General features: G+C 38.9%; 2 protein-coding genes across 5 annotated transcripts; one reads left to right on the top strand and one right to left on the bottom strand.

Moving 5' to 3' along the window:
• Nucleotides 1-19,266: 19,266 nt before the first annotated feature.
• Nucleotides 19,267-29,225, bottom strand: CLDND1 (claudin domain containing 1). Of its 2 annotated transcripts, none has more exons than XM_047875808.1 (5): nucleotides 29,016-29,225; nucleotides 24,684-24,993; nucleotides 22,488-22,595; nucleotides 20,418-20,555; nucleotides 19,267-20,262 (listed from the first exon to the last, which is right to left on the bottom strand). In XM_047875808.1, exons 2-5 carry the CDS (start codon nucleotides 24,973-24,975, stop codon nucleotides 20,042-20,044), a joined length of 759 nt encoding a protein of 252 aa, XP_047731764.1. In that variant the 5' UTR covers nucleotides 24,976-24,993; nucleotides 29,016-29,225; the 3' UTR covers nucleotides 19,267-20,041. The 2 variants fall into 2 exon arrangements, with proteins under 2 accessions (XP_047731764.1, XP_047731763.1); XM_047875807.1 differs by lacking the exon at nucleotides 29,016-29,225 and adding an exon at nucleotides 26,671-26,834.
• A 5,455-nt stretch (nucleotides 29,226-34,680) lies between these two features.
• Nucleotides 34,681-51,747, top strand: GPR15 (G protein-coupled receptor 15). Of its 3 annotated transcripts, none has more exons than XM_047875805.1 (3): nucleotides 34,681-35,914; nucleotides 36,544-36,644; nucleotides 46,290-46,369. In XM_047875805.1, the coding sequence occupies exons 1-2, from the start codon at nucleotides 35,060-35,062 to the stop codon at nucleotides 36,619-36,621; spliced, it is 933 nt and encodes a 310-aa protein (XP_047731761.1). In that variant the 5' UTR covers nucleotides 34,681-35,059; the 3' UTR covers nucleotides 36,622-36,644; nucleotides 46,290-46,369. The 3 variants fall into 3 exon arrangements, with proteins under 3 accessions (XP_047731761.1, XP_047731762.1, XP_047731760.1); XM_047875806.1 differs by having other exon boundaries at nucleotides 46,296-46,329; XM_047875804.1 differs by lacking the exon at nucleotides 36,544-36,644 and adding an exon at nucleotides 50,731-51,747 and having other exon boundaries at nucleotides 34,918-35,914; nucleotides 46,290-46,403.
• Nucleotides 51,748-72,089: the final 20,342 nt, after the last annotated feature.

Below are 72,089 nucleotides of genomic sequence, written 5' to 3'. Positions count from 1 at the left end.
AAAACCAAATTTTGAATTCATTCAAGAAGCAATTTAGCATGTTGACAAGCTCATGGACTATGTCAGCATCAGGGATTGGGATTATCAGCGCCCAAAAAGAAAACAACAAAACTGACAGTTACACATATAAAGGAAAATTCTATTAAATATTTACAGCCAGTCCACTTTAACTGGAGCATGAGCACTCCAGTTAGGCCAGAAGACTTTAAGGGCATGAGAACCTTTGACCAATGAAATCACTAAACCATGAGAGGCAAAGTTGAAGCAAGTAAATTTTGAGGAAGCAGTTTTAATAGCATTTTGGGCAACACTATAGTTCGGATAGAGGTGTGAGGAAATGAAGGTGTCAAGTAAAAGTGATTATTATATTTTCAAGTTAAAGTTCCCTTGGGGTTAAATGGTTAAACACAGAATGCCGATTTCAAGAGTGGTTATCTTCAAGGGCGCCTGGGTGGCTCAGTTGGTTAAGCTTCTGACTCTTGATTTCATCTCTGGTCATGATCTCATGGTTTTTGAGTTTGAGCCCTGCATTGGGCTTTGTGCTGACAGTAAAGAGCCTGCTTGGGATTTTTTCTCTCTCTTTCTCTGCCTCTCCCACGCACTATCTCTCTCAAAATAAATAAATAAACTTAAAAAAAAGAGTAGTTATGAGAGAGGGCTATTTACTCCCATGTACACTCATAAAGATGCCCATAACATAAAGTTCCAGGCAAGTAGTCAAACTTCATCTAAGATTTGAAGAACCTCCATGGTCAGGGAGCTACACTAAACTCCTCTATCTTGAGAGGTGAGGAAGGGGTTCAACAACGAGGACACCACTACATTATACATAGACATGAAGAAAAGCACGATTGTTGAACCATGGATAGGACTTACCTACAATAATAATTACTTATTTTTTTTCTTTTTCTCCACTGCAAAACCTGAAGTTGTGAAATGTAAGTAGAATTAAACGATCCCATTTATTTTTTTTAAGAATTAAAGGATTTTGATGTGACAAAATGAAAGAATAACTTTTATTTATTCAACATAGATTTATTGACAGCTTCTTATGTGGAAGCACTGCTGTAGGTGTTGGGATATATCTGTTACAAAAATATCAGTTTTTTCATCTTCTTAAACAATAGAACATTGCCACGATTTTAATGACTAACTTCTGGATAAAGGAGGACCTGTATCAAAAAGAAAAAAGCCCTCTTCTACCTCTTTTCTTGATGCTCTGAGGTCCCATCTAAATTCCCAAAAGGCAGGGTGCCTGGGTGGCTCAGTCAGTTAAGCAATCGACTTCGAGTCAGGTCGTGGTCTCAAACTACTTCATGGGTTTGAGCCCCGCTGTCAGCACAGAGGCTGCTTTGGATCCTTTGTCTCCCTCTCTCTCTCTCTCTCTCTGCCCCTCCCCTGCTCACACACTGTCTCTCTCTCAAAAATAAATAAACATTTAAAAAAAAATAAATTCCCAAAGGCAATTGTCAGGTTGCAGTTATGGTCCAGGCTAGCCAGTCCCTAAAGCTAACTTTGCATGGAAAATCAACATGTTGAGTCTATTTAGAAAAAGTTGTGGGAACATAGATATAGTATTTCCAATCCTCTAATTCACACATACAAAATTATAACCTCTTTGTTTCTATTTGTAACCTCCAAAAAATCTAATCGAGCCAATCCCATAGAATTAGACATTACAAGATTTGAAATGGAGACGTTTCAAGATTTTCCTGGTTGTTTCTAATTTAAATCCCATCAGTTTAAGATTTTCCCAACCCTACCTCCAACCTTCCTTGATTGCATCTAAATGTACAAGTACTTGTTTGATATCATGGCACTGAAGACAGGTGTCATGTTACAGATTGAGCTCTCTCAATCTGTATCCCTCTGAGATGTTTGATCCTCTAACTTTCTGGTGATCTTCTGGTGCCACTACCAGTTTTGGTTTCTGCATTCACATCTAGTTCCCAGGCTAGACATGGAAGCGTGGTTTCAGTTAAAGCATCTACTTTTTAACTCCACGAGGCTCCTGTCATGTCTGTCAGCTCAGTCTTGCTCTCTCTGCTAATTTCGGAGTAAATTCTCTTGACCACCCTTCTGGGATATCTAAGAAGATGGAAAAACTGGGTTAGAGGTTATTGATATACCCTAGCACCTAACTGAAGGAAAGGCCCATGAGAAGACTGGAGGGCACCATTTTTGTACTTCTGATGACACGTGGTGTAGGCTCAGTGCAGGATTTTGAAAGCTTTCATAGGTCCCACCGGAAGGTTCCTCTTGCCATATATCTCCAAACTTCAATGGGCATTTGATTGTCTCCCCGCTAGAACACCCGCTGGGAATATAAGTCACAGAATCCCATCTCATCAAACACTAATTATTTCTCTCTGACTTTCTTTTTATCCCCCAACTCACTACATCCTTATTTCTAGTGTGATACATTGTACTTACCTTATAAATACTTCCCAAAGGTACTTTTATTAAATAAATTTAGACTTTGGAGCTGTCCTTAAAAGTAAGGCTTTCTCAATCTATTCTTCCTGTCTGGATTTTCAAAGTTATGTTTAGGGAAAAAAGCATGTGAGATTCACATTGTTGTGCTCTAACCTTTCCTTAAGTAATAAATCTGAACTGCAAAAGCTACTCTCTAAAACATCAGAAATGATCACGGGGCAAAACAGAATCACAGACTGTTTTCATCTAAGTACTACTGGTTATAGAGATAAAAGTCTCATAAAATTAGGCCTTTTAATATCTTGGCCAATATTCCATAGTAACCAAAGAAAAGAGATTTGGTTAAGACTTTACTTTAAAAAATAGGGGCGCCTGGGTGGCGCAGTCGGTTAAGCGTCCGACTTCAGCCAGGTCACGATCTCGCGGTCTGCGAGTTTGAGCCCCGCGTCAGGCTCTGGGCTGATGGCTCAGAGCCTGGAGCCTGTTTCCGATTCTGTGTCTCCCTCTCTCTGCCCCTCCCCCGTTCATGCTCTGTCTCTCTCTGTCCCAAAAATAAATAAACTTTGAAAAAAAAATTTTTTTAAAAATAAAACTAAAGCTTATGGAAGTAAATATTTTATCTTATACTTAACCAAACTTCAGTTATAATCACAAACGCATACTAATTTTGCAAAGAATGAATCAAGCATTGTTTTCTCTGGCATTATTTTCCAGAAGAATAAAGTATGATAACCAGATACAACCTTTACTTCACTTTTGGATTCAAGGGCTAATAGTAACAAATGCTAATAATGGAGCAATTTTGTAAAATATCCAAAAGTCTCCCAAGGATCTTTCCTAATTCTTACTGCACAAACTCTTATCCATTCAATCTGTTTTTATTGTCCTGATCCTACCAGGCCCTATTTGTCAATGGGACTTTATGTTTCCTTCATGCAGGTCTCCAAGAACACATTCATCAACTTCATGAAGTCTACTGCATCTTTCTCAAGGTCATTTCACATTGGATTCGAATAATGTTTACTATATCAGAATATCAGCAAGTAATATATTGGCACCATGGATAAAGACAGTGGTGCTAAGCAGGGACGAATGTGTACAGCGAGATTAACTCCAAGAGTGATTAGTTCATTCAGGGATATTGTGTGTGATTACAATTCTTCCTTCCCTGAGAAAGCATTGTCACCTCAGAGACTTACAAACTGTTACTGTGATAGCAAGAACCTCTGTGTTGGTTCATCAGTTACTATTGAGGTGTATATTATGTATTATGTATACAGAGGTTAACATTTGAGCTGATTTGTAGACATCTTTAACACTTGCAACACTTTCTCTTTTACATTTTAATTATTGGGGTTTTACCCCTAATATGCCATTTTCTGTTACCAGCTGACTCCAGCTATCCGAGTATCCAGAGTTTGGTGAAATGAAGAATATTTATTCTATACATACACCTCTCGGCATGTCATTTACTTGCCCTTTATAGACCATTCCTTTTTTCGGATGACTAGTCCTCATTTTCTACTCATTTCCAGCCCAGAAAAATTACTCTGAAGTTGACAGTGCTTGCTGCTTTGGTGCAGGTCTGCCTTATCAGTGAGCCAATTTCACCACATGATTTTTTTTTTAATTTTTTTAATTTTTATTTATTTTTGAGAGGGAGAGCATGAGCAGGGGAGGGGCTGAGAGAGGGGGAGACACAGAATCTGAAACAGGGTCCAGGCTCTGAGCTGTCAGCACAGAGCCCGGCACCGGGCTCGAACCTACGAACTGCGAGATGAGATCACGGCCTGAGCCGAGGTTGGATGCTTAACTGACAGAACCACCCAGGTGCCCCTCACCACATGATTTTAAATATTGGCTCATAAGTGATGCTGATAAAGTATCAGAGAAGCAGAATGTAAAATCTGTAGCCCATTCAACTCCAGAAATCATACTTACTGTTAAAAGTTTAGTTCAGTTTAATACCATAACTCTCAGGTTATATTTATAATCTGTTGAAATGGGACTATATTTGGACAGTGTACAGGGGAGAAAAAAAACCCCACGTTTTAGTAGATAACTTTTCCTACATCAGAGCAAATAAAATACCTCCTTGCACACTTGGATGTGCCTGTGTCTTGTATGTCTTTTAGAAATGTAAAGCTAATATAATGTATTATTCATATTAATTTGAAGTTTTCATTAATTTGTTTATCAAAACAGAATTTCAGCTAAATGAAGACATGATTTTTCTATTTAGTCTTCAAAAAAGGTGAACTTGCTAGTGGATTGGGTTCTTTCATTCCTTGAAAAAATATTTATTAAGATGTCTGTGGCACCAGCACTGGGCACATGAGGTAGGAAAGGAAGTATACTTTGGTGCAAAACAATACAAATATACAATATAGCACAGTAACTATGTTTATTCAAAACTATTTTATGTATACACTTAATAGATATAGACATAACTTAGTGCCATCTTCCATAGCTCATAAGTCATAAGTAAAAGAGGTTATGTTTTATTACAAACATTTACGTTGTACTGATATCATTAAAAATTTACTAATACTCTATGGATCTTGTAGTTAATGGATATACAACATTCAAAACTTCAGAAAACTTAATTTTAAAAATAACTTTTAAAATATATGTAACAATTTTCTATATGATTCTATAATGACCAAGACAAGATTTTTTAAAATATTTCTTCGGGAAATACTTCCTGGTTAACATTTCAAACTCTTAAAAGTCAAACATGTCTCATGGACATTAAAAGGACAATAAAGAAATATTATGAACAACTCTATGCCCACAAATTTCATGAAATGGACCAATTCCATGAAATACACAGTCTGCCAAAACTCACACACACACAAAAATAATCTGTATCTTGCAAGCAGAAATTTTATTTTTTGCAAAGTCCAGCTTATCAATTCTTTCTTTTATGGATCATGCCATTGGCGTTATATCTAAAAGGTCATTGCCAATCCCAATGGCATTCATTTTCTCCTATGTTTGTTTAGAAATATAAAAGTAAATCCAGAAAAGTTAAAAAGAGTTGAAGTGGTTAAGAGTTGGGGACAGCAGAAGTTGCAGTGAGGGTATTTTTCATTTTAAGTAATGTAAAATGATATGATTTCCAAGATCTGCATATAAATTGTGTTGATAAAAATAAAAGATAAATTTTAAAACATGGGTAACAATTAAGCTTGAACATTTTGCTCCTTTCCGCTTGCACTGTTTATGGTAGAAAGCTCAGTTAGCATTTTTGAGGAAGGATACATTTGTTTTAAACCTTTGACATTCCAAGCTACTTTTGGCTTCTGTGCCCATCAAAAATAACAGAAACTCCTTGAGAAACGTATTCTATTACAAGACGAGGCAAGAAAATATGCATCATATTTGCCAAGGCAGGACCTAAAGAAAAGGTGCATATAGGGAATGAAAGAATTTTTGGTAAAAGGTGAGAGATGAGACTTCCAATATCTAAAAAGGGCAGGACTTTATTATGTTCATCCTGAAAAATGCTAGAGCTGTCCTAAGCAGAACGCAGACAGGGCCTGATCCAGCCCCAGGTCCTACAAAATGTTGCAAGTGTAAGATATATTGGGCCACTGTGGGAAGAAAACTTTACCACCCCACTGTGACTTATGCTCCAGTTAGTTATTGCTAAACAGCCCCAATACTCAGTGACCTAACACAGTAATAATCACTATATTTTTATCTCTCATGGTTGGGGGGGTCAACTGTGCTTCCCTAGGCAAGTTCTCACTCAATACTATCACACAGTTACAGTCAGATGATGGCTGGGGCTTTTCCTAAAAAATCCTAAAGGCTTTTCCACTTGTATGACTGGCCATGGTGTTAGCTGCTACATGGGATCTCAGTCAACATGTGATACCTCTTTGAGACCTGGTGTTATGGGTTGAATTGTGCTCCCTAAAAACATATGTTGATATCCTAACTCCCAGTACCTCAGAATGTGACCTTATTGAGAAATGAGATCTTTAAAGAGGTAATCAAGCTAAAATGAGGCCACGTGGGTGGGCCCTAATCCCCTATGACTGGTGTCTTCTATAAAAGGGGGAATTTGGACACAAAGACAGATAGGCAGAAGAAAGACTATGTAGGGAGACACAGGGAGAATGTCATGTGAGGATACAGGATTGGAGTGATACAGATGTGAGACAAAACATATCCAAAAATGCCAGCAAACTACCCAAAGCTAAGAAGAGGCAGGAAATGATTCTTCTGTACAGGTTTCACAGGGAGCATGGCCCTGCGTACACCTTGATTTCAAACTCCTAGCCTCCAGATGTGTGAGATGATAAATTGCTGTTGTTTCTAAGCCAGCCCTTTGTGATACTTTAGTCCCAGGAAACATATACATCTGAGTTTCCTTACAGCCAGAACTGGGTTCCAAGAATGAGTGGACCAAGAGAACCAGGCAGAAGTGCATGGCACTCTGAAGGCCTGGTTTTGGACGTCCCATAACAGCACTTCTGCTATCCTTCATCACTGAGATAGTCACAACAGTCATCACTGTTTTACTCACATTCAGAGGGAGCGGCCAGAGACCCCTTGATGGGAAATGCATCAGCATCACACTGTAAGAAGAGCATGAGGAATGAGATATGGTATGTTGGCCATCACAACCTATACAACGTTTAAGAGTTTAGGAAGAGTCGAGAAAGATAATTGGGCAGGGGTGTGGATACATCAAAGGCTGAGTTTAGACACAGAATGCTAAGGACTACTTGACTCCCTCGTTCTTTGTAAAATTTGTTTTCCCCTGAATGAAGGGAAGATGGCTGTTTTGAAACAAAAAGAGGTGAACTCTGAGGTTGTCGCCTTGGTTTCTGGGCTCCTCAGATGTTCCCTCACTTCTATCTCCCCAATAAGCGAGAACACTATGCGGGAGGTATGATTATTACCCCCATGTGACAGGCAAGAAAATAAAGCCCAGTATGGTTTAGTCACTGGATCAATATCCCACAGTAATATTTGTGATCTGAACTCCAGGCTAACTGCAAAACCAAATCCTCTGTTGTCACATAGGAAGTCACAGAAGATCCAGGGGTGGCACACACTTGTTTAGTTTAGCCCATGCAGTACAGAGAACGGTATAGTACTTTTTAAAAATTCATTTCCAAGATTTAACAATTGGGAGAACGTTCATAAAAGCAAATTTTAACTTTTCTTGAAAAGTTGAGAGATCTGGCAACAATTCGTTCTTTTTATGCCACCTACCTGCCCCTTTGAACATTCGAATGTGTAATTTTGCATTACAAAATACTGCCGCTCCTCACACTTAATTATTCCAATACTTACTACAGTAAAAATATTTGCTAACTTGCTATTATAAACTATAAAATATGCTGTTTGAATAATTTCTCGCTGTCTCAGCTCACTTTTTATAGTGAAAACACTAAAAAGAAGAGAAATAACCAAAAAGGCTCAGAAGGGATAATCTTTTAATTCACTAATTAATTAATATATAATCAGATATACAGTGGGCTATTTAAAAAGCAAATAAATAACTAATGGTAAATAAATAAGCTAAATAAGTTTATTTACACTTATTAAAAAAGCTTTTTTGTAACATTTATTTATTTTTGAGAGACAGAGACAGAGCATGAGCAGAGTGGGACAGAGATAGGGAACACAGAATCTAAAGCAGGCTCCAGGCTCTGAGCCTGATGCGGGTCTCGAACTCACAAACCATGAGATCATGACCTGAGCCAGAGTTGGACACTCAACCAACTGAGCCACCCAGTCTCACCTAAGTTTATTTTTCAAAAGGAAAATCTTATACAGCAGACAGTTGACTGTTGAGCTATACATTTGTTTTTTAAAAATTATTTGTTTTATTGGGCAGGAGGTACAGGTATGAACTTGATAGAAATATGGTAGAACAAAAGTCAATGTAATTTATTTTAGGCAAATATACGTTTTCTTTTTATTAACTATGAACTTATTATTTTACTTAGTTTAAATTATCTTCAACTCTTCACCTTATGCTTGTATATTTGTTTTGTTGGTGAATCAATACCAATCCCAGAAGACAGACACAACAAAACTAGCTAGTCCTGTTTAATGTTTCACAAGGCAATTCTCTTTCATAAGGGAATGAAAGCCAAACGTTGATGTGGGAAAGAGTGCATTGTCAAATTGATATGCTAATTTCGGAGAACTGAATCATTATATACTGATATTACTTACAGATCTACTTTCTTTAATAATTAATAATTTAATAATTTAATAATTAGTTTAATAATAATTTAATAAGAAGATAAGGACGAAAGAGCACATATGAAATAAAGGAAAACTGACTGAGATGAAAATCCAAAACTTTCTGTTAAGAGAAAAAACTGCTGGGAATTTTTTCAAATGCAGAAATATGCATCTGCATGGAACTAATTCTTCATAAAAGCAAAGAGGGAACATGAGAAAAGAACCGCCTTTGGTTGTGACACGGATGAGCAGGTTAGGCAGGTACTAGGCTCACTAGTATGTCCTCTCAAAGGAGGTTGTGGGATATACATTCAGCACATTTGCCTTCAGTGTGAACATAGACTGAAAGAATTACTTGAGGTTACCACAACTGGGGACACAAGGCAGGGAAAATTGATTTATTCACCCCGGGAAGACAACTACATATAGACTAGTTCTGTGAGCATCAAAATGATGTAATTTCAGGAGCCCCAAGCTATTCTCTTAGTTAAAATCTCTCTCCATCTCTAGATCAGTGACATATCCCACCATTAGAATATTGAGACGAACATGGTGAACAGATTATATCTTTCCTGCCAAATGAGCAAGTGATAGCACGATTAATTAATGAAGGATATGGTCCACAGACTCAAAAATGAAGTATGTTATGCTTCCACATTAAAGGAAATGATTTGCGTTGTGTTTTTAGTGGCAGCCCATGCTAAGGGCAGCGTGCAGTCTGCATTCCCAGGGCATCTCACCTTCCGGGCAGCGACTGAGACACTCAAAAAGTATATTAAGAAAGAAAGAAAGGCAAACAGGAAGGGAGAAATACAGGAAACAAAAAATTAAGAATAAGGTCTTGGAAGTCCAGAGATTATAATGGAAATCACTTACCTGGAAGGTGTGACTCATTATCCCAATAGTACAGACCAATTCAATAGGTGGTTTGACAGGCGATTCGGAGGGAAACAGCCCAGAGGAACGAGGAACAAATCTGGGAATGAGGCGCCATTATTCTTACACACCAAAAGCCAGATAACACCCCAAATACGTGATTCCTGGAAGGCTAAGGACAGCCTGAGGACATCAGGCTGGACAGAAAGAAATAGAATAAAAGTAGGAGGGATAGGGGCCCTGAAACAGATTATCTTCTCAGTTTTATGTTGACTGCACTAGAAGTGAGGCTCTTTTTTTTAACGTTTATTAAATGTTTTACATTAAAACATTAAAAATAATGTTTATTATTTTTTAAAGTTTATTTTTGATAGAGAGAGAGAGAGAGAGAGAGACAGTGCGAGCAGGGGAAGGGCAGAGAGAAAGACACAGAATCTGAAGCAGGCTCCAGGTTCTGAGCTGTCCGCACAGAGCCTGATGTGGGGCTCGAATTCACGAACCGTGAGATCATGACCTAAGCTGAAGTCGGACACTTAACAAACTGAGCCACCCAGGCGCCCTTGGAAGTGTGACTCTTTAAAGAACATATCACCTGAGCCCTCTTGTACTCTTATACTATCACAGGAAACCAATGTAATACTGAAATTTATTATGTCAAGGATTCTTGCAGAAGCAAGCTATAACGACCATAGTGATGAAATCTCTGGCATAAATTCCCCTGAGGGTTGTCCTCCTTTTTACTGATCTTCAGTGTCCTCCTCAACCCCTCTTATACAGTGTGTCCTCTTTCTACCTGCCATCCCCAGGGAAGCATGTACTGAGCTCCTGTTAGTGTAGGAAATAACACAGTGCCACACACAGTGAAAAGAATTACATGGGCACAATCCCTGTTCCTTAGAAATGTATCCAATGCAGGCTATTTAAGAAGGAAAGAAAGGGCACCTGGGTGGCTCAACTCGTTGAGTGTCCGACTTCAACTCAGGTCACGATCTCACAGTTCGTGGGTCTGAGCCCGTATCGGGCTCTCTGCTGTCAGCACAGAGCCTACCTTGGATCCTCTGTCCCCTCTCTGCCCCTCCCCCACTTAAGCTAGCTCTCTCTCTCTCTCTTCTCTCAAAAATAAACACTAAAAAAATTTTTTAAAAAAAGAGGAAAGAAAATGGCATAGGATATTTCTAGTATATTCAGTGTAATTGACCAGCATAGAACTTCATTCCCCACAGTGCTTCCACTCTCTCGGTTTTTTTCTTCTATTTAACCAACTTTTTAATTAAATATGTAGCCCCTACTTAGAGGGAAATACTAATTTTTGAGATAGAAGATATATTAGTCTCCTCCTGAAGCAATATGCACCAATAACCGATAAGAGGAAATAGTGAAGCACACAACGTAATAATTATGTGTCTATCTATGTCATGGCATCAGGAAAGTGAGTATTGTGGATAACCAGACTTAAAAGATTAGTTCATGCAGGTGGAAAGTCAGCTGCGTAATGTTTATTTATTCAGTAAGTACCCATTGAGCATTTTACCACATACTATGCACTGTGCTAAGCACTTGCTTACTGTGAGCAAAGTCAGACAGGATTTCTGCTCTTGTGGGCTTTAACCCAGGGGAGGAAGGAGACATTTAAAATGATTACAATTCAATAATGTTTAACAGGATTTAAATAAAACTTATCCTCTCTTTTCAGTTTGGTTTTATCAGAAGCTCCACATGCTAAAATGAGAGGTTAGACCCCTGTGCAGGATTTGCAGAAGGTGGTCTTAAAACCCATCTTGGGGCTTTCAGCAAATCACTCCCCACAAAGATCTGTAAGTGATTTGGAGGTTAATCAGAATTTGGAGAACTGGGAGAGAATCTCTGGGGAGAGATACTGCAAGCTCACAGGGTTTCCCAAAGTCCCACCCACTGTGGTGAGGAGGGAGCTGGCCCCCTCCTCACCCTACTAAGCCAGTTGAGAGGGGCTTTATTCACTCAGAGAGCTTGCCGTGTGCTCCCTGACATTTGAGAAATCTGTGGAAGAAGATTTGACTCATTCTTGAAAAATCTGAAAATAAAAGGGCTTGGCCAGATAATTCTGAAGCAGCAAGATCCCAAGTTGAGTTGAGAGGAACTTAGCTGTTTTTGTTTTTTGGGACCTAAATGTCTTTCTCACAACAGGAGCTGACCTGGAGTCCTGTTTAAGAGAGAGGGAGAGAGAGAGAGAGAGAGAGAGAGGAGAGAGAGAACTCCTGAGCAACCTGGAGGCAGTGTGACCCTAACAGAGAGAAATCAGCCTGCCAGGATCCCAGGGACTGTGGGAAGAGTGGTAAGCACACAGCTAAAGGAGAGACATTGATTTTACTTGTTAAAAGAAATATAGTCTGAAGGTCTGCAGAGGGAGGGTCTCTGAGAAACTCCCAAAAGCAGTCTTTAAAAGAGAAAGAGCCAGCAATTGTGCATGGGCTACATGCCCCACGGCCAGATGACAACTGTACCAGCCATATTAAACTGTCCTTCTTCCTAATCTACTCTTTCCATGGTTTGACCATGGAGGTTCAGAAGTCTCTGTCCGTGTAGGAGAAAGTGACTGAGAACTGACAGAAGCTAAGTCCCCTCCCCTATTGTAGGGTTTCCAGACAGAGACAAGCCTAAGCTAAGAGAAGATGCAGTTTCAACTTTGAATGGTGTTTTAATTTTAATATTTCACTAACTGGCCTGAAACGTGATTATCAGACTAGACTGAACTTTTTTCACGTCCCTCTTAAAAAGGATTTCATTATTACTTAGCAATCCTAGAACTTCCCTCAGATTATTTTAAGGTATGGGGAGATTGGATCCAAGGAGTTTAAAAGGAATGATGACAGGGGTGCCTGGGTGGCTCAGTCTGTTAAGCATCTGACTTGATTTTGGCTCAGGTCATGATCTCACTGTTAGGGAGATCATGCCCCGCCTTGGGCTCTACATTGATAGCTCGGAACCTGCTTGGGATTCTCTCTCTCCTCTCTCTCTGCTCCTTCCCCACTGGCTCTCTGTCTCTCTAAAAATAAATAAATAAATAAACATTTTCAAAAAATAAAAAAATAAAAGAAATGATGACAAGTAGAATCACTTCTCAACTTGGATTAACTTGGATTTTACTGCCTGCCACATTTGAGAACTTTAGAGTGTAAAATAGTAAGAGGGAGAATGAGCCCCAAGGTAGATGGTCAGGGAAATTGTGCTGAATAAGAAAATATTAAGCTTTGATTGGAAAAATGAATAGAAGTTAGCCAGGTAAAAAAGTGGGAAGGGGTAGGGAGAGGGGTATCAGAAAAAGTCATTCTGGAAGAGAAAAGACCTTTTAAAAGCCTATATGGTGGGAAAGAGCATTGTTCTAGATACTATGACTGCATAACAAACGACCCCAAAATGTAGCAGCATAAAACAACAAATCATTATTATCTCTTACAGTTTTGCAGGTTGATTGGGCTTAGCTGAGTGGTTCTTGACTGGAATCTCAAAGGTTATTGTAAGATAATGGAGGGCTAGAGTCATCTGAGAGTTCAGCAAGACTAGACAGTCATCCAAGTCAGCTAAGCACATGGCTAGAAGATGATCTTGACTGTCAGCTCAGAGCTTAGCTTGGAAATGTGACTGCATCACTTACCTCCACAGGGTAGTGGAATTGATAGATCACATAATATTTTATTTTTAATTTTTTGAGTAATCATATTGTTTTCCATAGGGGATACACCAATTTGCATTCCCACCAACAGGGTATGAGGGTTGCCTTTTCTCCACATCCTCACGAACACTTGTTGTTTCTTGTGTTTTTGATTTTAGCCATTCTGATGGGTATGAGAGGATATTTCATTGTGGTTTTAGTTTTAGTTTTAGTTTGCTGGAAGGGGGTTATAACCCCAAATGTTTGAAGTCTTTATAGAATTTTTCTGGTTAATTTCTTATCTTACGTGTCCTTGAATGCTCCCTTAAGTCCTGGGCAATAAGTGCTGCTCTGCAACTTATTATAAGTGCTAGTGAATAATACCCAGAGGTTGAAGTTAAGGTGTGTGTTCCTGACATCTGTTGACAAGCTTAGAACTTAAAATGAACCACCCAAATCCAATTGCATATCAGGGGGCAGTAGTTGATTTTAGAAGCTTGAGAATAAGCCACAGAAATCCAAGTTCTTCCTGTTCCGTCAATGGATGTGGATCCAATTTAAGCAAGATAATGATGCGGCTGATCTTCAATCACCAACCGATGCTTCTCAAAATCATTGAAGAAACAAATATTCCACATTAGTGCCGTCTTGTTTGAGACAAAGGATAAAAACAGAAGCTTTAAAAATTCTTCCACTTTGAGATGCAAGGATGGCTTAAAAGCCCATGTAGTGAATGAAGCGCCATTTTGAAACGAACCTGAAACTGGAAACTAGACTGCCTCCGTCAATGTAGCACCAGCCCCAGCCCTATTCCACACCAGACTGCAGTCACAGGACAAGCCACAGCAGCTGCAACTCCTGCACGTGCCAGGCAAAGGCTGCCTTCTCCCCCTGTGCTCTGTCGGCCTCCAGACACTAACACCTAACGTTTATTCAGCTCTTATGTTTCAGGATCTATTTCACTGTCACAGTAACCTATCAAGGCACATACTATTTTATACTCATTTTATATGGCCATTGTCAAGTGCTTCTGGCAAGTGTAGAAGTTAATGTCAATCACTCATGCCTCTGTCCTGGGTGATCCTTTTTTTTTTTTTTTTTTTTTAAGGTTTATTTACTTATTTTGAGAGAAAGAGCATGAGTGGGGTAGGGGAAGAGAGAGAGAGGGAGACAGAATCCCAAGCAGGCTCTGTGCTGTCAGTGTCACAACCTGTGAGATCATGACCTGAACTGAAATCAAGAGTGAGATGCTCAACCAACTGAGCCACCCAGGCAGCCCTGTCCTATGTGATTCTAACCAAAAGAGTAGGAGTGCAATGAATTGATAAGCAGACAGGGGTCAAAGTATTCACTTTATTTATGGAGGCCTAATTATGCCATAGTACAGGGTCCCAGAAAGTACTGGATTAAAGAAAGTAATTTGGTAGTGAAGCCAAAACAAATGAGGCTTCCTAACACCTCCTGCCAAATCTGAACCTTAGGAAGAGCCACGGGGGTGTACTGGGTGTGCAGGCACACTCTCCCTACACATCTCCAACCAGCAGTGGTGTGATGGATTGGGGCCTGTCTCAAAGAGCCAGTGATCAGCAGAAGAGAGTGTTAGAAAGCACAGGAAAGAAATGGCCTCTAGAAAGCAGGCACTGTACCAGGTCTGTTTACTTAAATGTTTCCTTAGACTGTCTTTCTAACAATCTGTCTAGGAGAGAGGGAATCCTATTTCTTGTTTTTATTTTTATTTTCTGTTTATTTCTTTTGAGGGAGAGAGAGAGAGAGAGAGAGAACAAGAGAGAGAAGGAGAGAACATGCACACAAGCAGAGGAGGGGCAGAGAGGGAGGGAGAGAGAATCCCAAGCAAGCTCCACACTGCCAGCACGAAGCCCAATGCAAGGAGCCCAACTCATGAACCGTAAGAAGGTGACCTTTGCTGAAATCAAGAGTGGGTTGCTTAACTCACTAACCCACCCAGGCGCCCCCTATTTCTTGCTTTTAAATGTAGTTTCAGATATAGTTTTCAACATAGTTACCCACTGGAATCACTTTGAAAGATTAAAAAAAAACAAAACACACACACAAAAAAGCCATAGTGACCTGGTCACACCCCAGGCCAAATAAATCAGAAAATCTCTGGGGCACAAATATTGTTTTTTTTAATTCTCCATGCAAGTCCAATGTGCAGGCTAGGCTGAGAACCACTGCTTTATAGGCTTGGTAACCTCATTTCCTCCTCATGCAGCCAGTCACAGCTAGCAGTTTTTGAGTGGCTACTTTATGTTCAGCAATTTACATAATCCTCACGGCAAGTGTATGAGGCAGGTATAAAAATCCTAGCATTTCACAGATGGGGAAAGTGGAGCTTGGAAAGGCTAAGTGACAGACCTGGAATTACAAATTTAGTATTCTGTCTTCTGAACTAGATCCTTCACCAGCATACACTGTGCTTTTTTGCGGATGCCATGATCCTAGCAATATCTCCAATCATAACATATTCCTTCTTTTTTAGGGGAGAGCAGAAACAGTTGGAGAAACTGGAAGACTTCATTCCAGTACTCCCTCATGGAAAAAACAACAACATAAAACTCCTTCCATGGAAGTTGAGGATGAAGAGTGTTTCTCACAACTAACTTTCATAGAGATTTTGAGACTGTGTGGTAGGAAGTAGTAATAAATCAACAGTTGGAGATGGTTAAAATTGTCGAGCAGCTAAAGTCAAAGAGCATCACTTTTTACACAGTCAGTTTAATGGTTTTGAACAGCCGTTCTTGGTATCTTCAGACTGACAAGAAAACTGGATAGCACAGTCTATGAAGATAAGCCAGCGTATGGAATGCGAAGGAAGCGGCCGTGGGAGGTTATGAGAACAAGGGAGTCTAGGCTGCTCATGAACATACCAACTACAACACAAGCTGCATAGAGAGAAACAAGAACAGAAGGCTGGAAGACAGGGAGGGCCGGAAAGGCTGCAGGAGAGCTGAGGTCAAGTTCACACCCTGAGACACTGAGTCAGAAGATAAAAGGTGATGCATTACTCAACAAGCCAAGTATTTTTAAAAGGTGAAGACAAAACAGAAAGAGAATTATCTTTCCCTCCATATTTCATATTTTTAAAACTCTGCAAAGGTACAAAGTAATATGAATTAGATCTCACTTTATGTAAATTTGCTGAGTGTGTGTAAATCTTAATATGTCAAATAGCATATTAACTTTGCTCATAGAATTTTTAGCACGGAAGATCATTTAAATGAGTCGTGTGGCAATTTCCTCTATAGAGCAAATAACCCACTCTTTTTGCAATTTAAAATTCTCTTATGATGAATCTGCAGGACACTGGCATGTATCATAATTTGATTCAAGGAAAAATGTATGTCGTTATAATTGTATGTTGGAACACCTAATGAGCAACAGAAAAATAATTACACACAGATGTGTTTCCTTGTTTTATTCCTCTCTTTTCAAAGCATGAATCATGATTCCCTTATGAGTAGAGGGCTGAAAGGAGGACAGGACCCCACCCAGCTCTGCCAGCACAGAGCTCCGTCAAGCTTGTGAAATTACAACTTGCATCTTCAGGGCTGCACCCATTCAGTAGCCAGGAAATCTCGGGGAGTGTTGTAACTGGCGAAATCAGGTTAATTCAACAGATGGTTTTCATTTCTGGTGAAAGTTTACATGAGGCTTACTTCTTTTTTTTTTTTTTTTTTTATTAAAATTTTTTTTTTTTCAACGTTTATTTATTTTTGGGACAGAGAGAGACAGAGCATGAACGGGGGAGGGGCAGAGAGAGAGGGAGACACAGAATCGGAAACAGGCTCCAGGCTCTGAGCCATCAGCCCAGAGCCTGACGCGGGGCTCGAACTCACAGACCGTGAGATCGTGACCTGGCTGAAGTCGGACGCTTAACCGACTGCGCCACCCAGGCGCCCCGAGGCTTACTTCTTAAAATGCCCTCACACTATCTTACAGTCAAATGAAGATAACTGGATCTATATTATAAGTTTTAATAGTGCTAGTCTGCAATTTGCTCTTGTCTCTGGAATGGGAAAACTAAATTGATCTATCCTATGGCCATCTCATTCTTCTCACCAGTGTGACTAAATCAGTTCACCTTTAAGTGACTTTTCAACTCTGTCCTCTCCCCCCAAAACACACACACACACACACACACACACACACACACACACACGCAAACACTTTGAGCAGGTAAACCGTAACACATTACTATTATATTAATGACATAGACAGTAGGCACAGTGTTAACTGAACAAATAAATTCTTCCAGGATTATTCTGCCCTTTTTATTGTGTCAACTTTTACGGCTATACCTTAAAATTTTTTGAACTGCATCTTTTGCCAAAAAAAGGATATAAAAGGTATTTATTCACATCATTTAATGAGATTAGTGAGGAACTATAAAATTAAGATTTGAAAACACATTTCTTGGGGGCACCTGAGTGGTTCAGCCGGTCAAGCAACCAACTTCTGCACAGGTCATGATCTCAGTTTGTGGGTTTGAGCCCTGTGTTGGGCTCTGCGCTGACAGCTCAGAGCCTGGAGCCTGCTTCAGATCCTGTGTCTCCCTCTCTCTCTGCCCCTCCCCCGCTCACATTTTGTCTCTCTCACAAAGACATTTAAAAAAATTTTTTTTAATGCGTTTCTTAAATTACCGTGAAACTCATGTTCTGAAAAACCTGAAAATTAAGTTTTTACTTTGGGGGTTGCTTTCAAAGATTAGGTGAAAAGAGATTAATAAAACTTTACTTGCCACTGATTTTATGTCATTAGTTTTAATAAAAAATGGGTCAAATATCAGCAATTTCATATGGCTCTACCTGGTTAGAACAAGAGACAGGTGAAAAACTAATTTTCACCTCAAATGATACAACCACGGCCCTCTATGTTCCAAAGAAAAAAGTCTTTGCAAGAGAGGATGACCTCAGATATTCTGAAATGTGCTTAAAATATCAACTACAACACATATTCAACCCCAGAGCTTCTGGTGCTGGCTTCCATACTCAAGGAGGCTACCAGTGAGCCTATAACTCACAAGTCCGATTCTGACGGAGTTTTCACAGTGCATGTCAAAGATTGGTGGTGGACTGACAATCACAGACAACTTTGGAGGGACAAGTGGCAGGGACACTGTCTAAAATGAGTAACTTCCCAATAAAAAATGTCATGTTGGTCAATAACTTTAAAATCCCATACCTAAGTGCTTTGTGTATATTTACTTAGCTTTTCTGCCTGCTACAGAAGGTGCTGAAAGGCAGTGAACTTCAAGAGTTAGGAAGAGGTAGAAAACTGATAGCCAGTAATTGCACAGGTAATAACTGTTGGCAGAGTAATACTGGCTTTAAGTCAGAAAGTGAAGTATTTTACAATAGAACACAAACATCCACAGCCATTAAATAACTTAAGAAAACTCTAGTCACATTAAATAGGATACATAGAGGTCACAAAACTACTTTGAAAACATGTTTTAAAACTCTGAAGAGTGTCTTATTTTCTAATGGGCGTAAGGGGTTCCCATATTTTTTGGAAGATAAAACAGAGACCCTAGCAACAACGCATTTTCCAGAGAAACACAGAGATCCTCATTCAGAATCCTGCACTTCTTTATCCTAAAATATTGAGATTTACATCAACTGAGACACTATACAATATTGAGTTTCTTCTCATTTTTTATTTTTTAAAAAAGACAGATTTAGGATATTGTAAGAAATTACTAAGTTACATTTTTTAAAATCTGTCAAGTGCTACAATAATGGAATAAGTAAATAAGATTTTTTTTAAAGTTCAATGTTTATATATAGACATATTTATAAAAAAATGACTGAATTAGAAGATGTTAAATAATGTTGATACACACCAGGAAGGGATTTAGGCAAGGAAAGGCACATCATTTCACCACAAGAAATAAAGACCATAGTTGGAAGTTAATGACTAGCCAAAGCTTTAGGTCTTGTGGTAGTTTTCCTAGCTCCGGAGGGTCATTACGGTGGAACCTTCTTTATGGTACTGAGCTGGAATACATAGACAGCAGTTGGAGAATTTTACTCTATGACCCCAAAGTACTGTTAGAAAGAAAGCACTCTTAAGCCTGATGTGTGAAGAGGCAAGGAGGAAAAATCCAAAATGGTTTGGTGGTACTGAAAATCCTATTGACATACTAAGGAGAGTTAAAAAAAAAAAAAAAATACAAAAAAAGGTAAAGTAAAATAAGGTTAATCCTCTTGTCTGGCTGAATTGGAATTCCTGCAGTTACGAAGTTAAAGTTTCAAGTAAACACTGTATTTTTCACTTCCTTTCTTGTAGACAAACACAGTATAGATAAACAGCTGCCATACTTCACCTTGAATAAAGCTATATGCCAATATTTGGGGAAAAGGCTCTTAGCTAATCTCCTTATTTTATATAGCTTAAGTCTGAAAATAGCACTAATACTTCTGGCTGACTGGCTATCTACAACAGCACAGTGACCATTAAGTTTTGACAATGAAAGGTTTCCCAGAGACACTAAAGGGTTTCTAGTTGAACAGCTAGCTATTTACTGAAAAGTCTAACCGACATCAGTAGGACTTGCTTTGGGTCAATCTCCCACTATCAATTTTCTTTCAGAAATTTGTGCCAACCGTCTACCCACTTCTTGCTCTCTGGACTCTGAACCCACATTGGTTTGTTTAAAAGATGGAATCATTCAGAATAATCCATATACATTTTAGTGGTATTAAGAAACAATTGTCTGTGTGAATAAATAAAATAGATTTTCAGGATAAAATGGTAGATCCACTCAAAAAAATTAAATTAAAAACAACGGGAGGGGAGACAAGAGAAAATATTAATACTAAAAACATAATAAAAATGGCAATTGCAAAGCAGGCAACTTCCCACTCATGCCACACGATAGGCCTTCATTAAGGTGTACTCTTTCCGATTAGTGTGAGCAGCCCAGATGAAGAGGGCAGAAGCCATGAACTGTAGGGGAGCTGAGACACACGCCAGGCAGAAGGACCATCCAAATTCACCAGACACGTTCTCAGGTAGTTCTAGTTTCTGGTGGAGTAGTTCAATCCCAGCAACATAACAACTCACTGAGCCCAGTGTGCACAGCCCTTGGAGGAGAACAAAACATAACTGGTAAGAGTACAGTGAGAGCTTCTCGGGCAACACAACAGGACGATACTGCATGAATGTTTAAGAGTTACGACTCTTTGGTCTCTATGGACACAGGAAGAGAAGAAAAGCGAAGTATCCTGACAAGACCCACCTGCAAGGAGATGCAGAATGCCTGTGGCAATGGTGGGATACAAACTCCGGCAGATGCAAGCACAAAGTCCAATTACGGCTCCAAAGCACATCAAACCCAGACTGACAAAAGGTAAGAGGAACTGGCAACGCCAAAGATCTGATTTTGAAAAAGAGAAAAAAAAGAAATGTTACCATGATTTCAGATGGTGTTCTCACAATGTCATTTTCTGTCATATACTAAATAGATCTTTTCTCAACAAGTGAGAAAGGAGTACTTTTAATACTGGATGTTTCTTTTCTAAAGCACTTTGTTCAACAGGGTGCTACCTTTGTCCTGATAAAAGTGAAAGGACACTAACAGTTAACAATCACTGAGGGCTTACTATGCATCCGGCACTATTCTTTGCACGCATTGCATGTTAATCCTCCAACATCCCTATGAAGAGGTACTATTATTATCTCCATTTTATGAATGAGGAAACTAAGGCAAGAGGTATAACTAACTTGTACAAGGTAAAACAGTAAGCGGGAGAGCCAGCATTTGAAGCAAAACCTTCTGGCTCTACATACAAATGAATCTAAGTCCTTATAGGATCTCAAGGCGGGAATAACAAGTAAATGAATGGTGATTATAAAAGACCTGTTGAAAGAATATACATGAAACACAAAGCAGAGGATCTCTGCACTCAGTAAATAGCAGTTTTGATTATCATAAATTCCCTCAACAACAGCGGTGGGAAGACAGCTGATGATATTCCAAAGCACCCCCTTACACTCTTACATTACTTTAATTATTAGTAATGTATCAATATCAACTCTAAGCCAAATTCTACCCTATAGTGCTAGTTTTACTTTCTGGAACTACATAAAAGTCTTTTCTCCAACTTCCCTTCAAACTCTGTTAGAAATATACTTTTTCCTATATATTTGCAATACAAATGTGCAGGTTTAAATGTGCAGGTTGAGGAGCGCCTGGGTGGCTCAGTCGGTTGAGCATCGACTTCAGCTTAGGTCATGATCTCAAGGTTCGTGAGTTCGAGCCCTGTGTGGGGCTCTGCGCGGACAAGCTCAGTCTAAAGCCTACTTCGGATTCTGTGTCTCCCTCTCTCTCTGCCCTTCCCTGCTTGTGCTCGGTCTCTCTTGCTCTTGAAATTAAAATTAAAAAAAAGTTTTTTCAATGTGCAGGTTGACTTATATGCAGATTTTTAACAGAACATACTGCAAATGTATTTTCTCTTCCTTATCATTTTCTTAATAACATTTTTTTCCTCTAATTTATGTTAAGAATACACTATATAATACATATAACGTACAAAATACGTGTCAGGCGACTATTTTATGTTATTGGTAAGGCTTCTGATCAACAGTAGACTGTTAGTAATGTATTGGGGAGTCAAAAGTTATATGTGGATTTTCAACCCCGTGGAGGGGTTCGTGCTCTTAACCCCTATGCTGTTCGAGGGTCAACTGTACTTGCCATTTCATGGTCTCTCATAACATGGTCATTCTTTTGGACAAGCTCCAGTAAGCCTCTACAGCCAGAAAACCAGGTACAAATCTGAAGACAGTATTTCTTATGCAGTCTGACCATCAAGGAATGAACACTCCTAATAAATACTTTCATTTGTTTTTGATATCTATACTTTTGTTATTACCACCTAAGGCTACATTAACGTTTTTGGTAGCCCTAATCCTTAGTTGACTCTTAGAGCTTATAGTCAACTTTTTTTTACATATCCCTATCTGAACTCAGGTAGCTGAAATGTTTAACTCAAATACAAAAATTTATTATTTATTCCTATTAAATTTACTCTTCAAAAGGGCCCACTAATAACATCTTTTGGGGAGGTATGGATTCTGTCACCTAATGTATTAGCTGCTTCTCTGAACTTTATATTTGCAATTGGTTAGGTACGTACCTAACCTTAAAATATGTTTTCAACAGAAGAGAGTTCATCGGGATACCGTTAGAGATCTTATTTCAAGTTGACATGACATACTGATTCATCTTGTTCCCAAAACAGAAATCAACAAATGGCAAAATTATTTCTTTTTTTCCCAACTGTCCGGCTGAAATCAATGTACTCACAGGTCCGAAGCAGATCAATTCCACTATTGTGGTTTCCAGGATCAACAAATTTCTCCATGAACTGCTCATTTAGCGTGAAACTCATGCATTTTGTGACATCAAATGACTCTGGAACATGAATTAACAACGATTGCTTATTGCTTTAATTATAAACATTTAACAAAAATCCCTTTCAGTGATTATTCTCTAAAATAAAAAGTGATATAGAAAGATGTTCCCAGAGGACAGCAACCTCTTTGGCCTTGAATGACACACAAGATTCACTGATGCCCAATGGATGCCAGTGGTTCTCAGCAGTGGGCTTAAGACATTGGTACAAGGAAGGGGAAAAAAAAGTAGGAGCAGTAAAATGAATGCGAATAGATATGCAAGAAGACTAGGAAGGAGAAGACAAATAAATAGGAACTTTCATCTTCTCCCTGAAACCTACTCCCCCAGCTGTCTTCCCCCATCTCAGGTAATGACAATTCCATTCTTCTAGTTCCTCAGACCAGAAACTATAGTCATTGTTGCCCACATGCATCCCACCAGTTAATCCTTGAGGGTCCACCTTCAAAACATATCTAGAATCCAGCCACTTCTCAGTGCTACTACTGTCGTCTAAGCCACAATCATCTCTCACCTGAATCAGTGCAAAAGTCTCCTGGCTTCCACCTTTGCCTACTACCTGTTTTGAAAACATGCGTCTAGGTGACCAGATCACCTGTCCTCTGCTCAAAGCTCTGCAATGCTCCTTCACATGTGGAGTAAAAACCGAGGCCCTCATCACGCCTAGAAAATCTTGCAAGGTTTGCCCCACTGTCACCCCCAGAGTACCTTTCTGACAACTCTCCCCTCCTTACCCTCCATTCCAGCCCAGTGGCTTTCTTGCTGGTCCTTGACTAACTCAGGCATGCTCCCACCATAAAGCCTTTGCAGTAGCTTTTCCTTCCAACCCACGATTCCCCCTACCTCTGCAACTTTCCATACAGCCAACTCCTTCACCTACCTCAAGTCTTTACTCAAGTAATGTCTTCTTGTTGAAGCCTATCCTGCCTATGCTATTGAAGATTATAACTTATGCACACCAACATCCCCTTCCCTACATATTCCAAATCCCCTGTATTTTCCTGCATTTTTTCATAGCATGTGTCACCTAACATACTATATAAATAACTACTGTTCATGCTATTACACTTATTTATTGAGTTTATTGCATGCATCCCTTACAAGAATGTTAGCTCCCTCGGACTAAAATTATTTTTTTTCTCTGATGTTCTACATGGAATATGGAGGCATGTAATAAATATTTGCTGAATGAATGATAAACGATTGGTAAGATTCAACCATCAAGTGCTCCTATGCCCTCCTAAGTAGAACTGAACCCTTTACAATTAACTTTAACCACCACCACCCCCCCCTTCCAACTACTTTCTTTTTCCCATTATATAATCACAACTATTGTCCTTCTGATATATGGTAACTCCAGCCTGTTGTGCTGTGATTTAAATACAGTGCTTCCCACAAAGTGGTCAACAGAAGTAGTCATAAGTAGAAACAAATTGTAAAGTTGTTCCTTAGAAACAGTTCTAAAGTTTCCATTTCAATAATTGGAAATTAAACATTTTTAATGGTAAGAATGCTTGCAAAATAAATGAGACAATTTCTTAGGTTTTTATTTCCGTAATGCATATTTTTAACCTACAAACTCTATCAAGTTGTTGTAAAACAGACTCAATATACACAGATTTAAACGTAGAGTTGGATCAAATTATATTCTCTAAGATTCACAGGGCAAATGATAATAACTACTAAAACACAGCTAACACTTAAAAGACTATCAATTCGTATTTGTTGATTTGATTCTGGATACTAACTCTTTCACCAATTACCAAATATTTAAAGTCTTCCAATGTACTTTCCCAATTATTTCCTCATGACATGTGTGAGACTAATAAAAATAATTTTACTGATAAGTACAGAGATTTAAACTGGCTTTCCCAAGATAAGGACAGTTACTTATCCAACCAATTGTAACGAGTATCACGGTACTTCATGGAAGATGGGCAGAGAAGGTGGTAGAGAGAGAAGAGACACATAGATTTATTTCTTTGGAGAGAGAAAGAACCCACAAACCTCCTTTTACATAACTGGGTCATCACCATCACTTTATTATTGAGTAGATAAAGGAGACAGAAGTTAAAATAAGAGAAATACCTGTCCTTTCTGGTGGGCTATACCAGTATGTGTTTGGAGGTATAGTGATACACCGTCTCCACAATCCCACTGTGCCATTAAACCGGAAAAGCGCATCATTATAAGTCTTTTCATCTGCCTCATCACTCTCGAAGTCGGTCCAGATGCTTTTGGCCAAATCACTGGAATTTTCTTGAACTGGACTTCGATATTCATACCAGAAGTCTGTGCCAATCGAGGCTGCCATGTAGATGGTGGAAATGAGGCTAAGCACACAAGCAATTACAAATGCTGTAGCAAAACGGTTATCCATTCTGGCATTCAGACTGCTCTGTTTAAAAGTCGGAGAAAGAAGAAATGTTAGACTTCACGGACATATAGAGGTTACTTTGAAAGGAATTATCTCAAAAACCACCCTTTATCCTAGTCCCCATCCCTTGGCCCTTAAAGTAATATATAATCATTAAAAAATAAATAAAGGCAAGCATGTTCTCAATTAAGTTCAAAATAAAACTCATTATTATGAAAAGTACTTATTGAATGCTCACATACCCAGGATGCTACGGAGACAGAGGTCTTGTTCTCTAGTCTATCACCTGCACACTAAAACAGACAACACTGAAATGGACATACACATTACAGATACAAACAATAGACATGCTCAGAGTCAGCAGTGTACCATACATAAACTCTTCATTACAGGCTGAATTTTTATGCAAGCTGCAGAGCATTAAGTTTTCTGGGGTTGAGCGCGAACAGAGCATTAGAAAAGGAAGCAGAGGAAGTTGGCTCCTCCCAGTTTCCTCTGAAGAGGAAAACCTTCTAAACCAAGGTTAAGAATCAGGAGCTATTTGGAAAACAGAGTTGAGATGTTCCTTAACCCACACAGAAAAGGTAGTTCTGGGTACACAGAATAGCAAAGAGAACAGTAACTATGATAATGCTAGATAGCAATCTGCTCTTAATCTATTAAAGCTAAGGAAAACTCCCTTACGCTGCCAAATTCTCCACTCCTGTCTACTCTCCCCATTCCTCACACTTTTTGACTCTTCTCATCTGCAAACTAAATGATTCCCCCTCAGCTAGAAAGAAAACTGAATTAGGCAGAACATGAATACTCCCAATGTAGCAGGATTCTCACACAGAAAGAGTTGGGACACTGAGGCTTTTCTTTCCAGGAAACAGCTTTATTCGGCGGGCTAAGACCCAAAAGGCTGAGCCCCCAGCGCAGGGCGGGGGGGGGGGGGGGGGGGCTTTTGTACAATTTTTGCTCTTTTGTCTCCCATATATGGTAACATACAGTCTGAATAAGCTACGTTACAGAGTCCTGGGGAATGTCACGCACCGGCACAGAGCCAGGTTGCCTTCCCTCCTCTTGAGGTTTTCACCACATTCCTTAGGGAGGGGCTCTACCACACCAAGGTGTGGACAGGACTCAACGGCAGTAGTAGTAAATGGCCGCAGTAAAATGACTCAAGGCGGATCAAGCTGAGTCAAATCCTGCCAAGTATACACCGTGACCGCACCAAACACCTTACAAAGGCGCACGAAAACAGGCTCGCAAACTGGGATTGCCGAGTTTGGAAGATAGCAAGTGTGACACAGGAGAGATGGGGCAATTACACTGATTAACAATAACTCCAGAAGTTGGTTTTGTATTCTTGTTCTTTCTAATTCTCTTTCATCCTGGTGCTCTCAAATGACCTTAAAAGGTCCCGGCACCGAGAGCGGCTGTTTACCCAGGCCGGACAACTGGCGCTATCACCTCGCAGGGCGCACTACCGAGCCGGGGGCCCCCGCAGTCCAGGGCCACCCCAGGCCAGGGGCCCCAGGTACGCGACCAGGCCCCTCCCCAGACCACTCGGCCGAGGGAAAACCCCCGCCGCAGCGCTGCGGCGGGGCACCCACCCGCCCGGGCCGCTCCCCGGGAGGGGCCCCTCTTCAAACTGCTGAAAACATCCAACGGCTACGCGACCCCTGCCCGGAGACGCCGACCCCGCTCACTCACCGCCCATCCTCCTGCTCCGCCAGCTTCACCCTCAAGCTCAGACCACAGCACCCTACTCTCCCCGCGCCTCCTCTGACGCACTTCCCTGCAGATCCCGCCCCCTCCATAACTCCCGCGCCTCCGCCTCCGCCTCCACCCGAGGCTGGGCTTAGGCCCGGGGCCGAGGGGGCTTGTGGGAGTTGTAGGAGGGACAGAAGGAAAGCGGCGGGAGGTGGCGGCGGTCCGCATTTCTGGCGCCGCGCGCGGTGCATTGTGGGGGATGTAGTTCAACCCCGGGGGGGACAGTAGGTGCGCAAAAGGGGGGTGGGGGGTGGCGGCGCGTCTGGGCTGATGGAATCTTGTATTTTATGAACGAAGGGAGGAAGGTCCGCAAAGGCGACCTGTCTCTGATCACCGACAGTCATTGAGTGTGACTTATATAACAGGTTTTCCAGTTCTGTGCTCTCCCTGTGACATAGCCCTACCTCTAAATATGTCAATAGCAGTAAGATACTTCTGCGATATTAACCCATTTATGTCCTCTCCCACAATCTCACTCCCATTGAAGCAGATAGTCCTTCTGGATTTATTAAGTTTAGACTAAGAAAGATGTGACTTGACCGTATCCATCTAGAATGTAATGTTTGGGTTTCATATAATTTATGTTAATGGCTACTTTCTCTTTATGGCAAGCGATACAAATTTTCTATTTATTATAGTAGAGTTTCGTTTTAATGCTTTTTTAACGTTTATTTTATTTATTTTGAGAGAGAGCACAAGTGGGGGAGGACTAGAGAGAGGGAGAGAGAGAGAGAATCCCAAGCAGGCTCTGCGCTGTCAGCACGGAGCTGGATGCAGGGGCTCCAACTCACTAATGTGAACTCATGACCTGGGCGGAAATCAACAGATGTCTAGCGGAATGAACCACCCAGACGCCCCAGTACAGTTTCACTTTAAAATAAATTCCAGTTAATTAAAGAAAAATATTAAGTTATGATAATACTGAGGGTACCAGATATGTCAAAAACGTGAATTTAAAAAATTGTTATGTAATGTGAAAAAGACTCGCTTTGAGGGAACATTGTCTTAAGCACATAAGGTCATGGACAGCCTCTGAAAGTACAGATGGCCATGTGTCACAGCAGTAACAGAATGACTCTTAAGTCTTCAAGTATTGCACAGAAGTTCATGGATAGAAAGCAGAGAAATCTTTGCAATAATGCATGTGGACCCAGGAACATGGCCCAAGACCAGTAAATGATGGATTTCTCAGCACATACTGACAGAGACAGCTTACTCAAGGACCAGAAAAGCTCTCAAACCCTACCCCATCCCCAAATGCCTTGGAATTTAGCTCAAAGTTGATACTAAATTTCTACCATCCTGATAGATTGAAGGCACAGTATCTGTTTTTCTGTCTGTGGTTCTGCTTCTTTCACCGGAGTTGGCAAACTGATATTCATATCTAGCACATAAATAAAATAAGGTAATAGCCAAATATAATATTAAAATATGACTGGATTTTCATGTAGAATGTCTGACTAAAGGAGAACTTTGTCAGAGGCACCAACTAGAGAAAGTGGTGGAGATGTACAGGCAAATTGTTAATATGCAACTTGACTCCTACCAGAAAGGAGGAGTCATGTACCAGAAAATATCCTTGTCCTTTGGCCTTCATCACAAGTCCCCTATCTTCAGAACTACCTCTCTGGTGAAGTCACATGGTAAATAAACCCAGGTAGAAGGGAAGTTTGAAAGAGGAAGACACTACCTCAATTCATAGTCAAGGAAGCTGATCCCAGGGTGAATAACTGACTAATCAAGCTTGGATAATAGGGTGCACTAACTAGTTTTGTGACATTAGACAAGTTAGTTAACCTCTTAAGTTGCAGTTTTCTTTTCTCCAAAATATGAATGTTGATAAACTCCCTATCCCAAGTGACCATTGGCAAGATTAAATGAAAAAAAGAAATGCATGTAAAGTGCCCAGCACAGGGTCTGGGCATAGTAAACAATCATTAAATTATTAGTATTTGCAGGGGCACCTGGGTGGCGCAGTCGGTTAAGCGTCCGACTTCAGCCAGGTCACCATCTCACCGTCCGTGAGTTCGAGCCCCGCGTCAGGCTCTGGGCTGATGGCTCGGAGCCTGGAGCCTGTTTCCGATTCTGTGTCTCCCTCTCTCTCTGCCCCTCCCCCGTTCATGCTCTGTCTCTCTCTGTCCCCCCCCCAAAAAAAAATTATTAGTATTTGCAAATATTTGTTGAATATCTATAATGTATGGTTAGGGTCAATATAAACAGCAAATGCTCCCAATTCCCCTAGAAGCTGGAACTAAGCCATTTATAGAGGTAGGTGTCCTGCTTACTTCAGGAGGTTTATGAAACTCGGGGCTAACTGCAGATGACGAGGAAAGACTTGCCACGACCACATTTCAGGCATCCTTGCTGAGCTCGGCTCAGAGCATTCCCAGGCTGGGCTCATGGCATACATAAATCTTCGTGATTCAGGAGGTAGATGTTTCTGGGAAAGCCTGCAAAGGAGGAGGCTGCTTTCATTCATCAGGTCTGCAGAATGCCTAGAAAACACATCAGACACATTTACATTTCACTCAATTTAGGGGGCACCTGGATGTGTCTGCGTGTTTGAGGTTGTGACCATCCTACCCACTCAGCACAGGAGACTCAAACTGCCTGACCACACCAGTACCAACAAGCACATAACCATATTTCTCATTTATCTCCGCATCTTGGGTATTTTCTGTTTTGGGTGCTTGCTTATGGTGTGGGTAGGCAAAACAAATCCTTAATAAATTAATGGAGTTAATTCTCCATTCATTACTCTCCCATTCATTACTCTGCTCTTTGGGAAACAGTAGCTAGCCTGACATATTTTCACAAATAAGGGATGATTTAGTGAAACCTAGTACCAATTAGGAAATTTAGATTTAAAACTAAAGGTGAACTAGAACTCTGGCTTGATTTGCTAATGATGATTCTAGTTTCAGGACAAAGGTGTTATGGTTACACTATATTTTAAACAAACCAATAGCTGCAAATCTAGATATGCAAATATTATACCTTGTTTGTATCATCTGCTTAGGTAAAAACTCCTTGTGCAAGAATTCCCTTCAATACCAAATTTTCTAATATACTTAAATTTCATTTTTAATCACATTAAAAAAAAACCTAAAAATTACCTGAAGAAAGATACATCCTCATTATGTTTTTCTCATATAATTTTGTCCTGCTTGTTTTCCTTATAAACTGTGTAAGGCAAAAAGAAGGAAAATAGATATATACACAAGCTGTGGTTTCTAATCAATAACCTTCCTCAGAAAAAAATGCATCAATCTTTGAATTTCCTTGTACCAATCCATTATACAATGGCAAAATTAATCAAGGATGAGGCAAATAGAAAAGTGCATCTAAAATGGTTCTTTCCTTCTAGCAATTCCTGTAAAATGCTACACAGAGTAGCAAACTATAGTTATTTAGATGTCCATGCTTCTGAAGGACAGTGAATGGACCAAATGTAGGTGAGAAGTTTAAAATGAAATTGTCCTCTATTTTAATGTCATCAGTGTGAGTCTTTAGTAAATGACGCTTTTTGAGTCCCAGTGTCCTCATTCACAAAATGGTTATGCTGGATGATCAGTAATATCACTTGAAGCTTTAAAATTTTATGATTCATAAAATTCCATTCTGCTGGAAGAAGAATAATGTAACTCCAAAATATAGTTGTCGTAGATCCACAATGTTCAAGTTTCATTGGGAGATTCCCATGTCCTACACCTCCAAGCTAGGCAATGTACAAGATAGAGATACAGGAAATGCAAATACAAAGGAAAAGGATGAAGGCTCTATGCATTCTGATTAGAAAAGATACAGCAACACAGACCATTGCTGTTTCAACAATAAACAGTAATCATGGAAAACGGAAGCTAAGAAGTTTATGAAACCTCCCTATTCATTGGAAATTATTCAAAGTTCAAGCATAATTCAGTCCGGATCTACAAACATTAATTGACCACCTATTGTATGCCAGACACTGTGCTGGGTACCAGGGACACTAATATAAGTAAACACAATTTTTGTTATGCACAACCTAAATCCAGATTAAATCAACTGTTATGAAGAAACCTAAAGTATATGTGCCTAAAATAATATCACTTTTGTTTATGTAAATATGGGGTACCAAGGGAAATAATCTAATAAGTGAAGGGGAGGAGGGCCCTGATAACAGCAAATGCATGCCATTTAATTTGGCATGATATATTACATTACAGTACATTACACTAAACTCTCCAAGTAACGGTCCAAATAAAAAAGCCACTGAGACTTAGAATATAAACTGATCTCTTAAACTGGACTGTTTAAATGGCTATACACTTTATGATATTCAAGTAAGAAATGAACAAGAGAGTGTTTCTAACAAATGAATATGCAATCACTGTAATAAGTTTAATGAAAAACAAAAACTTTGCTTCATAATCTTTGCCACTTATTCAGGAACAAATCAGTAGGGTGTATGAATAGAGATTTCTTTCTCCTGTGCTACTGGCTATATAATCTGATTAATCCCTACCTAATAGAGCAGCCAGAGTGATTGATAGGGAAAAAGCAGAAGCAGAATATGCCAAAATGCCAGTTAGGGTGGCTGTACTCACAAAATCATCAGCCCACCTGTGAAGCAAGTCTGCAAGTCACAGCTAGGGCTGTATGATAGATAATACTGTATTCAGCTGAGCAGACATCTCAGGGGACAACACCCGACTGTCTCCCCATCTTCAACATTTGATGCAATTCTGAACATATCTCAGGAATTGAGGTGCAGAATAGGGAGGGCCCAGAAGTCTAAATTAATTCCAAAAATTTTGTGATATCAGACTAGAAGGTTGCTAAGAAGTTCGAGTTTAGAGGTTATTTTTAAGCTGAAAAAAAAGGTAGCCAAAATCATAACAAAGCATAACATGTAAAGTTGGTGAAGGTTTGTAAATTAAAACAGTGTTTCTAAACTTTAGTGTGTGTGAGAATCACCTTGGAGGCTTGTTAAATATAATAAGCGACCTTGTTAGGAGTCACCTGGAGTTGTCTCCAGATGATTCTGATTCAGTAGATCTGGGACAGGGTTCAGAAAGCTATGGTCTAGGAGGCACCCAGGTAACTCTAAATGGGTAATGTGGCCTGGCATCCAGAGGTTCAAAACATGACTTTGAGAGTCCAAAGAAGACTTAGCTGGGTAACTCCTTTATGTTAGAGATGATGAAGAGGTAATAGATGGCCTCTCCCTTCAAGTTGCTCATGATCAGCTCAGGAAGTCAGACACCAAAACAACTAATCATGTGAAATGAAGTAATGGGAATTTAATAAGCAGTATTGTAAAATATCTTAGAGAACACAAAGGTGGAAGTAATTATCCCTGCTAAGGATGGAAAGCATAATATCTAAAGTTGAATATAAACTGTATTTATATAGTTATAAAATAAAGGAGAGTTGAGCATTTTTTTTCTGGGAAAACAGTTCTTAAAAGGGGGCATGTGTGTGTGCTGTCATTCAGTTATTAATATTTACATCTTACTCTTTTTTTTTTGTCATCACCTTGTTCTTGCTGCCTTTCCACAGGCTTATGGTATCCAGTGTTGTTTCTGGGTTTTGGTCTATGTGTAGTTGGTTATTTATTGTTAGTATCCTCATGTTTATTTCAAAGAGCATTCAAAGTTCTAAACATGACTGTTGTGCTGTTTGTTTGGAACGATGACTTCCCCTACTTTATCTAGTCAGCTTTTATTGTGGATTCTGTCTTATAATAGCTTTGTACTCTTTGAGTTATTAAAAGCCCAGGACTATGCTGTTTGTTTCCTTTTTGCCTCAAAATACTTAATCTGTTTTCTGACTCGGGTCCCAGGATCGTTTTGATCCATGGTGGATATTCTCACATTGCAACATACTACCATGAACTGCCATATTCCAAAGTGACTGTATATGATAAAGCAAGATATTTGGTCCACAGCTGCTCCAAAGTTCAGTGAGGCAGTCAGACTTATTTGAGATAGTTTACATCAACAAGCCAACAACTTGAATGCTGAAAGAAAATTTAAGACCTGCAGAATAAATGTAGGCCAGACATTTTTCTCTGGAATATGAGCATGAACTTTTTTTTTCATTTTATGATACTTTTATTGGAATTCTTGAGATACAAGAAAAATACAGATATATCTATGGATAGATATATGTATAGATATAGTGTTTAAATATTCTATGTTTACTCCACCAATCCTTGTCAAGTAAATATTGCCCTAGTTCAAACTATTTGACAAAATGAACGATTACATTAAGTATTTAAGGCTTACTCGGTGGGAAAGATTTCTATTCCAGAAATGTCAAAGCATTAGTTTCTCTCATCTGCAGCCTACACTTAGGGAAATATGCCCCCCACGAACAACACAGAAATGCTAGGGACACAAAGAAAGGCAGAGCCCAGTTGTAAATCAACTTCTGAGTGACTTGCTGGGGGTGCCCTAGATCAGGGGAGTCCTCGTCTTTCCCTGACCTAGACCCACATGCCTGAGACTCAGGTCACATTAGAACACATCAGGAAACAGTGACAAGAAAGGGGTACAAAAGGCAAGATAGTTATTTTCAATATAATAATTATGGGAAAAATAAAAATTCAGTAGAAAGGACTTCAAATGTTAAACAATGGTGTTTTAATTCACAGGCATGCATTTTTCTACACAATAGCAGTATCAGCCTGAAACTGTAACTTTGGCTATGAAACCAGATGGAGGGAAAGAGAGAAGGAAGGAGCCTTAAGCCACTTTGACCAGTAAAGAACTGAAATAAATGGAGTCGATTTCAGGATTTGTACTCCACGACAGTTTTCCTAATATGAAAAGGAACAGATGACAGGAAGATATGATAGGACCTGTCTGTTGTTAGCCTGTTTCTCAAATGCTTTGAATGAACCCCAAATCTTTCTGTTAAAGTGCCTGCACTGGCAACTCCATTATAATGTCACTTATTAGAGGTCCGTCTCTGCTAGGTCAATAATCCCAAAAGTGAAGTTCACTGGTTTGTGGAGGTACTTAAAAATAAGTCACAGCTCAAAAGCTAAAAAATCACTGCTCCAGTAGTGAGGTATGAAAAAGACAAGATGGGGGGGACCCAGAGTCTGATGAAGGGGAGTTACTTGGAGGTAGAGAGAAAATCTCCTGATCAAGGATGTTTATTCTAACAAAAAGGAACTTTGCTGGTTGAATTACAAAGCAGATGAGAGTGTAGGGTGCCTGGATGGCTCAGTTGACCGAGTGGCCCACTCTTGATTTCTGCTCATGGTTCATGGGTTGGAGCCCCACATAGGGCTCTGCACTGACAGTGTGGAGCCTACTTGGGATTCTCTCTCTCGCCCGCTCTCTCTGCTCTTCCCCCACTCATGTGCTCTTTTTTTCTCTCTCTCTCTCTCTCTCAAAATAAATAAATTTTAAAAAGAGTGTAAAAATAGCAGTTTGCCATTTTTAAACCTGTTTGTAAGCTACATAAATAACAACAATGCCTGCAGTTGAACCACAATGAATACATACTTGTTGATTATACTAGATCACAAAACCAAGAGTTTTCCTGAATAATTCAAGTAAATTGACATTTCCGAATGTGCAAGGTACTGTACTAATGACAGTGGAAAATTTTTAAAACTAATATTAACAGCACAAGACATGGTCCCAGTCTCCTGAGAATTTTTAAAAACATATTGAATGAAACAGGATTAATTTTGTATAAAGTGAAAGAAGCAAGTAAGGGGAAAGAATCTCATACCCTAATTAGAATCATTATGTTTGCTGTAGATGTAGACTGGTATGATTCGGGAAATTTTCAATTCACTCTTTCTGCAGTGAAAGACTACTTTCCTCACTTTTACCGGGGATGTGAATAAAAGGACTATCTTTTTCATCACCACCTTAAAATTTTAAAAGAAAATAGTACCTTGTCTGTGAAACAGAAAACCAGATCAAAAGGATTTTCAGTGTCAGAAAAGCAAAGGATGTCTTTAAAGTAGGTAAGGAAAAAAAGTTTATTTGTTTTCTAATTTCTGGATTTAAATAAACAAACTGAATATCTTGAAGACAGAAGTCAAAAAAGCACCCCCGTCTCCAGGGCAAATGCAAATAAAGAAAACCACAACCACAACCACCAAACACCAACCAGGGTGGTGTTCTTTCTGAGGATTGGTAGAAACTGCGTTTTTTAATCTCTGTTTTTATGCTTGTCCCATGATCTTTTAAGGGGTGGGGTGGTGGGGGTGGTGGGGAAGAGGTAGCCACTATATAAAAGAAGCTTCCCTGAGATTTTAAACCTTTATACAAAAACTTCCTAGGTAAGGAAACTTAATCGGATCTGGCAGCTGACCTTAGTGATGGACCCAGAAGCAACTGCTGTTTTTTTGGATTATTTCTATGCTACAAGCCAAAATCCTGATATTGAGGAGACCCACTCCCGTGTTGCTTATACATCTGTCTTCCTTCCCATCTTCTACGCAGTTGTGTTCCTGATGGGAGTGTTGGGGAACCTAGTCCTCATGAGTGCATTGCATTTCAAACGGGGCAGCCGAAGACTGATCGACATCTTCATCATCAACCTGGCTGTGTCTGACTTCATTTTCCTTGTCACGTTGCCTCTCTGGGTGGATAAAGAAGCATCTTTAGGACTGTGGAGGACAGGCTCTTTCCTGTGCAAAGGCAGCTCCTACATGATCTCAGTCAACATGCACTGCAATGTCTTCTTGCTCACCTGCATGAGTGTTGACCGCTACCTGGCCATCATGCGCCCAGCCGTATCCAGGAAATTCAGGAGGAGAGACTGTGCATATGGAGTCTGTGCCAGTGTCTGGTTTATCTCCTGCCTTTTGGGTTTGCCTACTCTTCTGTCCAGGGAGCTCACCCTGATTGATGATAAGCCATACTGTGCAGAGAGGAGCGCTACTCCAATCAAACTGACTTGGGCCCTGGTGGCCTTAATTTTTACCTTCTTTGTCCCTTTGGTGAGCATTGTGACATGCTATTGTTGCATCACAAGGAAGCTATATGCCCATTACCAACAGTCGGGAAAACATAACAAAAAGCTGAGGAAATCCATAAAGATCATCTTTATTGTCGTGGCAGCCTTTGTCTTCTCCTGGCTGCCCTTCAATACTTTCAAGCTCCTGGCCATTGTCTCTGGGTTGCAGCAGGAAGTCTACTTTTCCTCATCTGTTATCCAGCTAGGCATGGAGGTGAGTGGGCCTTTGGCATTTGCCAACAGCTGTGTCAACCCTTTCATTTACTATATCTTTGACAGTTACATCCGCCGGGCTATCTTGCACTGCTTGTTCCCTTGCCTGAAGAACTATGACTTTGGGAGCAGCACCGAGACATCAGATAGTCACCTCCCCAAGGCTCTCTCCAACTTCATTCATGTGGAAAATTCGGCCAGAAGGAGGAAGAGGTCTGTGTCACTCTAAAAGTCACTGTGACATTTCAAGCTCTGTTAGTAGATTGGAGACTTAATTTGTGTCAGCGATAAAGAAGGAAAAAAAGTATTGCTGTTGGTATTCATATTCGCATCGCTTCACGAATACAAGGAAGAGTTTATTTTTAAAGAGATGAATGAAAAGTCCCTGTGTTCATGGCTATAATTAAACCATATGCTGTCTTTTTTGTTTTGTTTTGTTTTCCTTTTTTTGTTTTTTGGGTTTTTTTTTTTTTTTTTTTTTTTTTTTTTTTTTTTTTAGCTGAATGGCCTTCTTTTAACTCTGGTCAATCTAGTTTACCCGGCAAAATACGACTCCTGTAGACCTTGAACTCTGACATAAAGGCCGGCTTGGATCAATTCCTTTCTTCATGATTGTTTATGTACATTCAGGCCTTTTCCTCTCTCAAGAACAATGGTACCTTGACCCACGCCATCCTTCATAATGGGCTTCAATTGGACTACATCTAAAGGATTCTGCCCACTTTCATCTGGTGAGAAATGTGTTAATACAGGTAGCAAAAAATATACGTGTGCCCTTTAGTTAATTATTACTGAGTAACAAAGCAAGAGTCTGGCCTTAATCTTTAAAATTTTGTATGGCGATTCTTTACTGCCTTCCAATGTTATCTTTCACCCTAAGCCATTCACAATAACTTTGGACTGTCAAAAAATTCATGGAGATAAAATCATTCTGTATTGTGTTTATGATTTAGGACTTCCTTTATCACCTGGTCTTCTAGAGTATTTTAACAAGAGAGCACAGGGCAAAGTTTGACCTTTATTTTCCTTATAAGATATATTGGTAAAAATGTATCTCATTATAATGGCATAGTAACTATTTTTCAAGAGGGTTTTACTATGCTCTTTTGTTTTCATTGACTTCATACATTAGGATATGACTTTGTTTTAATTACATGTTTTTAATTACTAGTTATTGAGTTATCAAAAGAAATGTAACTACTAATATAATTGGAGGTCCTCAAATGCTTAGCTACATCACCATGTGTATTATCATTTTACATTTTAATTAAAATGTTAGTGCTACACATTTTCTATAGCATCATTTGCTTGGTATATATAATTTCAAGACTTGATTCAGTAATATAGGAAGACAGTATGTTCTGTATTTAGCTGAAGTGAAAAATACAAAATGAAGATATTACTGATATTTTATATACATTTTTCCAAATCCAGAGACTTTGCTGAATTCTTTCACCCAATAAAAATTTATTAAGTCTACTTGCACATATATTCCTTTTAAAGACTTTGAAGTGAAAAACATGTAATTAGCAGCAACCACAAAAGGCTTTTGCTACAGAAAACATACTATTGTAAATATCTTTTGATTCAAGAGAAAGTGGGTTATGTGTTGACCCTCAGTGTTGACGCAAATGAATTACTATTTTACTTCTAAATATTAGGTTTGAAAATAAGAGAAAGCTTAGAATCTTTTCAGAGACTAGGTTATTCAAGCTCATCCCATGTATCTTTCACATTAAAAGAAATCTCAAATATTGGGCATACCATAATCTATTTAGAAGTTGAAAATACAGTGTTTTGTTTTATAAATTGGTTAATTTATTAATTTCTCTTAACCTGTATTAAATAAAAATATAATTTTCTTAAGTATTCTTCTATGTTGTATTAATTTCTATCAACACAGTTATTAATATTGATATTATAAAAGTTTTTAATACTTTATTATAGATATAGAAAAAAAGGACTGTAAATGATAAGAAATTAGGTTTCTTGGAAAACTTTAAACTGAATTTAAAACAGTTAAATAGATCTCCTAAAGTTAAATAAAAACAAAATATAAAAGGTAGAAGCCACTCACGTTATAAAAACAAATCAGCAAAAGCACTATTACTAATCAGGGAAATAAATGTCTTTGAGAAATGCTACTTTTAAAAAATAGCTCAATAAATCAGGTAAAGTATTTGTTAGGAAATGAGAAAAAATAGGTTATTAGATTCAGCTTCATTCTTAATGTTGGGACATTGAGTAAATCATTGTAATCTTTCATACCTAAAGTAGTCGGTAATATCTATGTCTATAGAATTGTCAAGAATATTATAAGTCTAATAAATACAAAAGTGTTTTTAAATATTGGGTAAAAGTTATTATATAAAGCTATTGGTTCCTATTATTAATTACTGAGTGTTACTTTAAAATTTCCAAACTACAGGGGCGCCTGCGTGGCTCAGTCGGTTGAGCATCTGACTTAGGCTCAGGTCATGATCTCACAGCCTGTGAGTTGGAGCCCCACATCGGGCTCTGTGCTGACAGCTCGGAGCCTGGAGCCCGCTTCAGATTCTGTGTCTCCCTCTCTCTCTGCCCCTCCCCTGCTCGTGCTCTGTCTCTCTCTGTCTCTCAAAAATAAATAAAAATGCTAAAAAAATTTAAAAATAAGAGTAAATAAATAAAGAAAGAAAGAAAATTTCCAAACTACAGTATCAAGCGACAATCACTCTCATTTAAAAAATATTAAGAATATGCCTTACAAAAATCTTAGCATATTGCATATATTATACTCATAATGTTCCAATGATGGAAGGAAAAGCAGATATAAATTTATAGATAGAATAACTCTGATAGTAAAAAGTTCAAAACTTGATTAAGTTGGTATTTTACGATGTCATATATGGAGTCCTCTGGTATGAAATGTAATTTACATTATAATAGCATTAAAAGGCTTATTATAAATTGTATCAGTAGGTCTCATTTTGCAGATTTTTAAACCAGGATATTTCCACATTTTAAGACAAATTCATTTATATACTTATATACATATAGATACATGTAGAAGCATAGCTTATCAAGATTTTTGTTATCTCAAACTATTCTGAGAGCTGCTTTGTGGTCATTTCATGTCATTAGTAAAACAAATCAACACACATTTCCATGAATTTCTAGAAAATTCATCCGACATCCTAACAACCACATCTGGCCAGTTACATCTAAAGTTAGAAAAACAAAATAAAACTTAGCAAGAATAAGTATATGTGGAAATCACTACAGATTAACCTCATTTGTTGTCATTTTTTAAAGTGATCCAAAGCCACTGCCAGGTCTTTAAGGACAAATATAAAAGGATAGTCATCCCCCAAACATTTCTCAAACAATTTTTCTTGAACTCACCACAAAAAAGTTCTCCAAGAAAGTCTGTATAAGATGTCGTTGAATAACTTGTAATTAATTTTAAAATCCATGTACTCAAGGTTCACATATCACAAACACACATTTACTCCATTCAGGCCATACCAAAAGAGTAACACTAACCTGATAGTTCTGGAAGGCCCACCATTTGTCCCCTCTAACAAGCCAAAATCACCTCTGAGTGAGAGTAACGCTAGTGAGAATAATGGTCTTAAAGGAAACCAATGTGCGTGACTGAGGGTGGAATATTACTAGGGGTCACGAGTTAATTTTTAAATAGATGCAGAAATGCACAGTATGATGGTGAGCTGAGTGAAAGAACTCTTCTCCTATGATTCATCTTGGCTCCTCCAATCATTCTCTATTCCTCCTGGCAATCTCAAAAGTGAGAAATGACTCATTAGGTGTGTGTGCCACAGTGAACAGGAGGTCTCAGTTTTCCTGCAGAGCTCATTCACAAAAGACAAGCAATATTAGAAGAATTATGAATTTACTGTAGCAGAGCCATTGGTGTAGCCAGCTAGCAAGATGATGGCCTCCAGCACCATGAGAGAAAGAAGTGTCATCTGGAGAAAAAGCGGGAGGATTATTCCAACCATCAGAGTATTTGTAAATGGTTATTGGATTTTGCCTTCCACAGAGATTGGTATGGGATGGTTTGTCTGTTGCAAATGCTGGTTTTTATTTTAAGTTCTTTTCTTTGAGTCAACATTCTCTGTTTTTATCAAGTCTATGAGTAAACAATCATGACTAGACTTTACATATAAGTGGACAGGGAAAATCAACAGTAACAGTGACCTGTGACTTACTCTTGGCACTTCTGATTATCTTTGTCATTTCCTTTGTAGAGTTACATTTCCTAAATGGGAATTGCATCCTAAGACTGCATCCTGCAACATTAAAAAACAAACAAACAGGGGCGCCTGGGTGGCGCAGTCGGTTAAGCGTCCGACTTCAGCCAGGTCACGATCTCGCCGTCCGTGAGTTCGAGCCCCGCGTCAGGCTCTGGGCTGATGGCTCAGAGCCTGGAGCCTGTTTCCGATTCTGTGTCTCCCTCTCTCTCTGCCCCTCCCCCGTTCATGCTCTGTCTCTCTCTGTCCCAAAAATAAATAAACGTTGAAAAAAAAAATTTAAAAAAAAAAAAAAAAAAAAAAAACAAACAAACAAACAAACCTACTTTAAATATTCAATGTGCCAAACTGTTAATGAAGCGAAGGTTCTTATGGCAACTTAAGTCACAGTAAAATGTAAACTTACATGAAATTCCCATTCACTAATCTAAAAGTGGGGGGAACTATTCTGTTAGTTGACAGACATTATTAAAGTAAAAAGTTCTCGGTTTAACTATATAAGTAACAAATTTCTAAGACCCAAAGGTACTTTAAAATTACAGTTGTCTTTTTTAGGGGGGCCTGGATGGCTCAGTCAGTTAAGCATCTGACTGAGGCTCAGGTCATGATCTCACAGTTCTTGAGTTTGAGCCCTGCATCGGGCTCTGTGCTGACAGCTCAGAGCCTGGAGCCTGCTTCAGATGTAGTGTCTCCCTCTCTTTCTGGCTCTCTCCCGCTCTCTCTCTCTCTCCCTCTCTCTCAAAAATAAATAAGCGTTAAAAAAAATCTTTTAAATTACGGTGGGCCTTTTTAAAGTTGACCACATGTGATTAAGTTGAATTGTTGTTAACTTAGGCAAGTGGCCCGTTTAAAGAATTTATGATACAATGTTCATAATACTTTTATAATGTTCTACAGATCTAGTACAGGTTATCATCATCTATCTGACATCACTCAGTGACTTTCTTATTTGCTAATTAAGAAGATTTAATAATTAGCTAGTTTCCTATCATTGCCATACTACAAAGAGTTAGGCTTCATCTACAAGTACTTCGTGATGTCAACACCGATGGGAAAAAACATTTTTATTTGCTATCTCCTATCATTTTTAATTAGAAAGATTTCATTTCCATATTACAATTAGTTCAAAATGAAATATAAATGGTTCTCCCTGCTAGAATTCTTTATGACCTGTACTTTATAAATGTACTCTTCCATTTGCTCTTAATTACATACAAGCAGGAGATATAAATATTCTTGTGATGTTTTTAGATGAAATAAAATATTATGCATCAAAAAATACGTGCGACGAAAAGACTATTTTTAATTTGTAAAAAAATTTCTCGGGCAGAGTCTTCAACAAACAACTTTGCTCTTTTTACTTATAGAGTATAGAAAGTATTTAAGAACTTTGTATGGCAAAACTGTCACAAATCTCTAAACCTGCAAATTCTAGAAGAACATATGATTACTTCATGTAAGCTTAATACAGTGTAGCCTGTGCATACATCTACTGTATGAGGTGTAGAAAATGAAGCAGAATCGAAAGGTCAATCCTGGGTGTTGGGCCTTTCCCGATGGGTTATTTGTTCATCACATCAGGGGACGGTGGCTTAAATTGATGCCTTTTATGCCACAGACTTGTGGAGTTCCTTGAAAATAGTCAATAACTAAAAAATCAAACTGTTAATGCAAAGTGTCTATTGTACACAATGCACTATGATAGCCCAAAATTTGTTAGCATAAGTGACGGATTTCAAAATAGGCAAATAACAGTCACTTACAAAATTTCTCTCACTTTCTCATACATACACCCAGACACACACACACACACACACACACAAATACACAAACATGTTATGTACAAATGCAGCTGATGAGTATCTGTTGAATGTTGTTGCTAATACTCAGTCTAAAGTACTTGAAAGAGTGCAAGAAAGAAAATAAAAATAAAGCAAAGAAAACATATAGTGAAATGGCATCTATAAATATGTAAATATATCAACAATTACAATAAAAATATAAGTGGATCACATTCCCTATTAAAAGGTTGAACAAGTAGCCTGTTTCCACAATAATTTACTATATATATATATATATATATATATAGCACTATTAGACTCTTGTAGGATGTAAAGAAGTAGAACTTGTTTCTTCATGGAATTTATAATCCCCATTGTTACTTGTTTTTTGAACAAAAGAATGAAGTACTAATGCTCAAGAAGAGCTTGTTAGATAATGATAATAATTATAAGTCAAATCGCTTTCTTTTTTTTTTAATTTTTTACCATTTATTTATTTTTTGAGAGACAGAGTGTGAGCAGTAGAGGCGCAGACAGAGAGGGAGACACATAATCCAAAGCAGGCTCCAGGCTCTGAGCTGTCAACACAGAGCTGGACGTGGGGCTCCAACTCACGAACTGTGAGATCATGACCTGAGTCGAAGTTGGACGCTTAAACAACTGAGCCGTGCAGGCGCTCCATAAGTCAAATCACTTTCTTTGATCTTTTCTAATGTTTAGGGAAAGGCCCATAAATAGTCCATATCCAAGTCATTTCAGGTAAGTGCTATTTTGACACGATTGTTTCCTAAATGTTGTCACATTTCCTTAAAGAAGTGTTCACACTGACATCCCCAAATAAAAATTCTTTTGTTGTTTTTAAAAGTCTCAAGTGTAAATGATGATTTTAAACAGGAGAATGCACATTGAGCAGTATTAAGTTTAAATTTATTTTCAAATGACAAACTAAAATAAGATATGCAAAGAAGATAACTCTATACAAATCTTGCCCAAAGACAGTGATTTATTGAGATGCCCTCTCACTTACCCTCACTTTAGACCAAAAGCAAAACTGACAACTCAGGTGGAGAAGTGGTAAATGAGAAATGAAACTTGGCCTGTGGTTTTATGTTTAAAGCAAAAAAAAAAAAAAAAAAAAAAAGATAAAGAAAAGAACAAAAACAGATTCAGACCAGTTAAAGGTAGATGGAAATGGCCACTCTATTTCTAATTAAAAAGTAAATGCAGAAGTGTATAACTTATGCAGCGTTTAGGATTATAAATAACAGTAATTTCAACTCTATAATTCAAATATAGAAAAGATACTACCAATAAATTTATGAAAATATTTAGCCTAATAATCAAAGATGGCCAAATTAAAATAACAAAATACAAATTTTACCTATTATATTGGCAAAGATTTAAACATTAAATACTGAGGTTGACCAGGATTGGAGGGGTGGGGTGTGGGTAGAAATTCTTGGACAGTCTCCTGAGTGGAAGTTGATTAAGCTAGAGAAAATTTAGAAACATTTACAAAAAGCAATTCCACTTCTAGGATTTTAATGTAATTATGTATATAACTATGGCCATGTGCAAACATATATGTACATGCATTTTTATTGCAACATTGTTTGCAAAAGTAGAAAAGTGAAAATAATCTAAATGTCACTGATAGAGAATTGACTGAATAAATTAAGGTTCCTACACATCCTTACAATGTAGGACTACATAGCCTTTATGAGTACTGTACCATGTACTGACATGAAAAAAACCTTCATAATAAATTAAATAAAATTAAGTTAAAAGAAAAGCAGGCTACAAAATAGTACAATTTTCTACAGAATATTCTACAAATATTCTATTCTATTCTATTTGTAGAATATTCTATTCTACAAATATTCTACAGAATAATTGCATGTTTATGACTATTTCATTTATATAAGAATACAGGACTACCAGAACCCTATACAGCAAAATGTTAACTTTGTTCCTCACTATGTAGGTGATTTTTAATATTTTATTTTATTTTTATTTTTGTGATTTTTATTTTTGTTATAACTTGTATTTTCCAAAAAGAATATGCATTAATATTGCATTAAGGAAAAAAAAAGTAAAGCTAGTTCCATTTTTTAAAAATGAAGTACACAGGTAAAAATAGTAGCTAAAAGTAAATTTGTTGTAAAACATCAATTCTGCAATCACAGGTCCTCTGGTTCTTCTGATTTCTGAGTGAGTATAACCCCTACATTGGCCTTGAAACCTTCCCGAATATCTGCTGATTCTCTTTCGGAAGGCCTTTCTGTTACCTGTACGTGTGCTTGTTTCCTTAAGAGCAACAATTTCAGAACTATCAGACATCTATAGTTTTTTTAATGTTTGTTTATTTTTAAGAGAGAGAGAGCAGAAGCAGAGGAGGAGCAGAGAGAGAGGGAGACACAGAACCCAAAGCAGGCTCCAGGCTCTGAGCTGTCAGCACAGAGCCCAACACGGGGTTCAAAGTCATGAACAGTTAGATCATGACCTGAGCTGAAGGTGGATGCTTAACCAACTAAACCACCCAGGCACCCCATACACGTTTACAATTTTTAAATGGTGATGAGAGATTGGCTGTTTTAGCATTCATTCCCCATTTCCCAGTGCCTTCCCTCAGCACAGCAGCTCCTGCAACCTGCCTATGGAATCATTGGTGGTCTTTCCCCCCGCTTGGGAGCTTGGGAGAGAGCTCCCCCAGGGGGAGGGGGAGAGCCATGTCTTCATTTTTGTATGTCTATATCCTATTCCAAATCAGGCATTCATGATTGTTGAACTAAACAGAACATCCTAGAAACATGCCATCTCTGGCTTAAATTAAATTTAAGGATTTTTACAAATGTTAAATATTCCCATTTTTAATTTTTACTTTACTTCTAATATGTTGTAATTATGAGGGGCTAGAAGACTATACCAGTTACACTTCATTTAGGAACATGAATCCTTCCATTCTCCTTGAATTTTGTAGGTCATTCTAGTGGTATTATGATTAGCAAAATGAGTGGTATAGTAACTTTCACTTGATTCCTAGTCATTTCTTTCTCTCTGTGACATTTATGTCCTTTTTAAATGGAAGACTTTTCTTAGTGCAAATCTGATATGATTTGTAATAAAAATTAGTGATTCGCAGTTATAATCATGTGATAGTTGAACATTCCTCCTGTGATTGCAAGGATATTGTCAACCTTTTCACAAACTCCAAGCCTATATTCCAGATGTGACAGATGTGACTCTGTACTTTTGAGAGGACATGAAAGCAGCATTATGGGTCACATAATTGGAAGATAATCTCCATAAAAACTAAGGAAAATGCAACAGCAACTAATAGTCTATTTCTGGCACTACCTGGAAAAAGCAGAGCTAATTCAAATACCATGACATAAAACATTTAAATCATTAGCTTGTGATAGTCATTGTAATATAGCTATTACTGCAGGGAACATGGTATAGCATTGTGGCTAAAGAACACAGATCCAAATTTGCTATTTATTGTCTGTGAAAGGTGAGCAAGTTTCTCAGTATTCCTGAGTCTATTTCTCTCTACAAAATGGGGACAGTTATACTTGCCTTAGATCACGGCGGTTCTAAGAAATTAAAGTGAGAATGTAAGGAATTTGGCACAGTACCTGGTACATATTAAGAGCTTGTTAAGTCACTGCTGAGAACTCCATTTTATAGATAAAGGAAATAGGATTCAAAGAAATCAGACTTCACATAATTCTTAGTGAAGTGTACCAAAAATGCAACCTTGATTTCAATGAAATCTAGGCTTACCTATGTGATTCCAAAACTCATGCTTTTTCCACGTCATATTTTTTTCCTCTGAGTCCCAGATTTTTCAATAGATTCTGTTAACATCACAAGCTTGGTTTGGTTTATTTTTTTCTGTCTCCAAATCCTTTTCAAATTCAAACATGTTTCTTATTTTTTTCTAATGCAAATACCTCAAATCACCAAAATGTCTGCCTATTCGTGGCTAAATAGTGAAGATATTGCTCAAGGGAAGAGGAAGTCCATTTTATTGAAAATACAATCTCGAACGAATCATATTTTCTTGTAGCATGTTTCCCTCTTCATCGCGTTTTATTAGAAATGACATTTTCCATCCTGTTCAGTGGTCACTAAACATCTTATATAGGCAATCAAATGTATGTTGCATGTAAGAAATGGACAGCTGTCTCCTACTCCCTCTCACACTTAATCCCACATTAAAGGACAGTAACATCTATGACAGTTACCCTCACAGGAAAACATTTTTTTTTTTTTTACAGAGCACATACATACGAGGGAAGAATTATAGTTTCATTTTCTTTATTTTTCCATTTTGTTCTAGTCACAGATTTCTTGTAATATTCCTATGGCAAGAAGAAAAGATAAATCCAGTGTCAAAGCTCCCACTATAGACTGTGTGCCTATGGGCTCTGCCACCCAAACTGTATGAGACACTGTAAGTATCACCGTCTTTCCTATTCGGTGCTGTTTGTTAGGCCAAGAAGCTGCACTCACTGGTCTATGTGCAGAGAGAGCAATTTGAATACACACTATTCCTGCATTCCAGGAAACTTGTTTACACTTTTCAGAAAGCACATTTGTATAAATGACTTCCTAATTTTAATAAGGATTTCCAAAAGGAGTTTAAAAAAAAAAACATAGTGGTTTCTCAAATTAGTAACATCATAAACTGCCCCAAACATTTGAAACTTGATTTACATTTACTTTAATTAAGAAATGATATTTCCGTGCAGCATTTTTTGGAGGGGCAGTTAAGAATGTTCTGAAGTAAAATGATAATAAGGTCAATAACTGAATGACCACAATCAAGAAGAAAAGGAAACATAGTTTTTAAGAATAAGAAAGCATAGTGTTCCAACATTAAACCTGCTATTTATTTTCTAAATATATATTTCTTGAGCGTAATTACCTCAGCTTGCTTTATTTAGGAAGGATATTAAAATGTTAACAATAGTTGTTGTAGATAGTAGAACCAAGGACAGATTCATTTTTAATTTTAAATATTTTTATGAATGTTATCCATTTTTTATAATGAATATGTATTTCTTAAAGTTTAAAATAAGGGATGCTGAAAGAAATGTCATATGTGGCATAAAGCATATATTAATATTTCAGCACAATTTTACCTCTTCCTCTAAAGTCAAAATAGGATTTTTTTAAATGTCATTCTCAGTTTTAAGTTTAATATCCATAACTTTGAGATGATTTAACTTTAGACAAAGCCTCAATAAATTAAAATTCAACCAAATCACATTTGTTCTCATATTAAATGCAGCAAGTCATTATTTGGTTCAAAGCTTCTAATTTACTTTTACTAAATTGGCTTGTCCGTTAAGTCAAAGGTCAGGCCAAGTTGTGTGTATAGATGCAGTTCTTTATCTTATTTTAAAATATTTCAACTTTTCAATCAAGTGCAAATTAGAATTGGTTGGATAATAGTTGACTGTGAGTTACACCATTTATTCCAAATGCTCTATTGAAAAGTATTTGCAAATAACATATTTCTTGAAAAGTGCAAATGCCTCCAAATGAAAGATTTCTAAAATAAAAGGAATGATTTTTTAATTTGAGCAATCATATGAGGAAGAATGTTGGTTTTTAACGTCTTTCTCTGTCATGTGGATTTATCTACAAACTTTTCTAGCGTTGAGGCTGTGTAAACATTGTTTGCTAAGTTCTCAAGGAAGCTGAACCACCAGCCTGACATCAATTTTCCATTGTAACAGTACAGTTCTGTTACCAAGAAAAATGCACAGGGCAGATGAATTGTAACAGGTATCTATGGTTCTCATTGCAACGATTTTTAAAAATGGAGCTTATGAACGAGACCCATGTTTATGGAGTATTCATTTAGTACCAAGGAGCTGTTAAATGGTTCACATATGTTATCACACTTAATTTAATCCATAAACCAACCTGTGAAAAAAAACTTATCCAGTCCTCCTTCCTTTTCTCTCTTTTTCCACCGTGGTCAGATCTTCCTTTCAGTCTGAAGCTTTCTCCCCAGCTTCTCTAGCTTCTTCTCTCAATAAATCTTTCCTACTCCTGTCTTGAGATCTGTTTCTCTGCAAACTTGAACACATAAAGAGAAAAAAAAATTTTTTTCTGACAGAATATAAATTTTCTAGAGTTAAAGCACCCTTTGGAAAATGCTTTCTCTCAGACATGTCAAAGATGGAGCATGCTATGCTTTGGAGTAACAAGTGTTTTGTGCGTTTTCATACTGCTGAAGTCATATATTTAGCCGAGAATTCTAAAAATGTGCCTCTGAGAAGTATCTTGATTAGCTGTCTTAACAAAAGCCCTTGATGGGGGTGCCTGGATGCCTCAGTCGGTTAAGCGTCTGATTTCAGCTCAAGTCATGATCTCACAGTCTATGATTTCACAGTCCATGAGTTCAAGCCCCGCCTTGGGTTCTGTCCTGACAGCTCAGAACCTGGAGCCCGCTTTGGATTCTGTGCCCCCCCCCTCTGCCCCCCCAACTTGTTCTCTCTCTCTTTCTCTCTCCCCCCAAAAAACAAATAAACATTTACTAAAAAAAACATTTAAGGTGTCAATGACACCTTAGGTAATAATTCTCACCACTATAGTGATGGTTACTATTGTAACCATTATTATATTTTATCTATTTGCACCTTTCTACTATTTCCAACCTTTCACCCACATCCCTAGAAAACTACAATGAGGAATGCCTTCAAATAATGGAGTAAAAAAACATGGTGTGAGGTGATGGAAAACATAAAGGCTTTAGAATTAGCAAACTTTGTTTTGGAAACCACAACAACAAACCACTGGTGAAGTCTGTGTGAACTGCACAAGTTATTGACATTCTCTGCCTCAATTTTCTCACCTGTGAAATGAAGATAACACTATGTTCCTTGGGGTTATTGAGCATTAAATAAATGAGCAAACTTATGAAGGTCATGAAAGTAATGTTTGTTTTGTCTTTAAATTCTTTATTAATCCTGTATGCACAGATAAAAATACATATATATTGTAAAAACAAATTTTAATTTAAAATAATTTAATTGTGGAGACTTAAGATTTATGAAGATGTTTTTGCAGTATATATGTATATATATATATATATATATATACACATACATATATGTGTGTGTGTATATATATATACATATATATATATATATATATATACCATTAAATATTAGGCAGACTGTATACATATCCAAACATGCAGACCCCCAAAAACAGGGTCCTCCTCACTCATGGTTAATAAATTTACTGTGGCCTCTGGGCAGCGAATTTTATAAATTATGTTTGAAAGCTATTTTATTCAAAGCATTATGATACATTTATTATTTAGTTCTAGCTATTGCCATAACAGAAAATACCTTTAAAGGGATAAGATGATCAGTCCTAATCCCTGTGACTATGTATTTTCTTAGCAGTCTCTGTAGGATTTTCATCTGGTTTAATTAACACAGATGTGTGTATACCTATAAATCTATCAGAAATTATGTATAAAGAAGGAGGGAGCGACCTAAGGCTCCACCAAACCAGGATAGCTTTTTGCTCTGAAGATAAAAGAAAATATTGGCTGTTGTCAAAAAGTTCTCTCTTTGAAAGTCAAAACCTTTCTCAGCTTTGACATTTTTGATGTCTTAAAGTACAGGGGGAAAAAATCTATAAAGATAGGTCTGCAAATATTTTAAATGATCCTCAGTCTAAAATTCAAAATATCACAAATATTTTAGGCATGTCTCTATGCAGAAAAAAACAGGAAACATATACAATACTCTTCCCTCTTGCCTGCAGTTCCGGTAACTATAAACAACACTGCCCTCTGGAATAATTAACTCTGTATGGGGGCAAAGGATTGGGGGAGGGGAGACGTAGAAGGGATGAGGAAGAGGATATGAAATGGGAAAAAGGATCATCATTGTTGCTGATTTTCCATTTATTTTAGGAAAATATTCCTTCCTTGTGGTTTTTTGTATCTGAGATGACTGGCCAGTTGAGGACCTAAGAGGTTGGGAAGGCTTCTCGGACAGTTAGAGCAGGCAGGCGAAGCCCTGGAGAAAAACTCACGTTCTCAAACTGCACATCAGCTCTGCCCTTGACAGCACTGACCCATGGGAGAGGGAATGGCCCGTGGCTGCTCCTCCCTCTCAATCCCTCCCCTTGGGTGACTCTAATGAACCATCTTCAGGTGAATGCACGGCTTCCATCTCAACTCTGATTTTTCTTTAGCCATTTCTGTTTTTGTACCTCTCTGCTTTCTGTTGAGGCCAAAGCAACATTAATGGTTTTCAACATGTTAGATGGTAGTTTACCCCCTTGTTTTACCAAAAAACACAGAAAATAAGAAATAAGAACCCTCTCAGGGTCTTTAGAAATAGCACATTTGAAAATTTCAACATAAAGATCTAGTTAAATTCAGACTTAAATTCAGTTAAATTTAATGTGCCAAGTTTTAGATGACAATTTGGTTCTCTGCATTTTAAAATGCATAACTGTTTACAATATTCTATTTAATGCAGACATGTCACAATGTGCATGATAGATAAAATTAAAGGCTTATTTATATATATTTTTACAGAATATAACACAAACATTGCTGTCAAAGGAGTTGTAAAATCATCTAATTTGACTCACTCATTTTTCAAATAAGGAAATTAAGTGAAGAATCTTATTCAGAAACAAAACTTTTTTTTGGTATTTTTTTAAAGTCACTGAGCTAGTACACATGGACATAATTATAAACATCATTAAATTAAGATAACGATATATTTTTATTTCAGCTAATAAAGTGCTACTTCCCTGCGTCCTCTGAGTGCCTACCTATCAAAACCTTCTGACATCTTCCTCAAAAGCTCCTGGACCCTTCAACATTAAGCAACCAAAAGGTTAACCCTTTACAAGCAAGAGGCCTTTGGGAGCCAGGCACCCGCCCTGACGAGAGTGTCTTTTCAGACTGGCTGGTGCCCAAGAGGGTGCAGGCTGTTAACAGTTTTGAGTATTGTCCCTGCATGCAGCCAATGACAGCAACTTAAATTCCCAGCTGTACTGGACATTTGTTGGTTGACCTAGCATGCATTCTCACACTCCACTTCCACCCCCAGGCAATCATCTACCTCTTCTTCCTCACACAGCTCATGTGTTTTGGTAAAGGTTGAACCCACCCTGAGCGCCATGGAAAAGACTCCGTAAACTTCAGGTCCTTGGTACCTTCCATCCTCTGGCCACAGGTATAACAGGGCGAGCATGTGACCGGCCAACCAGGCTATTTGGAATGCCAGGACAACACTGCTCTCTCCCCTCCCAGGCCCTGTTGAAATTTGCAACAACCTTAGTAGGAGCAAGAGACCCAGTCTTGGAATGAAATTAACATTGTTGACACTAAAGAGGTACAACAGAAAAACTAAGCAGCACAAAGCAAATCAAAATAAACTGAGTCCTTCCTGGCATGGCTGAACTACTAGATCAACCAATGCTGAAGTCCTCCCGAATTCGGACTTCCCAGTCACCTGAACCTAAGTATTTCTTTTGTTGTTTAAGCTCATCTGAGTTGGGTTTTCTTTTACCTGAAAGTTTATGGGACCTCATATATTAACACACTGGTCCACCAGCAAAGTTTAGCCAAAGGTCTCCAGTATAGCCCTTTAGTTAATTATACCACAAAGTTATGAAACAAAGCAGAATTTCTCAAAATGTGTTCTGAAGAATGGCTAAAATAAAAAATACAAGAAACAAGTGTTGGCAAGGATGTGGAGAAAAAGGAACCCTCTTACACCGTTGATGGAAATGCAAATCGGGGCAACCACTGTGGAAAACTGTATGGAGGTTTCTCAAAAAAAAAAAAAAAATAGAACTACTCTATGATCCAGCAAGTACACTACTCGTATTTCCCCAAAGAATGCAAAAACATTAATTCAAAGGGATACATGCACCCCTATGTTTATAGCAGCATTATTTGCAATAGCAAACTATGGAAGCAGCCCAAGTGTTCATCAACAAATGAAGGGATAAAGAAGGTGTGATATATTATATATATATATATATATATATATATATATTACTCAGTGATAGAAACAATGAAATCTTGCCATTTGCGATGACATGCATGGAGCTAGAGAGTATCATGCTGAGTAAAATAAGTCAGTTGGAGAAAGACAAATACCATATGATCTTACTTATATGTGGAATTTAAGAAACAAAACAAACAAGCAAAGAAAAAAAAGAGAGGGAGAGAACGAGACAAACCAAGAAACAGAGTCTTAACTGTAGACAATGAATTGATGATTACTAGAGGGGAGGTAGGTGAGCAGATTGATTCCCTGCCCATGCCGCAGGACCTTGACAGGTCTGTTGACTTTTCTACTTTTCTTTGGGAAGACCTTTAAATCTCTTTAAAAAGCATTAATTCAGAAAACAGAACAACTTCTGTTCTTTCTTCCCTTCACCATTCACCTACTCACCAGCTGCCAGGGTAAAGGTGGGGTGGGGTAAGTTTTCCAGATTTTGTAGATAAAAATACAGGATCCCTACTTAATTTAAATTTCAGATGAATAACGAATAATTTTTAATATAAGTATGTCCCAAATATTGCAGAGGATATACTTACAATAAAAAATTGTTGGGGCGCCTGGGTGGTTCAGTCGGTTAAGCGTCCGACTTCGGCTCAGATCATGATCTCGCGGTCCGTGAGTTCGAGCCCGCGTCAGGCTCTGTGCCGACAGCTCAGAGCCTGGAGCCTGCTTTGGATTCTGTGTCTTCCTCTCTCTCTGACCCTCCCCCATTCATGCTCTGTCTCTCTCTGTCTCAAAAATAAATAAACATTAAAAAAAGTAAAAAAAATTGTTCATCGTTCATCTGAAATTCAAAATTAACTGAGAATCTTGTATTTTATCTGGCAGCCCTAGGTAAGCACAGGGAAAAGAGGTTCCTCTTTTATAGTCCCTACTTTCCTGAGTGCCTTCACATTCCTTGGACAGGGCAAATGGTGAAGATGATTCTTCTGTGCCAACTTGGGAAGTTCTTTGGTCCTAGGGGACCTCTCTAGCATCAACTCTCAAGATCTGAAGGATATTCCTCATTCCCTCAGGATGCCCACCCCATGTAGCCCTTAATCTGCCAGCTGTGGGGCCCCACAGCAGTTACAACCCTCTGCATTGTCTCATGGGAAGCAATGAGACATCTTTGCCCCCATGCAGCAGCAAGCTCCTAGATTGGCCACCAAGGTGCTAATGAGCCAACTTTTGCATCTACGTTTCGAGGAGGGCATCGACCTCAGTCTGCAGTGTCCCTGAAATACGGGAGCACATATCTCCTCAAGTAGTCACACTGAAGCCACTGGGCTTGGTGTTGGAGGCAGCAACTTTCCCCAGGGGAAAAGGTGGGGACCCCATCGCACAGCTGCTAGTCTTTCCTCAGAAAATCTCACAAAAACCTCCTCCTCTGAAAGGATCCAAAAATTGTGGAATAGGTTCCCAGATATTTTGCTTGTAGAGTCTGTGCAGGGTGACTTAGCAACTCGCTTGAGAATTCAGCATTTACTTTATCTTGATGCCTAGTTGAAATTTCAATTTTACATTCTGTTATATAGGTTTCTTTTCTGGGAAAATTCTCACAACTTTTAATATAGCATACATTATGAGTCTACAAGAAGGGGTGGGAATTTGCAGTGGTTCCCAAATGTTTTTAATTACATAAACTTTTTTTCTTTTTCTTTCTTTCTTTTTTTTTTTTTTCAGGAGATTTGAATAAAATTGCTGTTTTGTGGCACAGACTTGGGAAGGGATTGTCCTAGAACATATATATTTTGGTGATCAAGAGCAAGATTAAGAGGTCTGAGTCCATATTTGAATTCCAGCTCTTCCACTTACTTACCTTTAGGCCCTGTGCCCCAGTTTCTTTATTTAATTATAGAGAATGATATCTACTTTACTGAGTTGCTGTGGAAGGGAAATTAGTCAAAACATGGCGAAGCCCCTGGAACAGTGCCTGGCACAAAACATGTGCTCAATAAACCTCAGCTGCTATTTGTAGCAACCACATCGGTAGCAGTAAAAGCAGCAGTCCTGGGGCTGCTTAGGTGATCGTTATAAAATGGCAGAGTTTTAGGGGCGCCTGGGTGGCGCAGTCGGTTAAGCGTCCGACTCCAGCCAGGTCACGATCTCGCGGTCGGTGAGTTCGAGCCCCGCGTCGGGCTCTGGGCTGATGGCTCAGAGCCTGGAGCCTGTTTCTGATTCTGTGTCTCCCTCTCTCTCTGCCCCTCCCCCGTTCATGCTCTGTCTCTCTCTGTCCCAAAAATAAATAAACGTTGAAAAAAAAATTAAAAAAAAATGGCAGAGTTTTAAATGCATTGGGACACTGTGTCATTGTGCAAATCCCCGGGTTTCTAATTTTACAGATATGTAAAGCAAATGTTTCCATACATTTGAATATGGCTAAGTGAATCAAAGTGCCCCGGAAAGTCCTTCAAATAATACTACAAAGTTTGTATCCTCTTGTGTTTAGAAATACAAAACTTTTTTGAAATGTCGAGCATCATTTTCACAGAGTTAGAAGATTATATAAGTAGGAATTACGTTTATTGTTATCACTGGGTAATTTTTAGAGAAGAGAAAGGGCTTAATCTGAAAGAAAAAGAACATCCTTAGCAACTTCAGGTGAGAATAATGATTGCAATACCCAAAGTTGTGTACTGTATGACCAAATTTCTAAACATGTACCATCATTCGGGTCCTGTGATTTTTTATCAGTCGCAGTTCTGCCCGAGGCCACCGTCCCCTGACTGAGCGGTGCCTCCCTTGCATATGAAACTGGGAAAGGCAGAGAGAAAACACCAAAAACACCAAGCCCAGCCAGCCCACACTTCAAGACCACTCATTTTAGACACATGGCTGTATCTTAGCTTGCAGTAAACAGCACAACAAGCAAAGGTGCGCTCTGGATATGCCAGTGAAAAGTCCCAGTCAGAACATTTGGTTCTGAGTAGAGGAGAAACTTTGAGCAATTTCATTCACAGTTTTGACAGACTGTATTGTTATTATTATGAACTGTGCCTACCCGACCCTCAATAAAAATGATGTGCTCAAGTCCTAACCATTAGCACCTTGGGATGTGACCCTATTTGAAGACAGGGTCTTCCCAGGGGTAATCAAGTTAAAATGAGGTCTTTAGGGTGGGCTCTGTTCCAATAAGACTGATGTTCTTATACAAGGGGGAAATCTGGACACAGACATACACAGGGGGAACATGATGGGAAGAGACACAGGGAACAGATGTTATCTACAAGCCAAGGAATGATGGAAGCTACCAGAAACTGGGACAGAGAATACAGCAGATCCTTCCCTAGAGACTTTATGGGGAGCATGGCCCAGCTGACACTCAGCTTTCAGAATTCTGGCCCCCAGCACTGTGAAAGGACACATCTCTATGGTCCTAAGCCACCCAGTTTGTAGTACAGTTACAGCAACCCCAAGAAACTAATACACTGTATGAAAGTATGTCTCTCCCAACATGCTAATGACTAAACATGGCTGTCCTATACTTTTTCCTGCCTGCTGTCAACAGCTCATCAAAGCTCAGGACCTCCCCCCTGAAGTTGGTAGAAATTCCACATAGAAGAAGCCCACACCACATCATGAAGATACAAGGGAGATAAAATTAAACTGGCAAGAATGCCAGTTTAGTACTCTCAACTTTTTTTAAGTTTATTTGTTTTTGAGAAAGAGAGAGAATGATCTGGGGGGGTGGTGCAGAGAGAGAGGGAGCCACAGAATCTGCAGCAGGCTCCAGGCTCCGAGCTGCCAGCACATAGCCTGAGTCGGGGCATGAACCCAACAACCACGAGATCTTGACCTGAGCCAAAGTCGGATGCTTAACCAACTGAGCCACCCTGGCATCCCTCAACTTTTATTTCAAATGGTTAAGAGAGTATCTCTTTTACTGAAGGGGTCACAGGTATATTCCTCTGAGGTTGCCACATTTAAAAAGAAAATATTAGTGTTAGAAACCAGCCATGTTACATACGAATACAGGCATGCCTCAGACATACTACAGGTTTGGCTCCAGACCACTGAAATAAAGCATGTGTTGCAATAGAGCCAAGTATATTTTTGGTTTCCCAGTGCATATAAAAGTTACATTTACACCATACTATAGTTTATTAAGTACACAAAGCATTATGTCTAAAAATAATATAATACTATAAATTAGAAAATACTTCATTGCTAAAAAAAAAGCAAACCATCATCTAAGCTTTCAACAAGTCATAATCGCTAATCACAAACCATAACAAATACAATAATAATGAAAAAATTTGAAATATTGCCAGAACAACCAAGATGTAACACAGAGACATGAAGTGAACAAATGCTGTTTGCAAAAAATGTCACTGACGGGCGCCTGGGAGGCTCAGTTGGTTAAGCATCTGACTTCAGCTCAGGTCATGATCTCAAGATTCTTGAGTTCAAGCCCTGCATCGGGCTCTGTGCTGACAGCTCAGAGCCTGGAGCCTGCTTCGGATTCTGTGTCTCCCTCTCTCTCTGCCCCTCCCTTTCTTGTGCTCTGTCTCTGTCTCTCCAAAAATAAACATTAAAAATTTTTAAATTAAAAAAAAATGGCACTGATAGATTTGTCCATCACAGAGTTGTCACAAACCTTCAATTTGTAAAAAAAAAAAAAAAAAAAAAAATGCAGTATCTGTGACGTGCAATAAAATGGCACACAATAAGATGAGGGGTGCCTCTAAATTTTAATTATAACGTATAAATCCTGGGATCCAAGGAATGATAGCAAAGCTGCAGCCTTTACCAGCATGACTCCATTCCCAGTAACTAACAGGGAGAAGGTTGAGCTGGCTCGGCCCTGAACTTGCCAGCCTCTGAGCCACCCTGGTGCCCTCATTCACTAAAGGCTAAAGCAAAGCAGAGGGAAGAAGTGAGCTACTTTCACGGGCTACCTGCCTCAGCATGACCTGACTGACCCCTGGCTATCTGCTGAAAATGTCTTCCCTATAAAAAAAAAAAAAATGGCAGAAATTTTTGGTGGCTGCATTGTTGTAAGATTCCTGGTAAAGCACATTCCTCAAAGCACACCTCAGAAAATTCTCACAGGAGTTAAAAACATTTTCCCTTTTCCTCTGTTGTTCTCTTCTCTTCATTCTTCTGGCAAAACATCCTACAGAGGCCTTTACTCCTCAGGCCTGTAATCAGAGTAGGGGCACATGTCAAGTCCAAGGTCTCTGGACAGAAAGATTAGATCAAAGAAAATAAGGCTGTAAATTTCATGGGATCTGACACTCACAACAAACAGTAGCTATGGAGCTTTTGCATGAGGACTTCACCATCTGGTTTCAGAGACCTCAGTTTCCTATCTATGAAGGGAGGAAATTGTACTGCATGGCTTCCTATGACCCTTGCACCTTGAAAATCCTATGATTTTGATTCCTTATTCACAAAAGAGTAGGGTATGGGGTGCGCAGGTGACTCAGTCCGTTCAGCGTTCAACTCTTGATTTCAGCTTGCGTCATGATCTCACGGTTCATGAGCTAGAGCCCCAAATCAGGCTTCTCCACATTGACAGTGCGGAGCCTGCTTGGGATTCTCTCTCCCCACTCTCTCTGCCCCTCCCCACTCATGCTATCTCTCTCTCTGTCTCTCTCAAAATAAATAAACTTAAAAAAAAAAAAAAAGAGGAAGGTATGGATGCTGCAATTACCACGTCTTGGTAATCCTGGCAATATTTCAAATGTTTTCATTATTATCGTGTTTGTTATTATTATTCGTGATTAGCGATCTCACGCTTTAGACTAATTTTTAAAAGAAAAAAAGAAGCAGCGTCACTAAAAAGATGGAGACATTACCAAAGGAGAGTAGAAGGATTCTGTGGTAGATTCCTAAGGGAAGTGTTACAACATGAAATGATCCTGCAGGGAAATAGAGAGCTAAGACTTGCAAGTGCAAGAGACCAAGCCATTCCCAGGCAGTGGGTCCCACCGGGCAGAGACCTTGGTGTCTCTCCCTCTTTCTGGCTCACTTTCCGCACTTCACATTCCCCCAGATTTGAGTGCAAAGCCCTGCTACAATGAGTGGAATATAGACTCTTTCCATCTTTGTCTTTCTCTCTCACTCTCCAGATGAAACAAAACTCTTACTTCACACTGAAGGTACCTCTTATAGTCTTGCATGAGATCAGGTGATGTATCAGGCTCCCAGGAGGCAAGAGATGGCTTGCCAAAATTACAATAATTCAAGGGGGCTTAATAAAGACGATAACAAGGATAGCGCAGGTAGCCCAGATTGGTGACAACAGAGCTTGTATCTGTGTTCCAAAGGAAGGGGTCGGGGAGGAATTGCGAACCCGGAAGGAAGAGTGGTTCAGCCCGGAGGCTGCCAGCCTGAAGCAACAGTGAAGAGAGGGAGCCAAGGGAATAAATACGTTGGAAGCCAATATAGGCATGTTGAAAATATTTCAATCCTTGCCAGTTGAAGTACTTCCTGAAATAATTCTCTTAATGTCCCCAATCTGGTAAAAATGTATCCTTACTGAGGAAAAAGCCAGAGGTAGAAAATTTTTGTGCCAAAGCAATGCAGAATTTTTGGTGTGGGATAGATATAAGTAGGCGAATCTGAAATGATTCCTTACTCCCAGAATAAGCTCTTCTACCTGAGATTAAAAACTCGTCAAAAAAAAAAAAAAAGTTCTAAAAGTTTGCTACTTGTTATTCTTTGTAATTAAGTAAAAGAGAGACTGTTTTTTTTCCTTTGGATACACTCAATCTGTAACCAATGATTGATAACAGGGGGAAGAGACCCTTGAGCCTTCTCTCAAATATCCAGCATTTGTTTCAGAAGGCCATTGGGATCCCACTTGTATAGTCTTAGCATAGAGCTAGTTCAGTCCGAGAATCTTCCTGTGTGTTGGATCTATTTTAATTGCATTTCAACCCCCCTCCCAGAGCAAAAGCCAAATTCTCTGCAGTGTCTAACCTGGGGTAGCAAATATATGGCAAAGGGTTTCCACTTTTCACTCCCATACTCACAAGAGATGTGACTAATCAACCGTTTCTAGTTCCTGGAAACTGAAATATGATAGTGACTCTGTCAACAAATTCTCTGTTAACCAAAGGAATTAGCTTCTGCATCCTTCCTCTTTTAGTCCCTTCAGGCTTTTCAAAATGGTATTAGTACCTACTACAAAAGCCTTGTTACAGCCTATTGCAATGAGTCATTACTACATAATAATTGCTTACTCCCCTACAATTAACCTTCTGTTGACATGGCTCATAAATTATGCTTCTCTTTCTTATCTTCTCCTGTTAATCTTGTAACATCTCTGGGGGTAAGGAGTAATCCTAACTAATTAACATTTATTCTTCAGGTGAGCCATGCTATAAAGACTCCAGTAAACAATTTGTTTTCTTACCGGTTTGTCATTTACAACCCAAGCCAGAATTCTTCCACTTCAGAATAAAACCAGAGTTTAATTAAAGCAAGGAGAACATCAGCTTAGGGGGATATAGCATTCCTTCTCTGTCTTATGCTTTAAGATCCATCAGATGAAATCCTGAAATACCAACGTTGGCGGGGGGGGGGGGGGGGGGGGAGGGGGGGGGTGAGGAAGCTTTCCTGATGCTGAAGACAGGTAATTTTTAAGGTCATGCAAGACACTTAAAAAGCTTGTTATATACAATAAATAGGTAATAAATATAAACCAAGATTAGCTTCAAGGAAATGTAGATAATTACATGAGGATTTACTTTATGGTCCATTCATTTGTTCAACAAATGTTAATCATTACCAAGCCAAACATTTGGCACTGCATATAGGCTCTTCCTAAACTTTCGAAGTTGCCAGAAGGACAACTACCAGGTAACTTCACATACTACCCCTGGATCAGTCTGAAACAGGTGGGATTAGCGTGGCTAGATCATAGATCTGGCCCAATTTGGCCAGATCCTATAATCTTGCAGCATTTCTATTATAGATATTGATTGACTCAAACATATAAGAATAATACTACCTAATCCAAGCCCTTTGATCTGAGGGATTATAAAGAATATGTATAAATAGACAAAAATAAACATTCCAACTGAAGTCCTATCTGTTCATCTGATTAAAATTCTATTTTTTTGAAAGATGGATGCTTTGGTCAAATAGTTGACTTTTCTATCCTGTATAAAGGGCTAAATCAGTTTCTCTCATATCAAAAGTTTCCTTTTCCACCAACTTTATTCACTGTCCTGCTGCCCAAAGTCCTGGGTCTAAAGATACCAGTCTGATACCACGCAATCCGATGATAATACACTGAATGCTTGCCAACAAGAAAGAATGCTCAAGGAATACGATGATTAGTGACTAAACCATTTTAAAATGCTATTGGTTTCCTTTGTCTCTAGAGGATATACACCTAGGAACAATAATAAAAGTTCAAAAAAGCCAAAGTCCTTCTTCCCCCTTTCACCACATGAATTAACCTCCTCCTTTATAAACAAGTGATTATTTGCAAAGTTGGTTAAAAGGAGTTTAGATTTAGGTTTCATTTAGAATTTCTCAGCCACAAATTTTGTTTTTCTCCTATTATTTAAAAATTATTTTATTGCACATGATATTCCAAGTACTTAAACTTTGGTGTGAGTTTTTAAAAACGTAGTTAGAAAAACAACAGAGGGCAAAACATGGCACTGGTTATGAAAACATTCTTGAAACCAAATTTATCTCAGGAAGAAAGGAAAACCAACAATGCAGCTTAAGCAAAAAGATTTTTCTAATATTGTACTTGTTGACTCTGGGGTGACTGACAGAAGAATAAACACATCCACCCTTTTCTGCTATTCAAAACACCTTCCCTTTTAAACACATAATGCAGAATCTTACCTTACAGGGGATGATCACAGGCTACTATATTACAGCTCTTTTATTCAAACTAAAAACCATATCTTGGTGCATATAAAAAGTTAAATCAAATCCAGACAGCCAGATAAGAGACAAATAGAGAAAAAAGAAGGAAACCAGATGTTTCTGAAGGCTTTTTTTTTTTTTTAAACCTCTTTGGCTCCAGCTAAGGTTGAGGTTAGCCTGAGCATTGCGTGCCATTCTTGAAGGACCCTAGGGCTGACTCATTTATTTTATCATTTCTTGTGAAAATGAGAGGTGGCAGCCATCACTGAAGAGTGAAGGGTGACTTGGTGACTGATCTCTTTACTAAAATGAGGAAAGCAATCACACGCGATGTTCAAAATCTCCCCACTCCCAGAGAAACCCAGCAGCTTTATAGAAAGGAAGTTATTTCTATCTAAGAAGACAGGTGGCAACTGAAAATACAAATGAAGAAAAGAAGAATAAACATCTTTTTCAGATATGTATCAGCAGTTACAAATAATGAATATTATTCCAGTTTTCTTACCTGCATATTGCAAGTCAAAATAGACTTGATCACTGTGTTTTTAAAGTTCTATCTTTTTAAAGTTCCCTTTCTAAATGCATCACTTCACTCTTAACTGTCCAAAGGACCCGTTAGAGTCTACTTCCTCTAAAACAGGTGCAATTTTAATAGAATAGTGGGGGCAAAGGCCACCCGCCCACCCAGAGTGTTGAGGAACAAGCATGGGCACAGTGAGCAGAGGAAGGTAGGAAGTGATAAGTGTCCTAAGAGAAGTCATGGCAAGGTCAAAGTTCCTTCTCTCCTGGGGCAGTGGGGCTGGACTTTTGATTGAGCTGAGCTGCAGGGACAGACACTAATGTGTTTCCCTGTGGATCTGGAAAGGAAACAGCAAGAACAACCTGGTTGAGCACTTAACTGGAGTGGGAGAGACAGACACTTTTTTTTAAGTTTATGTATTTATTTTGAGAGAGAGAGAGAGCGAGTGAGCACAAGCTGGAGAGGTCAGAGAGAAGGAGCAACAGAATCCCAAGCAGGCTCTGCACCATCAGCACAGAGCCCAAGGTGGGGCTTGAACTCACCAACCGTGAGATCGTTAGGGAGCTGAGATGAAGAGTCGGATGTTTAACAGGACTTCACCACCCAGGCACCCCTGGGACAGACACTTTTCTAAATACTTTACAAGAATATCAATTTTAATCCTTAGCACAACCTGGAGAAGTAAATATTGTTATCCCAGTTTTAGAGCTGAGGAAGTTGAGACACCGAGTTGAAGGAGAAGGAGAGTAAAACTCCGACATCCAGGCAGACTCATCCCATCGCCATTCTGCAGTCTCGATGTTTCAAAACCACACCTGCGTTCTATGTGACTAATCAACATTTTTGTATTACTTCAACTAATGAAGCACATTCTCTTATATTATCTCAATTTATCTTCATTAAAGCACTGAAAAGATGCTCTTGTTAGTAAGCTTGTTACTCAGGTGAGAAAAATGAGTCTCAAGTCGTTCATCCAGGAAATGGTAGAGCCCCGACCAGAACACAAATTTTGTGCCCTCAATTCTTCTGCTCTTTCAGTCTAGCCTCTTGCCTTTCATCTCTGCTCCCCTCCTCTCCTTCTGATTCATGGGAAGGCTGTGATGTCTGTAAATTCCCACATCCACCTGCAGCCAAAATTGAAGCTTTAGTCCATCAGCTTTCCAGCTTCAATTCCTGTTAAAACATAAAGGTCCTTATGAGAAGGGGCACTTTAATCTTTCATCAGCCATTTGCACTTCAGTGAGACCAAGGGTCTGATCAGGGTGAGACCAAGGGTAAACATTTTAATGTTTATTAATTTTTGAGAGAGAGACAGAGACAGAGAATGAGCAGAAGAGGGTCAGAGAAAGAGGAGGACACAGAATCAGAAGCAGGCTCCAGGCTCTGAGCCATCAGCACAGAGCTCATTGCAGGGCTCAAACTCATAAGCCGTGAGACCGTGACCTGAGCTGAAGCCAGCTGCTTAACCGACTGAGCCACCCAGGTGCCCTTGAGATCAGGTTTTCTTAAATAAGCGTTACTTCTTGGGGCGCCTGGGTGGCTCAGTCGGTTCAGCGTCCGACTTCAGCTCAGGTCACGATTTCACAGTCCGTGAGTTCGAGCCCCGTGTCAGGCTCTGTGCTGACAGCTCAGAGCCTGGAGCCTGCTTCAGATTCTGTGTCTCCCTCTCTCTCTGCCCCTTCCCCGCTCATGCTCTGTCTCTCTCTGTCTCAAAAATAAATAAAAACATTTAAAAAAATAAATAAAATAAACGTTACTTCTTAGAGCAGTCTTGAATTCACAGCAAAATTGAAAGGAAGGTACAGAGATTTCCCATATGCCCCTTACCCCTACACATGCACAGCCTCCCCCATCATTAATATCCCCTGCTAAAGCAGAACATTCATGAGAATTGATGGATGTACAATAACACTTCATTATCACTCCAAATCCATAGTTCACATCAGGAACCACTCTTGGTGTTGCATATTTTATGGGTTTGGATGAATGCATGATGGCGTGTGTCCCCAACTACATTATCACACAGAATAGTCTCACTGCCCTAAAAATAGTTTGCGTTCTGCCTATTCATCCCTCCCTCCACCGTAACTCCTGGAAACCATTGATCTTATTTCTTTTTAAAATCAGTTTTTCATAGGCATAGATGAGCATAAAAACAACACAAAGGAACAAAAAACATAAAAACGAGGGCATTTAGTACCTAAGGTATACAGGGTGATGTGGGTCGGGAAATTGAAGATCTAAAGATTAACAAACTCTAGCAACCTTATAAGTGAGGTAGATACACACCTCTCTCTGCCTCACCCCTGCCCACATCTTACTGAGACTCGCCTCATTCAAACTTTTTAGCCATGAAAACCTACGTTGAAACAATATCTTACATTTATATACATAGAATATTAACTAAAAATGTGATTGTTAAGAGTTTGTTAGAATGAAAGTTTAACTATTTTAATAAAAGTTATATTGTTACATGTACCTCAGTATCAACTTCTGCTGGCAGCATCCGATCTATTCTTTTTAAATTTTTATTTATTGTATGGCATTGAAAAAATCCAATTCATAATAATAAATATCTGCAAATGGTTCTTTTTAAAAAATTTTTTACTGTTTATTTATTTTTGAGAGAGTGAGAGAGAGAGACAGAGCATGAGCAAGGGAGGGGCCAAGAGAGCAGGCGACGCAGAATCCAAAACAGACTCCAGGCTCAGGTCTGACAGCAGAGAGCCCAATTCAAGGCTTGAACTCACAAACTGTGAGATCATGACCTGAGCTGAAGTCTATGCTTAACCAACTGAGCCACCCAAGCACCCCTGCAAGTGATTCTTTCAAAGAACTCAACTTGCAGTCTCGGACTATTTCCATTAAGCTGAATCAGAGCTTTTAAAGGGCACTAATTTCTTGCATTCTTTAGTGTAAATACAAAAGTCTGACACATATCTAAAATGCACAGTTAGCATTAACACCATCTGTATAAAAATATCAAAATATGACCAAGTTATGTGCTCAATTGCTTCTATCTGAGTACTGATGCATGAGGAAAACATTCACCAAAAGGCATTCCTGGGTCTTGCCAGGACCACAATCATGTAAGCATTATCATGGTATACTTAGTGGTGTGCATTTATAGGCTTAAATCTTGCAAATGTGAAGCTATAAACTTTTTTAAACAAATCTCTTATCTGCAAGAGCAATGTATGAGCAGAGCCAGGGTAAACTCTGAAAGAAAAGACCATTAAAGAGGACTAGCCTTGCCAGATATTAGAAGATATTATAAAGCTCTAGTGATTAAACTGTGTGTTGAAATAGTCAACCAATGAAAGAGAACAGGGTACATAAATATATATATGAGATATGAATATGATAAAGTTGAGCACTTCAGTATAAAAAAGATGACTTTACCATTTCTTGGGGGAAAAAGCCATATGGAAAACAACAAAAAAAGAACCTGGATCTCTCTCATCCCTTATGTCAAAATACATTTCTGGTGCAGTGATGTGCTAGACCTGGCATATACCAGCTGGCAGGAGCCCATTGCGCACATCTTTTCCTAACTAACTCTGTGTTCAGTTCACATTGATAGCTGATAATTGAGCAGGATGGGAATGTTTACACTTCAGTAATTGGCAAATACTACAGATCAGGGCTGCTGTTGTTTTTGTGTTTTGAGACCCAATTTTCCAGTCACCACTGCTGCTGGAAAAAATCATACAAGATACGAAGCAGAAGATAACATGAAGATTTTTCTTTTTACAACCTTAGAGGTGGTAGAGAAAGTTTTTTATACAATCCAAAATATTTTTTAAAAGATACACTGACAAAAAGCAAAAACGTACTCTGAAAAAATTCTATAAGTCATGTTAAAATTTAAATGTCAAAAGAGGGAAAAATAAACACACATATAAAAAAGGGCTCATTTTCTTATGCAGAGAGCTCTAACCAATTAATGGGGAAAAGCTGAGCAATTTAATATGAAGATGACAGACAGCAATTGATGGTTAACAGAAACATAAATATAAATGGCTAATAAGTACATGAAAAACATGCTCAACCTCATGCATAATGCGAAATCCAAAATGAAAAACATATATATATATATATATATTTTTTTTTTTTTTTTAATCTATAAAATGGCAAAAATCTAGTGTCGGCTGTGATGTTGAGGGTAGAAGTGATGTAGCCCATTCATTCACTGTGGGACATGGTTAAATTAAATTTAACATTATTAAGTAAAATTTACAATTCACACTCTTTCCAACTCAGTGATTTTACATCTAGGAATTTGTTTTATAGGCTCCCACAGTCTCATAAAAATGAGCAGACGTGGATGACTGTTACGGTTCTGTGTGTGTAGTAGTTACTTATTACTACATAAGAAATGCCCCCAAGACTGAAAAGCTTGAAGTCATGTTAAACATTATTATCTTATACAATTTCTGTGTCTCGGGAGTTGGAAAGCCGCTTAGCTGGGTGAGTATTTTTCAGGAGACTGTAGTCAAGGTGTGGGCGGAGGCGTCTGAAGGTCATTGGGGCTGGAAGAGCCAGTTCAGTGTGACTCACTCATATGGCTGACAAGTTGAAGGAAGACTCAGTTCCTCACCCTCCAGACCTAAGTCGTCGGATTGCTGGAGTGTCCCCATGACACGGTAACTGGCTTCTACCAGACTGAGTGACCCATGAGAGAACAAGGCAGAAGTCCCAATGCATTTTATAACCTACTCCTGGAAGTAATACATCACCATATCCATAATACCTTCTTGTTACACAGGTTAACCCAATCCAGTGAGGGATGAGAATATACCAAGGGCATGAATACCAGTGGATGAAAGTCACTGGAGGCCATCTTTTGAGGCTGATCTCAATAGCCACTAATAAGGTGCAGGTTAAATAAATTTCCTAACTTAATGAAATGTCATAGAACCTTTTAAAAGAAGGAAGCAGGAGCAGCCTACATGCGCTGCTATGGGGAAAATGCCCAAATTTGAAGTACACATTTACGTGTTTATAATACAAATCTCTGAGTATTCTTATAAATATAGGAATATATGCACAGTTGCATAATGGTACACAATTTCTGCAACAATTTATAAGGAGTTTTATTAGTGGTTAGTGGTTAAAGATAGGTAACTTTTTTTATGCACTGGTAATGTTTGAAAAAATGTTACTATGCACATATAATACATTCATAATTTTTAAAGCTAGTTTAAAAATATGCTTCACAGATATTTACAGGACAGATAAACAAAGGGAGATATCATTTTAGCCAAGGTCAGATGACAGACTTCCTTCTTACTCTAGCCCTTGCTCAGAGGAGCTGAGGGATAAGCAGGAAAAAACACAACAGGGTTTTTCTGAATTGAGGATTGAGCGCAAAAAGTCTCCCTGATCTCCAGGTCTCCAGACTCTGCAAAACTGGATTACATGAGACAGGAATTATCCCAAAGGAAAAATCTGCTATGGTCGATTTCTCACAATTCTGAGGCCACAGAGTCCAATGGAGGGTCTGGCAGCTGAGAACGTGCAGGAATGTCAAGGCTTGCAGTGGGTAGCAGTTACACAGGGTCATTCAACCATGGAAAGCCTCTCAACACCTTAGTGTTACTGAAACTCAGTGCCCGTGGATTCCCTCATTATCTGCTGCTAGGAAAGCAGGGCATGTGAACCTGTGTCCTAGAAGATCCTCAGGGACTACCACTGCAAGAGTGATCACTCTTGGTGGATTATGATGATGGGGATGTGGACACAGAAAGCCCATGCTCAGTTTATTACGAGGTCAAGCTTGTGTTACAAGGTCAAGAAGCGTTCCGCTGGGTTGAGGGAGAGGACAGCTGAGAACTGTGGGCAGCAAGCATGAGCAAGATAGAGTTATAGATTTTTAAGGAATCTTCCCAAGAGCTTGTATAACAATGCCAAAAACACAATGATAATAATTATATTATCAGATGCAGCTGATACTTATTGAATGCTGATTATTCATTTACTAATTGTGCCCATTTTAAAGTTTAAAATGCTGAGAATAGGAGAAGCCAAGCCATCTTCCCAAGGATATTACATAACTTATTTTGGAATTTCAGTTTTAACAAATAATTCAAAAATGTAATTTAAAAGCATTTTGAATCGAACATTTTAAAGTTTTATTTATTTATTTTGAGAGAGAGAGAGTGCATGCACAAGGGGGTGGGGGGCGGGCGGGGAGACAATTCCAAGCAGGCTCCGCACTGCCAGTGCAGAGCCCAATGAGGGCTTAAACTCACAAACCATGAGATGATGACCTGAGCAGGGATCAAGAGTCAGATGCTTAACCAGCTGAGCCACCCAGGCACCCCTGAATCAAATATTTTAAAAGTAAGCACTCCCGCTCAAGAAATCTGAAAACTACTGCTTTGCTGATCCAACACTGAACCAGTGAGCAGAATTTACAGAAGGGTAAATTTCTGTTCAGTATAAACTTATTCATAATTGAAGTGTCAATCATGGAAGGACATTTCCTGAGATAGAAAGCTCCCCATGACTGGAAATGTTCAAGCAGAATCGCTCCCGCCACCTGTTAGGTATCTTCTAGACAAGGGTGAGCAGCACCCCATCGGTTCCTTTCATAGCTAAGTTCTGATGTTACCACTGAGAATAGAGGCTTTACATCTGTTACCCTTCAGGTTGAACTGAGCTGAAGCTGCTGATTGCAGAAGACGTGATTAAATATATTTCCTAAGACGTGATTAAATATATTTCCTAAGATTGGGGGGTTTTAGTGATAATAGCAAATACATACAAAGCACTTAATTATATGCCTGGCACTGTTTTAGGTGCTTTACATATATTAACATACGTGATCCTTTCTATCACCCTAATGAAGCATGTATTATTTACACAGAATTATCTAAGATCCTAACCTCAAAATCTGGCTACCAAATCCATGCTCTTCAACACTGTGATATTGCAGTGAGATAGTTGCAATTTATCCCTACAAAGGGAGAAGAGTTTAGCTAAAACACTGCAGATAAAAGAATAAACAGACACAGGAAGTGGTTTGTTATGTAATAGGGAGTTTCTGTCCATGTTTCTAGTTCTGTCTCCAAATCACAGGTTGATACTTCGAAAAAAATCAGTGCCTCGATATCAGTAACATTCCTTGTTTCTGAATTCAGTACAAGTCAGTTTAACCTAAAATTTTTAACTTAATGGAGAAAAAAAAGATAAGGAGAAAATCATAAGAATAGCTTAGTAGAATAAGAGATTCTTAAAAACTGAGAACAAACTGAGGGTTGATGGGGGGTGGGAGGGAGGGGAGGGTAGATGATGAGCATTGAAGAGGGCATCTTTTGGGATGAGCACTGGGTGTTGTATGGAAACCAATTTGACAATAAATTTCATATATTGAAAAAAAGAATAGCTTAGTAGAGTGTAAGTTCCCTAGCCTTTTTTTCTTTATTTTTTTGCATAACAATGGGATTTGTTCTCACAGATCAACAACCAGGCACATTTACAGGTCCCTTATTGAATGCAAACCATGGTTAAGTGCTGAAAGTGGCCAACTGTGAGGCAAAGTCTCTCCACTCAGAGGGCTTTCCCACCTCAGTGATTCAGAGTCAGACATGGCTCTACACAGGACTCCCTCCTGTGGGGCAAATACTCCCACCCCTCCCCCCCCACCGCCCCGCCCCACCACACCTCAGTTTTTCTCATACATGTAATGGGGATAAAAGTACCTGTCTCATAGGAATATTTCTTTTCTTTTTTTAACGTTTATTCATTTTTGAGAGACAGAGCATGAGCTGGGGAGGGGCAGAGAGAGGGAGACACAGAATCCGAAGCAGGCTCCAGGCTCTGAGCTGTCAGCACAGAGTCTGACGCAGGGCTCAAACTCACAAACTGTGAGATCATGACCTGAGCCGAAATCAGATGCCTAACTCACTGAGCCACCCAGGGGCCCCCTCATAGGCATATTTTAATACTGAGTAACCTCATGTAATTTTAGAACAGTGCCTGGTACACGGTAAATTGCCAATTAAGTTAGCTATTAATGTTAGCTAGTGTGAGGAGAAATAGGGCATTTATTATTATTAATGTTTATTTACTTATTTATTTATGAGAGAGGGAGACAGAGCATGAGCAGGGGAGGGGCAGAGAGAGAGGGTGAAGAATGTGAAGAAGACCCCAGGCTCTGAACTGTCAGCACAGAGCCCGACGTGGGGCTCGAACTCACAAACGGTGAGGTCATGACCTGAGCCGAAGTTGGATGCTTAACTGACTGAGCCACCCAGGCGCCCCAGAAATAGACCATTTAAATGTACATCTAAGTTTACAAAGACATAAATGATACTGCTGAGCAGTGTGTAAGAATCTGATGAGTTACAGATACTAAGTATGCCTGGGGTCAACATTGGGTGAGATGAATATTGAGAGAGGACTGGGGCTGGCTGTCAGGGTGGAGAGGCTCCTGCAGAACCAGGAAACCAATTCTTTTGCCCACCTTTGATGTGGCATAGTTTCAAATGCTGTTAGGAGTCTGTGCTGCACACTGGACCATAAGGGAAAGAAACAAAATACAAAGAGAATTAGAAAGTTAAACAACAGATGGGAAACAGTGCTAAATAAAAGACACACAGAGGTTAACACGTTATTTCCTTCTGCAATAAGTAAATAAATATATGTATGTATGTGTGTATATATTTGTATAGATATGTGTATATATACATATACAGTAAAACCTTGGTTTGCAAGCATCATTTGTTCAGAAAACATGCTTGTAATCCAAAGTGCTTGTATATCAAAGCTGATTTCCCCATAAGAAATAACGGAAACTCAAATGATTTGCTCCACAACCCAAAAATATTCATATAAAAATGACTGCAATACTATAATATCATACAAAATAATAAAGAAAATACAAAATAGAAAGAAAAATAAACAAATGAACCTGAACTTATGTTTGAAAACCTTCCTGGCTGGTGTGTGGGAGACAAGAGAGAGGAGGGTTATTGTGTAGGGCGACTTTCACTATCACTAAGAGAATCACTGCTAAATGGAATCTTTTTCTGCATGGGGGCCAGTATATAAGCATACAGTTGCACAGATGTTGACTACAGTACAGTATTAATAAACTCTTGTCATATACTGTATTTAATGTAACTGGCAATAAGGCAGCAGAGGAAAGGGTCTATATCTGCAGGCAGCCTGACCTAGAATGAAGCAGAGCAATCCTAAGCTTACCCTTACATGGAAAAGCAAAGGGCCGTCCATAGGTGCTTTGAAGTGACAAAAAATGCCCTAGTGCCAGTTGTGGGCACCTTCCAATGTTCTGAAAATTCACTGATTTCTGCCAAACACCACAGACTGAGACCAAGCATCTGATCATGGAAGACGATCATCCACAATCACCAGAGAGAGAGAAAGAGAGAACCGTTGGGTCACTTGTGCTCATGTGATGTATGGCATCACATACTACTTGTATTGCAAGACACCGCTCATTTATCAAGTTGAAATTTATTAGAAATGTTTGCTTGGCTTGCAGAACAAGTTACTCTCAATCCAAGGTTTTACTGTATATAAGTGTGTTTAATATTTTGATGTATGTGTAAATATATATTACTGAATTGTTTTTCACTTTTCCAGCTAAATTCCTCCTTCAGATGACTCAAATTTCTTAGTTTTAAAACTAACGATTATTTTTGACATTGACTAGAAGAAATGAAAAGCAATTTACCAAAGCCTCTCTCTGTAAAATCTAAACACGTGTGGGCATTTATAGTTCCCACCTGGAGGGGATTCCTGATGAATCTCATCTACTCTTTCAAGTGTCAACTACTCATTCATCTACTTTTCTATCTCGTCACTTGTTTTAATGTGTTTGGTGTGGTTTTAACTGATTTTCTAGGTACCTAATAATGTTTGGACAACAACCAGGTTACTGAGCTCTTTCCCACACATTATGTCACAGTAATGTTGAGAGGTGCATATTACTCATTCTAGTCTACAGAGTAGGTAACTTGAGAAGACAGTCTATGTGACTTTCCCTAGATCACAAAGGGGTGACTGGTCTATGTGGGGCTGGATGGTACAGGAATCTTATAAAAGGTTTCAGAAATGGCATTTAAGGGTCCCCTGGTGTCTGGTTAAAAAAGGAAAAGTGGGGGGGGGGGATAATACAGAGTGAGTCTCTGCTTGTAATGTTGTTGCCATTTATTGGTCTTACTTTGATTTCGTTTTTGATCTGAAAGAAAGCTAAAGGGTTATTTTTTCCTCACAAGCTTCAGAACCCTGCCAGAGAGAGCAACTAATTCCCACAACCCCCTGACTGTGGTCTGGGGTCTGTATTCAGGGGAGCAAGAGGTGTAGTGATGGAACAGAATCCCGCTCCAGCAGCAGGGACACACTGGACTGCTGGGTCCAGGGAAACTCTTCCCGGAACTGCCCCATTGCCTCATCCTCATTAGGGATTAAAGTAAATTATTAAAGCCACAACCCTGTGAACTGGTTGCATTAGCACCTAGAAAATACAGCCTAGGTTCCTAAAGCTACTTCCTACTATGAAACACTTTGGCAGAAGTGGTGGTTCAAGACAGGCCTGTAACAATGTAAGGATTTTTACAAGAGCCTGGGGGGTGGGGGGGTTGGAGGAGGCACATTGGAGGAGAGGTTGGCAGGAAGCCCAAGGTACCCCAGGAGCCTATTCATAAGCAGTCCTTAGCCACCGAAAAGGTGAGGAGCTTTACCCAATCCTGGAAATATGAAC

Source organism: Prionailurus viverrinus, chromosome C2, assembly GCF_022837055.1.
Source record: "Prionailurus viverrinus isolate Anna chromosome C2, UM_Priviv_1.0, whole genome shotgun sequence".
Classification (NCBI taxonomy): Eukaryota; Metazoa; Chordata; class Mammalia; order Carnivora; family Felidae; genus Prionailurus; species Prionailurus viverrinus.
Note: the sequence above shows the minus strand (reverse complement) of the source record. Positions and strands in the feature narration are given on the sequence as shown.

Excerpts from the sequence above, each read along its gene's own strand:
- CLDND1 (XM_047875808.1), bottom strand. The coding sequence starts at position 24,975 with ATGGATAACCGTTTTGCTACAGCATTTGTAATTGCTTGTGTGCTTAGC. Across the intron at positions 22,596-24,683 it reads TAGCCCACCAGAAAGGACAG|AGTCATTTGATGTCACAAAA; the intron begins GTATTTCTCTTA and ends TTCATGTTCCAG. Across the intron at positions 20,556-22,487 it reads AATTGATCTGCTTCGGACCT|ATCTTTGGCGTTGCCAGTTC; the intron begins GTGAGTACATTG and ends TTTCAAAATCAG.
- GPR15 (XM_047875804.1), top strand. The coding sequence starts at position 35,060 with ATGGACCCAGAAGCAACTGCTGTTTTTTTGGATTATTTCTATGCTACA. Across the intron at positions 35,915-46,289 it reads TTATCCAGCTAGGCATGGAG|TCACAGATTTCTTGTAATAT; the intron begins GTGAGTGGGCCT and ends ATTTTGTTCTAG.